This window comes from Haliotis rufescens, unplaced genomic scaffold (assembly GCF_023055435.1).
Source record: "Haliotis rufescens isolate VD_foot unplaced genomic scaffold, xgHalRufe1.0.p SCAF_5, whole genome shotgun sequence".
Taxonomy (NCBI): domain Eukaryota; kingdom Metazoa; phylum Mollusca; class Gastropoda; order Lepetellida; family Haliotidae; genus Haliotis; species Haliotis rufescens.
In genome coordinates, this window is record NW_025964223.1 from 29,482,537 (window position 1) to 29,554,625 (window position 72,089).

At 39.6% G+C, this 72,089-nt stretch overlaps 1 protein-coding gene across 7 annotated transcripts; it reads left to right on the forward strand.

Moving 5' to 3' along the window:
- The first annotated feature begins 21,706 nt into the window (after positions 1 to 21,706).
- Positions 21,707 to 58,672, forward strand: LOC124116882 (protein quaking-A-like). Of its 7 annotated transcripts, none has more exons than XM_046478470.2 (10): positions 21,707 to 21,953; positions 23,485 to 23,570; positions 34,300 to 34,430; positions 36,427 to 36,543; positions 42,900 to 43,043; positions 45,929 to 46,046; positions 47,247 to 47,315; positions 50,751 to 51,017; positions 52,503 to 52,589; positions 54,675 to 58,672. In XM_046478470.2, the coding sequence occupies exons 4-9, from the start codon at positions 36,463 to 36,465 to the stop codon at positions 52,577 to 52,579; spliced, it is 756 nt and encodes a 251-aa protein (XP_046334426.1). In that variant the 5' UTR covers positions 21,707 to 21,953; positions 23,485 to 23,570; positions 34,300 to 34,430; positions 36,427 to 36,462; the 3' UTR covers positions 52,580 to 52,589; positions 54,675 to 58,672. The 7 variants fall into 7 exon arrangements, with proteins under 7 accessions (XP_046334426.1, XP_046334427.1, XP_046334423.1 ...); XM_046478471.2 differs by having other exon boundaries at positions 23,485 to 23,563; XM_046478472.2 differs by having other exon boundaries at positions 21,739 to 21,757.
- Positions 58,673 to 72,089: the final 13,417 nt, after the last annotated feature.

Sequence of the window (72,089 nt, forward strand, 5' to 3'; positions counted from 1 at the left end):
AATCGATAGTATGTGTGGTAAGTCTTCCAGAAATCTACAGTGACAAGAATGAGAATTTGAAAGTATATTTGAACTAATTAATCACTGATTATTTCAATAATATGTCCAACTCTCCGTCTGGAAACTCCGCTGCATATCCGCGAAGGCGATCTCACCAGGTGTGGCGACCCTCTCTCCGTATACTACACAAATCTGCATTGTGTACTTGAAAAGCTTGAGAAACCTATACATGTTCAGAGAATAGACCGACCTGGGTGAACGCGATTTAGTGTGTGTTGAATATGATTGTATGGCGTGTGATTGTCCTCCAGGCACCCCGACCTGACCAACAACCACCCTGTATGTAGCCTTTTGGAAGGCCACATAAGCAAAGTTCAGCTGACGAGGCAAGCGGGACAATGCGTCTGTTTTGCCGCAACACTTGACTTGGTAAATACCCCGGGTTCTCTATAGCCTTTCAGTTTAGTCGGTGGATTAAGTCAGCCCTAAGAATTAATAACGATTTACCTCTATGCGTTTCAACAGTTGTCAGCAATGCACTCGCTGAATAACCCCCATAGATAGCCCTTAAGCCAAACGTCTTAGACCTTATACACAACAATACCTGACCAAATCTTTTGTTACTGATGTGGAATTCAGCTGATGATCTGCTGAACTGTAGACGTGCGTGTCTGGGACAGCAATCACGTACAAGCACGTGTATTTGTCTTTCTACATTTTTCCTGCTTCTTTCGCCCGAGCTAAAAAACGAGAACTTCTATAAATTTTTCATCACTACACAATTGGTTTGACTGGAGAAAGTATTTGATTGTGATTTACGCGAACGTTGACGCAAAGTGGGGGAGCGAAGCAGGGATACTGTTCAGACAAACAGTTAAGGTGGCTTCTTGGTAGCCAGTGAAGGCTTGTAGGTGGTCACCGTAGGCTTGTATGTGTTCAGTGCAGGCTTGAAGGTGGTCAGTGTATTCTGTCTTGTAGGTAGACAGTGTATCCTGCTGTCTTGAGGGTGATCGGTGTATCCTGTCTTGTAAATGATCGGTGTATCCTGTCTTGTAGATGGGCAGTGTGTCCTGTCTTGTAGGTGGTCAATGCAGGCTGTGTTTTATTGTAAGCTGTCAATGTACAGACTCCTAAACGGCACTTTCATCTGCACCACAGCAAACTTGGCCTTAGAAATTTATTTTTTTACAGTGGCCATGGAAACTGACATGAGACCGCCGTTCCAAAAGTCTGCACAGTGTTTCCATACTTTGTAGGAAATGTGTAAAATATACCACTTGATTCCACCCAACCCGTCGTGAGGCTGCTTGTATATAGTTGGCTTTTGCTGCAGTGGAACACGTGCATGCACACATTCTGCCAAATTATGTCCCCCTTATACGACAAACCCCATCAGTATCATATTATAGTTTGAATAGAGTAGCAAAATGGAAAGTTGACATTTGAGAATGCACTGATTTCTGCAGTTTTACACAAGGCGAGTACCATAACTGAGTGCATGTGTCCTTCGGCATGGTATATAGTTTCGTAATGAGACAAGGTCACAGATTTAGATCTTTCAAACGAATTCGAAACTATGCCATTCTCGACCACAGCAACAACAGAAACCATGCGCTCGCTCTTTTCTGTAGAAATGATTCTTATGAAAACAACACACTGAATTCACGTCTTAGATATTATTAGGTAGTTTTACCGCGAGTTGCATCATGGTGTCACTGCGACGTTATCGGAAACCATAATGTCTTCCATCAATATTTGAGTTTGCTTGGACATGCATTTTTGACGAAGGCATTTGTCGATTTCTCCATCTGATTTCTTGTTAAAACATTAAGTCTGTGATAGGACGTTGGTTTCTGTGGTGACGTCACTGGTGAGTCCGGCGATTCTCCTGGGTGGCATTGCCCTGCCCACGTTCAGACCTGGCTCTGCGTGGAGGGAGACAGGAGGAATCAATAGTCACAACTATTGGGCAAGTCAAATTTAACGCTCTATAGATTTTCTACAGTTATGATTAATTCACTCTTGGAATTGGCGGTGCACAGAAACAATATGCAGTCAAATCGTTATATAGACAAGGGCCTACTCGGTTGTATTATATAGACAAGGGCCTACTCGGTTGTACTATATAAACAAGGGCCCTACTGGTCGTACTATTTAGACAAGGGCCTACTCGGTTGTATTATATAGACAAGGGCCTACTCGGTTGTACTATATAAACAAGGGCCCTACTGGTCGTACTATTTAGACAAGGGCCTACTCGGTTGTATTATATAGACAATGGCCTACTCGGTTGTACTATATAAACAAGGGCCTACTCGGTTGTACTATATAGATAAGGGTCTACTCGCTTATACTATATAGACAAAGACCTACTCGGTTATACTATATAGACAAAGGCCACCTCGGTTATACTATATAGACAAAGGCCTACTCGGTTATCCTATAAAGACAAAGGCCTACTCGGCTTTCCTATACAGACAAGGGCCTACTCGGTTATACTATATAGAAAAGGGCCTACTCGGTTGTACTATATAGACAAGGGCCTACTCGGTTATTCTATACAGACAAGGGCTTACTCGGTTATACTGTATAGACAAGGACTTACTCGGTTGTACTATATAAACAAGAGTCAACTCGGTTGTACTATATAGAAAAGGGCCTACTCGGTTATACTATACAGACAAGGGCCTACACGGTTATACTATACGGACAAGGGCCTACTCGGTTATACTAAACAGACAAGGGCCTACTCGGTTGTACTATAAATAAACAAGGGTCAACTCGGTTGAACTATATAAACAAGGGCCTACTCGGTTGTACTATATAAACAAGGGCCTACTCGGTTATACTATATAGACAAAGGCCTACTCGGCTATCCTATACAGACAAGGGCCTACTCGGTTATACTATATAGAAAAGGGCCTACTCGGTTGTACTATATAGACAAGGGCCTACTCGGTTATTCTATACAGACAAGGGCCTACTCGGTTATACTATACAGACAAGGGCCTCCTCGGTTGTGCTATATAGACAAGGGCCTACTCGGTTATACTGTAAGACAAGGGCCGCCTCGGTTATACTATACAGACAAGGGCCTACTCGGTTATACTGTATAGACAAGGGCCTACTCGGTTATACTATATAGCCAAGGGCCTATTCGGTTGTGCTATATAGACAAGGGCCTACTCGGTTATACTGTAAGACAAGGGCCTATTCGGTTGTGCTATATAGACAAGGGCCTACTCGGTTGTACTATATGAACAAGGGCCTACTCGGTTATACTATACGGACAAGGGCCTACTCGGTTGTACTATATAGACAAGGGCCTACTCGGTTGTACTATATAAACAAGGGTCAACTCGGTTGCACCATATAGACAAGGGCCTACTCGGTTGTACTATATAAACGAGGGCCTACTCGGTTGTACTATATAGACAAGGGCCTATTCGGTTGTGCTATATAGACAAGGGCCTATTCGGTTGTACTATATAGACAAGGGTCAACTCGGTTGTACTATATAGACAAGGGCCTACTCGGTTGTACTATATAGACAAGGGCCTACTCGGTTTGTATATATAAACGAGGGCCTACTCGGTTGTACTATATAGACAAGGGTCAACTCGGTTGTACTATATAAACAAGGGCCTACTCGGTTGTACTATATAGACAAGGGCCTATTCGGTTGTGCTATATAGACAAGGACCTACTCGGTTGTACTATACGGACAAGGGCCTACTCGGTTATACTGTATAGACAAGGGCTTACTCGGTTATACTATACATACAAGGGCCTACTCAGTTGTACTATATAGACAAGGGCCTACTCGGTTATATTATATAAACAAGGGTCAACTCGGTTGTACTATATAGACAAGGGCCTACTCGGTTGTACTATATAGACAAGGGCCTACTCGGTTGTACTATATAGACAAGGGCCTACTCGGTTGTACTATATAGAAAAGGGCCTACTCGGTTGTACTATATCGACAAGGGCCCTTGGGGGTTGGTGGGGGACCGGTGCATGGATCAATCCTCATCAACATGCATGAGATTCCAGGCAAGAGTCGCAGTCGATCATTTGATTACGTAAGTCTGTAATCGCTTCATTCAAAGTCATGCATTCGTGAAATATCTTCATGTTGTAAATGATGTATGAGCGCCTCTATTGACGGCATCACTGTCGGTCGTACACTTGGGAGGACGACGGTTCAATCTCAACTGCCGTTTTAGATCCAACTTGTTGTCACCACAATGTACTAGATTCTCTATACTCTAAATCAGCGTGCTAATGTATATGTTTCTGTTATAACTTTCTCACTGGCCCTACGTTAAATCGTAGTAAATCCATGTCAATGTTGATATCCTAGGGGAATCAATTTTAACGCGGTTCTATATGCTCGTGTAACATGTTGTATATGCATGTTCAGGTTGTTACATATGCTGGTTAAAGTTGTTATCTATTCTGTTAAAAGTTGTCATCAATATTGGCTAAATTTGAAATATTACCTGTCTAAAGTTGTTATATATTCTGTGTAAAGTCGTTATACACGCTAGCTAAAGTTGGTATATGTGCTGGCTAAAGTTGGTAAAAATGCTGGCTAATGTTGGTATCTATACTGGCTGAAGCTGGTATATATGAAAGTGTGTTATCACGCGCACTTCAAGATAGATATACTCGACAATAAAGACATCTTTGGTCGACGGCGGATGCACTTGTGCTGGAGATACACAATTTTCTACGCACGTGGCTCTTATCTCCAGCAGCCACCTTCCCAGAGTAACCGATAAAAAGACTACTATACTGTCATGTTACTACCATGTTACTGCCACCTTAATGCTCCTATGCTGCCATGTTACTGCCACCTTAATGCTACTATACTGCTACTATGCTGCCATGTTACTGCCATGTTACTGCCACCTTAATGCTACTATACTGCTACTATGCTGCCATGTTACTGCCACCGTAATGCTACTATACTGCTACTATGCTGCCATGTTACTGCCACCTTAATGCTACTATACTGCTACTATGCTGCCATGTTACTTCCACCTTACTGCTACTATACTGCCATGTTAATGCGACTATACTGCCACCTTACTGCTACTATACTGCCATGTTACTGCGACTATACTGCCACCTTACTGCTACTATACTGCCATGTTAATGCGACTATACTGCCACCTTACTGCTACTATACTGCCATGTTACTGCGACTATACTGCCACCTTACTGCGACTATACTGCCATGTTACTGTCACCTTACTGCCACCTTACTGCGACTATACTGCCATGATACTGCCACCTTACTGCTACTATACTGCCACCTTACTGCCACATTAATGCTACTATACTGCCATGTTACTGCCACCTTACTGCGATTATACTGCCATGTTACTGCCACCTTAATGCTACTATAATGCCATGTTACTGCCACCTTACTGCGATTATACTGCCATGTTACTGCCACCTTACTGCTACGATACTGCGATGTTACTGCGACTATACTGCCACCTTACTGCGACTATACTGCCACCTTACTGCGGCTATACTGCCATGTTACTGCCACCTTACTGCCACCTTACTGCGGCTATACTGCCACCTTACTGCGGCTATACTGCCATGTTACTGCCACCTTACTGCGGCTATACTGCCATGTTACTGCCACCTTACTGCGACTATACTGCCACCTTACTGCGACTATACTGCCATGTTACTGTCACCTTACTGCCACCTTACTGCGACTATACTGCCATGATACTGCCACTTACTGCTACTATACTGCCACCTTACTGCCACCTTAATGCTACTATACTGCCATGTTACTGCCGCCGGGACCGTCTTCAGTGGGCAACACAGCACCAGCAGTGGATAAGAGTCCTCTTCTCAGACGAGAACCGTTACTTTATCTCAACAGCAGATGGTAGGGAGAGAGTCTGGCGACGCCAAGGGGAACGTTATTCAGATGCTTGTGTTGTTGAGAGAGACTCGTGAGGTGGTCCGAGCATCATGGTGTGGGCCGGAACTGGTCTTGCACAGAGGGTCGGCCCCGTGGTCTTCCAAAACATCGGTCCAGAGAGAGGCAATGGTGTCACAGCAGCTCGGTACATTGATCAAGTCTTGAGACCACACGCCATACCTCATTTGGCACGTCGCCGCAACCACACTGCAAGAGCAACAAGAGACTTCCTCCAGCAGAATAGCATCAGAACCATGCAGTGGCCTGCCCTCAGTCCCGATTTATATCCTATTGAGCACCTGTGGGACGAGATTCAAAGACGGCTGAATGACGTCCGACCAAGGCCGACAACTGCGGCTGAACTGAAGTGCCTATGGCCTTCATCAACCACCTCATCCATTCCATGTATCGACGTTCCACGGCAGTCATCAATGAACATGGCGGACACACGAGATACTGACTTGTGATGCCATTTTCTCAGTGACTAGTGTTGTGTTTCACTTAAAGAACATTTGAAACTTTAATTTAAACGTTGATGATCAGTTTTGCCAAGTTTCATCTTTTCAGTATGTCTCAAAGTAATGTTTACAGTGTTTGGACAAATAAGGTTTCTCATGTATCTATCTACGGTGACGTTTCTTTTGCAGTTCAGTATAGTAGCAGTAAGGTGGCAGTATACGAGCAGTAATGTGTCAATATAGTAGCAGTAAGGTGTCAGTATAGTAGCAGTAAGATTGCAGTAAGGTGTCAGTATAGTAGCTAGCAGGATAGTAACGGTAAGTTGTCAGTTAAGTAGCAGTAAGGTGTCTGTATTGTAGCAGTAAGGGGGCGAGATAGTAACGATAAGGTGGCAGTACAGTAGCAGTAAGGTGGCAGTACAGTAGCAGTAAGGTGGCAGTATAGTAGCAGTAAGGTGGCAGTATAGTAGCAGTAAGGTGGCAGTACAGTAGCAGTAAGGTGGCAGTACAGTAGCAGTAAGGTGGCAGTACAGTAGCAGTAAGGTGGCAGTATAGTAGCAGTAAGGTGGCAGTACAGTAGCAGTAAGGTGGCAGTACGGTAGCAGTAAGGTGGCAGTACAGTAGCAGTAAGGTGGCAGTACAGTAGCAGTAAGGTGGCAGTACGGTAGCAGTAAGGTGGCAGTACAGTAGCAGTAAGGTGGCAGTATAGTAGCAGTAAGGTGGCAGAATAGTAGCAGTAAGGTGGCAGTATAGTAGCAGTAAGGTGGCAGTACAGTAGCAGTAAGGTGGCAGTACAGTAGCAGTAAGGTGGCAGTATAGTAGCAGTAAGGTGGCAGTACAGTAGCAGTAAGGTGGCGAGATAGTAGTAGTAAGGTGGCAGTACGGTAGCAGTAAGGTGGTGAGATAGTAGTAGTAAGGTGGCAGTATAGTAGCAGTAAGGTGGCAGTATAGTAGCAGTAAGGTGGCGAGATAGTAGTAGTAAGGTGGCAGTATAGTAGTAGTAAGGTGGCAGTACAGTAGCAGTAAGGTGGCGAGATAGTAGCAGTAAGGTGGCAGAATAGTAGCAGTAAGGTGGCGAGATAGTAGTAGTAAGGTGGCAGTATAGTAGCAGTAAGGTGGCAGTACAGTAGCAGTAAGGTGGCGAGATAGTAGCAGTAAGGTGGCAGAATAGTAGCAGTAAGGTGGCAGTATAGTAGCAGTAAGGTGGCAGTACAGTAGCAGTAAGGTGGCAGTACAGTAGCAGTAAGGTGGCAGTATAGTAGCAGTAAGGTGGCAGTACAGTAGCAGTAAGGTGGCGAGATAGTAGTAGTAAGGTGGCAGTACGGTAGCAGTAAGGTGGCGAGATAGTAGTAGTAAGGTGGCAGTATAGTAGCAGTAAGGTGGCAGTATAGTAGCAGTAAGGTGGCAGTACAGTAGCAGTAAGGTGGCGAGATAGTAGTAGTAAGGTGGCAGTATAGTAGCAGTAAGGTGGCAGTATAGTAGCAGTAAGGTGGCGAGATAGTAGCAGTAAGGTGGCGAGATAGTAGCAGTAAGGTGGCAGAATAGTAGCAGTAAGGTGGCAGTATAGTAGCAGTAAGGTGGCAGTACAGTAGCAGTAAGGTGGCGAGATAGTAGTAGTAAGGTGGCAGTACGGTAGCAGTAAGGTGGCGAGATAGTAGTAGTAAGGTGGCAGTATAGTAGCAGTAAGGTGGCAGTATAGTAGCAGTAAGGTGGCAGTACAGTAGCAGTAAGGTGGCGAGATAGTAGTAGTAAGGTGGCAGTATAGTAGCAGTAAGGTGGCAGTATAGTAGCAGTAAGGTGGCAGTACAGTAGCAGTAAGGTGGCGAGATAGTAGTAGTAAGGTGGCGAGATAGTAGCAGTAAGGTGGCAGTATAGTAGCAGTAAGGTGGCAGTATAGTAGCAGTAAGGTGGCAGTATAGTAGCAGTAAGGTGGCAGTACAGTAGCAGTAAGGTGGCGAGATAGTAGTAGTAAGGTGTCTGTATTGTAGCAGTAAGGTGGCAGTTTAGTAGCAGTAAGGTGGCAGTTTAGTAGCAGTAAGGTGGCAGTATAGTAGCAGTAAGGTGGCAGTATAGTAGTAGTAAGGTGGCGAGATAGTAGTAGTAAGGTGGCGAGATAGTAAGGTGGCAGTATAAAAGCAGTAAGGTGGCAGTATAAAAGCAGTAAGGTGGCAGTTTAGTAGCAGTAAGGTGGCAGTTTAGTAGCAGTAAGGTGTCAGTATAGTAGCAGTAAGGTGTCAGTATTGCAGCAGTAAGGTGGCAGTATAGTAGCAGTAAGGTGGCAGTACAGTAGTAGTAAGGTGGCGAGATAGTAAGGTGGCAGTATAGTAGCAGAAAGGTGGCAGTTTAGTAGCAGTAAGGTGGCAGTATAGTAGCAGTAAGGTGTCAGTATTGCAGCAGTAAGGTGGCAGTATAGTAGCAGTAAGGTGGCAGTACAGTAGTAGTAAGGTGGCGAGATAGTAAGGTGGCAGTATAGTAGCAGTAAGGTGGCAGTATAGTAGCAGTAAGGTGGCAGTATAGTAGCAGTAAGGTGGCAGTATAGCAGTAGTAAGGTGGCGAGATAGTAAGGTGGCAGTATAAAAGCAGTAAGGTGGCAGTTTAGTAGCAGTAAGGTGGCAGTATAAAAGCAGTAAGGTGGCAGTATAGTAGCAGTAAGTAGCAGTTTAGTAGCAGTAAGGTGGCAGTATAGTAGCTAGCAGGATAGTAACGGTAAGGTGTCAGTTTAGTGGCAGTAAGGTGGCAGTTTAGTAGCAGTAAGGTGGAAGTATAGTGGGAGTAGGATTGCATTCAGGTAGCGGGATAGTAGCAGTAAGGTGGCAGTATAGTAGCAGTAAGGTGGCAGTTTAGTAGCAGTCATGTGGCAGTAACATGGCAGCATAGTAGCAGTATAGTAACTGTTAGGTGGCAATATAGTAGCAATAGGTTGTATCAGCAGTAAGTTGACAGTATTGGCACTGTAACGGGCACCTACGTGATAGACGTGTACTTGGAACATTTCTCAAAAAGGCAATTTAACTGTAATAAAAAGAGGAATGATGGCGTGTGTGTCATGGTGATACAGCACTTGTGATTGTCAGCGATTGTCAGTGATTGCCAGGAAAGGTATGTAATTGAGACGTTTTGAGCAAAACTAGTTGTACGGGTAGCTGGGGTAACCTGATATTGTCTACACGCTCAGCAGGGAGAATACCGCTTGGAAACGCTCTGATTGTCGCGTGCTACCAGACACATTGTACAATCTACTTTGTTTGCAGGGCTCCTCGCAGCTACATTCGTCACGCTCTGTAACTGCAGCAACCCAAAATAGTTATGGAAAAGAAACAATGTCGTTACACATATGTTTTAGAAACTAGACATCACTTCTTCATACGAGTATGGTGGTTACACTTGCGTCAAATTACATTTGTGTCAAAACACAAAAAACACTAGTTACACTTATGTCGAATCACATAAACACTAGTTACTCTTATGTCGAAACACATAAACACTACAATTGTGTTGAATCACATAAAAACTAGTTACACTTTAGTCGAAACACATAAACACTAGTTACACTTGAGTCGAAACACATAAACACTAGTTACACTTGAGTCGAAACACATAAACACTAGTTACACTTGAGTCGAAACACATAACCACTACACTTGTATCGAATCACATAGACACTAGTTACAATTGAGTCGAAACACATAAACACTAGTTACACTTCAGTCGAAACACATAAACACTAGTTACACTTCAGTCGAAACACATGAGCATTACACTTGTTTCAAAACACATAAAAACTAGTTACACTTGAGTATAAGCACATATACACTACATTTGTGTCGAAACACATAATCACTTGTTACGCTTGAGACGAAACACATAAACACTAGTTACACTTGAGTCGAAACACATAACCACTGCACTTGTATCGAATCACATAGACACTAGTTACAATTGAGTCGAAACACATAAACACTAGTTACACTTCAGTCGAAACACATAAACACTAGTTACACTTCAGTCGAAACACATGAGCACTACACTTGTTTCAAAACACATAAACACTAGTTACACTTGGGTATAAGTACATATACACTACACTTGTGTCGAAACACATAAACACTAGTTACACTTGACTCGAAACACATAAACACAAGTTACCCTTGTGTCAAAACACATAAAACTAGTTACATTTGAATCTAAACACATAAACACTAGTTACACTTGCGTCAAAACGCATGAACTCCAGTTATACTTGCGTTGACCAACAGGCTCCAGTTATACCTACGTTGGCCAACAAGCTCCAGTTATACCTACGTTGACCAACAAGCTTCAGTTATACCTATGTTGAGACCAACAAGCTCCAGTTAATCCTACGTTGAGACCAAGCTCAAGTTATACCTATGTTGAGACCAATAAGCTCCAGTTATACCTACGTTGAGACCAAGCTCCAGTTATACCTATGTTGAGACCAACAAGCTCCAGTTATACCTACGTTGAGACCAACAAGCTCCAGTTATACCTATGTTGAGACCAACAAGCTCCAGTTATACCTATGTTGAAACCAACAAGCTCCAGTTATACCTACGTTGAGACCAACAAGCTCCAGTTATACCTATGTTGAAACCAACAAGCTCCAGTTATACCTACGTTGGCCAATAACCTCCAGTTATACCTACGTTGACCAACAAGCTCCAGTTATACCTATGTTGAGACCATCAAGCTCCAGTTATATTTACGTTGACCAACAAGCTCCAGTTATACCTATGTTGAGACCAACAAGCTCCAGTTATACCTATGTTGACCAACGAGCTCCAGTTATACCTACGTTGGCCAACAAGCTCCAGTTAGTTATACCTACGTTGACCAACAAGCTCCAGTTATACCTACGTTGAGACCAACAAGCTAACGTGATAATTTATTCGCGACCATTACGTTATGGATACTTTGTATTATATTGTAGTTATTATCTGTTAAGCTCCATCTTGAACTATTGATGGTTTCTATAAGCTCCATATTGTACTGCTGTTGGTGTATATATACCTCCTTTTGTACTGTTGTTGGTGTTTATAAGCTCTATAGAATGTATATAACTCACTGTATCTGCGGGCGACAAAGATGGTTGCAGAATAGCACGTATATAACTCACTGTATCTGAGAGTGAAAACGATGTTTGCAGAATAGCACGTATATATAACCCACTGTATCTGAGAGTGAAAACGATGTTTGGAGAATAGCACGTACATAACTGACTGTATCTGAGGGTGAAAACGATGGTTGCAGAATAACACGTACATAACTCACTGTATCTGAGAGTGTAAACGATGTTTGCAGAATGGCACGTATATAACTCACTGTATCTGAGAGTGAAAACGATGTTTGCAGAATGACATGTATATAACTCACTGTATCTGAGAGTGAAAACGATTGTTGCAGAATAGCACGTATATAAGTCACTGTATCTGAGGGTGACAACTATGGTTGCAGAATAGCACGTATATATAACTCACTTTATCTGCGGGCGACGATGGTTGCAGCATACCACGTTTATAGCTCACTGTATCTGAGGGTGACAACGATGTTTGCAGAATGGCACGTATATAACTCACTGTATCTGAGGGTGACAACGATGTTTCCAGAATAGCACGTATATAACTCACTGTATCTGAGGGTGACAACGATGGTTGCAGCGTAGCACGTATATAAGTCACTGTATCTGAGGGAGACAACGATGTTTTCAGCATAGCACGTATATAAGTCACTGTATCTGAGAGTGAAAACGATGGTTGCAGATTAGCACGTATATACCTCACTGTATCTGAGAGTGAAAACGATGTTTGCAGAATGACATGTATATAACTCACTGTATCTGAGGGTGAAAACGATGTTTCCAGAATAGCACGTATATAACTCACTGTATCTGAGGGTCACAACGATGGTTGCAGCATAGCACGTATATAACTCACTGTATATGCGGGCGACAACAATATTTGCAGAATAGCACGTATATAACTCACTGTATCTGAGAGAGAAAACGATATTTGCAGAAAAGTACGTATCTAACTCACTGTATCTGAGAGTGAAAACGATGTTAGCAGAATAGCACGTACATAACTCACTGTATCTGAGGGTGACAACGATGGTTGCAGAATGGCACGTATATAACTCACTGTATCTGAGAGTGAAAACGATATTTGCAGAAAAGTACGTATATAACTCACTGTATCTGAGAGTGAAAACAATGTTTGCAGAATAGCACGTACATAACTCACTGTATCTGAGGGTCACAACGATGGTTGCAGCATAGTACGTATATAAGTCACTGTATCTGAGGGTGACAACGATGTTTGCAGCATAGCACGTATATAACTCACTGTATCTGAGGGTGAAAACGATGGTTGCAGAATAACACGTATATAACTCACTGTATCTGAGAGTGAAAACGATTGTTCAGAATAGCACGTATATAACTCACTGTATCTGAGAGTGAAAACGATGGTTGCAGAATAACACGTATATAACTCACTGTATCTGAGAGTGAAAACGATTGTTGCAGAATAGCACGTATATAACTCACTGTATCTGAGAGTGAAACCGATTATTGCAGAATAACACGTATATAACTCACTGTATCTGAGAGTGAAAACGATTGTTGCAGAATAGCACGTATGTAACTCACTGTATCTGAGAGTGAAAACGATGGTTGCAGAATAACACGTATATAACTCACTGTATCTGAGGGTGAAAACGATGGTTGCAGAATGGCACGTATATCACTGACTGTATCTGAGGGTGAAAACGATGGTTGCAGAATGGCACGTACATAACCCACTGTATCTGAGGGTGAAAACGATGGTTGCAGAATAGCACGTATATATAACTCACTGTATCTGCGGGCGACGATGGTTGCAGCATAGCACGTATATAACTCACTGTATCTGAGGGAGACAACGATGGTTGCAGCATAGCACGTCTATAAGTCACTGCATCTGAGAGTGAAAACGATGGTTGCAGATTAGCACGTATATATAGCTTACTGTATCTGAGAGTGAAAACGATGGTTGCAGATTAGCACGTATATAGCTCACTGTATCTGAGAGTGAAAACGATGGTTGCAGAATAGTACTTATGTAACTCACTGTATCTGAGAGTGAAAACGATTGTTGCAGAATAGCACGTATATAACTCACTGTATCTGCGGGCCACAACGATATTTGCAGAATGGCACGTATATAACTCACTGTATCTGAGAGTGAAACCGATTATTGCAGAATTGCACGTATATAACTCACTTTATCTGAGAGTGAAAACGATCTTTGCAGAATAGCACGTATATAACTCACTGTATCTGAGGGAGACAACGATGGTTGCAGCATAGCACATATATAAGTCACTGTATCTCATGCAGGGCGACAACAGCGGTTGCAATATAGCATGTATATTACTCACTGTATCTGCAGGCGACAACGATGTTTGGTGAATAGTAGTATTGTAGTACGTATATAACTCACTGTATGTGAGGGTGAAAACGACGTTTGCAGAATAGCACGTATATAACTCACTGTATCTGAGGGTCACAACGATGATTGCAGATTAGCACGTATATAACTCACTGTATGTGCGGGCCACAACGATATTTGCAGAATGGCACGTATATAACTCACTGTATCTGAGAGTGAAACCGATTATTGCAGAATAGCACGTATATAACTCACTTTATCTGAGGGTGAAAACGATGTTTGCAGAATAGCACGTATATAACTCACTGTATCTGAGGGTGACAACGATTTTGCAGAATGGCACGTATATAACTCACTGTATCTGAGGGTGAAAACGATTTTGCAGAATGGCACGTATATAACTCACTGTATCTGAGGGTGACAACGATGGTTGCAGAATAGCACGTATATAACTCACTGTATCTGAGGGTGAAAACGATTTTGCAGAATGGCACGTATATAACTCACTGTATCTGAGGGAGACAACGATGGTTGCAGCATAGCACATATATAAGTCACTGTATCTCATTCAGGGCGACAACGGCGGTTGCAGTATAGCATGTATATAACTCACTGTATCTGAGGGCGACAACGATGTTTGCTGAATAGTAGTATTATAGTAGGTATATAACTCACTGTATCTGAGGGAGACAACGATGGTTGCAGAATAGCACGTATATAACTCACTGTATCTAATAGTGAAAACGATTGTTGCAGAATAGCACGTATATAACTCACTGTATCTGCGGGCCACAACGATATTTGCAGAATGGCACGTACATAACTCACTGTATCTGAGGGTGACAACGATGGTTGCAGAATGGCACGTATATAACTCACTGTATCTGAGAGTTAAAACGATGGTTGCAGAATAGCACGTATATAAGTCACTGTATCTGAGGGTGAAAACGATGGTTGCAGAATAGCACGTATATATAACTCACTGTATCTGCGGGCGACGATGGTTGCAGCATAGCACGTATATAACTCACTGTATCTGAGGGTGACAACGATGGTTGCAGCATAGCACGTATATAAGTCACTGTATCTGAGGGAGACAACGATGTTTGCAGCATAGGACGTATATAACTCACTGTATCTGAGGGTGACAACGATGGTTGCAGAATGGCACGTATATAACTCACTGTATCTGAGAGTTAAAACGATGGTTGCAGAATAGCACGTATATAAGTCACTGTATCTGAGGGTGAAAACGATGGTTGCAGAATAGCACGTATATATAACTCACTGTATCTGAGGGCGACGATGGTTGCAGCATAGCACGTATATAACTCACTGTATCTGAGGGTGACAACGATGGTTGCAGCATAGCACGTATATAAGTCACTGTATCTGAGAGAGACAACGATGGTTGCAGCATAGCACGTATATAGCTCACTGTATCTGAGAGTGAAAACGATGGTTGCAGAATAGCACGTATATAACTCACTGTATCTGAGGGTGATAAAGTTGGTTGCAGATTAGCACGTATATAACTCACTGTATCTGATAGTGTAAACGATGGTTGCAGATTAGCACGTATATAACTCACTGTATCTGAGGATGACAACGATGGTTGCAGCATAGCACGTATATAAGTCACTGTATCTGAGGGAGACAACGATGGTTGCAGCATAGCACGTATATAAGTCACTGCATCTGAGAGTGAAAACGATGGTTGCAGATTAGCACGTATATAGCTCACTGTATCTGAGAGTGAAAACGATGGTTGCAGATTAGCACGTATATAACTCACTGTATCTGAGGGTGACAACGATGGTTGCAGATTAGCACGTATATAACTCATTGTATCTGAGAGTGAAAACGATGGTTGCAGAATGGCACGTACATAACTCACTGTATCTGAGGGTGACAACGATGGTTGCAGAATGGCACGTATATAACTCACTGTATCTGAGAGTTAAAACGATGGTTGCAGAATAGCACGTATATAAGTCACTGTATCTGAGGGTGAAAACGATGGTTGCACAATAGCACGTATATAACTCACTGTATCTGAGAGTGAAAACGATGGTTGCAGAATAACATGTATATAACTCACTGTATCTGAGGATGAAAACGATGGTTGCAGAATGGCACGTATATAACTCACTGTATCTGAGGGTGACAACGATGGTTGCAGAATGGCACGTATATAACTCACAGTATCTGAGAGTTAAAACGATGGTTGCAGAATAGCACGTATATATAACTCACTGTATCTGAGGGTGAAAACGATGGTTGCAGAATAGCACGTATATATAACTCACTGTATCTGCGGGCGACGATGGTTGCAGCATAGCACGTATATAACTCACTGTATCTGAGGGTGACAACGATGGTTGCAGCATAGCACGTATATAAGTCACTGTATCTGAGAGAGACAACGATGGTTGCAGCATAGCACGTATATAGCTCACTGTATCTGAGAGTGAAAACGATGGTTGCAGAATAGCACGTATATAACTCACTGTATCTGAGGGTGACAAAGATGGTTGCAGCATGGCACGTATATAACTCACTGTATCTGAGGGTGACAACGATGGTTGCAGCATAGCACGTATATAACTCACTGTATCTGAGGGTGACAACGATGGTTGCAGAATGGCACGTATATAACTCACTGTATCTGAGGGTGACAACGATGGTTGCAGATTAGCACGTATATAACTCACTGTATCTGAGGGTGACAACGATGGTTGCAGAATGGCACGTATATAACTCACTGTATCTGAGGGTGACAACGATGGTTGCAGAATGGCACGTATATAACTCACTGTATCTGAGGGTGACAACGATGGTTGCAGATTAGCACGTATATAAGTCACTGTATCTGAGGGAGACAACGATGGTTGCAGCATAGCACGTCTATAAGTCACTGCATCTGAGAGTGAAAACGATGGTTGCAGGTTAGCACGTATATAGCTCACTGTATCTGAGAGTGAAAACGATGGTTGCAGATTAGCACGTATATAACTCACTGTATCTGAGGGTGACAAAGATGGTTGCAGATTAGCACGTATATAGCTCACTGTATCTGAGAGTGCAAACGATGGTTGCAGAATAGTACTTATGTAACTCACTGTATCTGAGAGTGAAAACGATTGTTGCAGAATAGCACGTATATAACTCACTGTATCTGCGGGCCACAACGATATTTGCAGAATGGCACGTATATAACTCACTGTATCTGAGAGTGAAACCGATTATTGCAGAATTGCACGTATATAACTCACTTTATCTGAGAGTGAAAACGATCTTTGCAGAATAGCACGTATATAACTCACTGTATCTGAGGGAGACAACGATGGTTGCAGCATAGCACATATATAAGTCACTGTATCTCATGCAGGGCGACAACAGCGGTTGCAATATAGCATGTATATTACTCACTGTATCTGCGGGCGACAACGATGTTTGGTGAATAGTAGTATTGTAGTACGTATATAACTCACTGTATGTGAGGGTGAAAACGACGTTTGCAGAATAGCACGTATATAACTCACTGTATCTGAGGGTCACAACGATGGTTGCAGATTAGCACGTATATAACTCACTGTATGTGCGGGCCACAACGATATTTGCAGAATGGCACGTATATAACTCACTGTATCTGAGAGTGAAACCGATTATTGCAGAATAGCACGTATATAACTCACTTCATCTGAGGGTGAAAACGATGTTTGCAGAATAGCACGTATATAACTCACTGTATCTGAGGGTGACAACGATGGTTGCAGAATAGCACGTATATAAGTCACTGTATCTGAGGGTGAAAACGATTTTGCAGAATGGCACGTATATAACTCACTGTATCTGAGGGAGACAACGATGGTTGCAGAATAGCACATATATAAGTCACTGTATCTCATTCAGGGCGACAACGGCGGTTGCAGTATAGCATGTATATAACTCACTGTATCTGCGGGCGACAACGATGTTTGCTGAATAGTAGTATTATAGTAGGTATATAACTCACTGTATCTGAGGGAGACAACGATGGTTGCAGAATAGCACGTTTATAACTCACTGTATCTGAGGGATAAAACGATGGTTGCAGAATAGCACGTATATAAGTCACTGTATCTGATGGAGACAACGATGGTTGCAGAATGGCACGTATATAACTCACTTTATCTGAGGGTGAAAACGATGTTTGCAGAATAGCACGTATATAACTCACTGTATCTGAGGGTGACAACGATTTTGCAGAATGGCACGTATATAACTCACTGTATCTGAGGGTGAAAACGATTTTGCAGAATGGCACGTATATAACTCACTGTATCTGAGGGTGAAAACGATGGTTGCACAATAGCACGTATATAACTCACTGTATCTGAGGGAGACAACGATGGTTGCAGAATAGCACGTATATAACTCACTGTATCTGAGGGTGAAAACGATGGTTGCAGAATAGCACGTATATAAGTCACTGTATCTGAGGGAGACAACGATGGTTGCAGAATGGCACGTATATAACTCACTGTATCTGAGGGAGACAACGATGGTTGCAGCATGGCACGTATATAACTCAAGCATCTCACAAAATCCTTGTGCCACGAGGGTTCACAACTAACTTCGTAGAACGTTCAAAACAAATCAGTTCGTTACATGCTAAATTCATTATTTGATTTTTTTTATACTATTTGAACTTGGTAAAGAAATATCTGGGCTTCACCTTTTGTTTGGACAAGCGCTATAATTCCATACCATGGGGGGCGGGAGTATTACTCGTGTTTTTTTTCATTTAAGCACTGAGGATCAGTTATGTATATATGAGAGAAGAATATCTGTTATCCTTTATTGGGGTTTTATTTATTAATGATAAAAAGAAGATGAATGGTTGGAGTTCTTTTAGTTCTTTGAGGTAGTTATTTTTCCAAATTTGTCATTATATGCGCCGTACATACTAGTATTCATAAACTTTCTCTCCATAAATAATGTTGTGACAACACTGAGATACTGTTAAAAACGGCGTCAAACCCAACTCACTCACTTTATCCATCAACGACAGTATCGTGCAGTAACAGAAGAACGGGAATCTTCTTTCCCGTTAGCACAGTCCGGAAGTTGGGGCTAAACGGCCATGCACTCACTCACTGAGAAAAAGAATACAAATGCATGTGCGGAATGTGACGATTAGTATGTGTATTACATTTGATATTGGGCGAACTAATCCGTCTGATTTTTAAATACAAGTGTAGATTCCGCTCTCTATGTTTTCTTCCTAAATCGACAATGTTGACCCCTTTACCCTGCATCGTCAAGCCGGTTTCTTAGCAACGGGCTTAGAGGTCTTCACGCCTCATAAAGTGTGTGTACTGTGAGGGCTGGTAACACGGGTAGGGCGAAATCCAAGTTCACCGGGCTGTGACGTGGGCCTACACCAGTTCCCACTCCGCAAGCACAACACACGCAAACCCTTAACCAAATGCAGGTATCCGTCATGCACGGTTTGATTTGTACACAATGCCAAATATATCTACATCAAAATGATTGTAAACCATCTCATACCGTACACTTTATCTTTTTTTATTTATTATTATATTTATTTGTGTTAAAGTAGGTTTGCTATGAATTCGTATGATATGTATAAATGTGTAAATCTAAAAGCTCTCCTTCAACATGCATGGAATGAGATCACAATGAGGTCGGTGATGCTCACACACACACACACACACACACACACACACACACACACACACACACACATATATATCATGCTTCCGGTGTTCCTGTATCGTCATCCTTGGTATGTTTCTTTGAAACATAAAATAATTTGGATGAAACATTCACAAAGAGTTCGGAGGAATATATCATTAAATAGCAGATGCTATCCGAGAGTGCACTGTAAGAGAATTTCGTATGAACAAGGTATACTTTGAATATACTGGTATGTAGAACATTTCGGATATCTCAATTTTAAAGAAAACCGAGTTTGCTCGCCTCTTGACGTCAGACTGGACATGTATATAGATATATATTGTTTGATATTGGATGTCATGCAATTTATATATATAGAGGTCGAATTTGCACAAAAGAAAACATATTTGTTCCCAACCTGATCAACTGATGTAAATTAAATCATTCACGCACGGTGCATGCAGATGTACATATTTAACTATTCAAAATATACATGCAATTATGTATACATTTGCACAGATGACAAGGGTGCAAGCATACATATCGGGTATCACACACACGCACACTTTGTGAAAAGTCACGTTAATAAGTGTTATTTCTTTATTAAACGGGTTCCTTCATTGTTTAACTATTTTATCCGCTCAAATATTCATCTTGATATTATTTATCTTAAAAAAATATTTTATATATGTTCTGTGTAGGTAAACGAAAAAACTTGTACATCCTTCAAAGGGTTAAATTCCACCTTATGGAGAAAAGTATATTTATTGTGAGCTTATTTATGATGTACTATATATTATTTATGATATATACTAATATACATAATTAAATACATGTATGAGAGAGAGAGACAGAGAGAGAGAGAGAGAGAGTCCAAAGTTGAGCTGTATAAAGATGAGCATACATATATATATATGTGTGTGTGTGTGTGTGTGTGTGTGTGTATATATATATATATATATATATATTTAATACATGTATGCATGCATAAATGCATGTTGAGCTGTTTCATACATCATGTCATATAGTGGGTGACTTCATTATATAGCACGGGTAATGCATAGAATCAGTTTTAGCGATGGAAACTACATCTGCCATCAGTAGTTCTAATTCATAAGCTGGCAAATTACTTTTTTATTGTGATATCTCTGCTTCAGGTTCGGTTGTCTTCTACAGTGTCGTGGATCTGGTATATTCACAGGCCCAGCAACCTAGTAGCCACTCTTATTTTCGTATGTCTCCGAAAGAATTTCTTGACTTTACTTCCAACATGGCCCGGGGCTGCCTAAAGGGAAAGTGATATTTAATTGAGTTTATGCAGCCAACTAATCCTACATTTAATCAAGTGAACGCACATTCCTCATTCCTTTTTGACAAATAGGTCACTCAAAAAAGCTATGAAAGTAAGCTGTCTGAAATTGATCATAGAACGAAAATGAAAATCCAGGAATCCATACGGCGTCGAAGGGTACTACTCACTTCAGTAGTAGAATTGATTTTCCCGTCTGCCGCGGATTGTCCGTACACTTGTTCTGAACAGGGTTAACATAGAACCTGCCACTTCTGACATTTTCTGAATTAGAAATTTCTCCACCAAAATGTTCTTGGGATTGGTGATAGACTGCTTAACACTGTTAAGAAAATGTTTTAACAAAATCGATATTTTGCGTGTATTTTTAGACAGACAGAAGAAATAAACCCTTAACGTTCTTCTCACTTGAAAGATACTGTTGCAGTTTTCACCTCCTGTGCTGTACATAACTGAACATAGCTCCTCCAATCAGAGCGAAAAACGTCGACCTCGACTGAAACATGATGCTTCTATGTCTTGTGCGTCCATTAAGAGCGCATCTCTTACCCATTTGTCAAACTTGTTGAGCACTGTCATCGAGACTTACCTCTCGCAATGAATTAGGTCGATGCATAGGGGTACAGCCTTCTTTTGACAGTTGGAATGTGTAGTTGCAATGTATGGTGTGACCACTAATAACAAAACAAGTACATTTAATACATATGTTCACGTGTGTTAGTGACCTGTATTGTGATATGAACCTGTATTTAAAAACATGTGAAATTCATTGTGGATGTCAAGACTAACCTAACACCCCTTCTCTGTGGAGGAATGTACAAGCCTTGACTGACGCATGCGCAGTACACCCCACGTGTTCATAAACAAATTTTGATGGAAAGAGGAATCGCTAATACGAGTCGTGGTTTGTAGTTTGGAATCTAACACTTCTTAACTCAGGTAGATGCTACAGAGCTCAAAAGCTTGTTATAACATGGGGACTGAAACTAACAAAGATGAGCGTAACACGCCAGAGTATTTAGCACAGTTACTAAAAGATAAGAAACAAATACAAGCTCTTCCGAACGTTTTCGTACATGCGGAAAAGCTATTAGATGAAGGTAAGTTGTTTATCGTTTGTATTGATTTGTTAGATTACGATTACTAGGGAAAGTTTTTGTTTTGATGATCCAATTTAATTGTCATTTTGTACCGACTTTCACTTTTGTTCGCCCGGTGTTGCCGGAACGGAAAGTTATGATAAGCAAAACAAAGAAACGGGGCCAGTCGGCCCGTAACAAACTTTCTGTAAAACTTATCATAGGGTTAGGCCTACACTGCTATAGATATTCCAGACTGTTTTTTTTATACAAACATCGTTTTGATTTTCATATGATTATCAGATGCGTGTATAACTGCTATCTGAAGCACAAATCTAGAATTTATTCAAGTGCACAAAACTTTGTGCATTCCGTTACGCCTGTAGTCTATAAGCTGGGAGAGCTGACTGAGCGGCCATATTGAAAGCCTACACCCTCTGTCGGTGAAGGCTCCTGGTCTAAGACACGTAATTTGGTTATTCAAAACATTTTGGGCTGCTTTTGACTCTTCCAGGCTTCTGAGCTTGTCTGCAGACGTGTGTCAGTGAAAGATGCTGATTGCTTGTGGCTCAGTTGGGTCGTTACTGAGTGCTTATCTTCAAACCTAGATAAGAACTTGGGTAAGACACCGCTGGAAAGATTCAGCGCTGGCTGTCAAAATTATATTTTTAGAGCATTTCTTCCCCGCGGACATAGCTGACAATAATGTACTCATTTAATATACATTTTAACTTAGATGATGAGACAATGGTTATCATAGGTACCGCTACATGTTATTCAAAGTTATGTTTTGTCTGTTGTTTCAATAGGCTGTGTTCAAAACAACACGGATTACTGTAGTTTGCTCTGGCAATGGTTACACATCAAACATCCAAATAATTTTGTACTCCTTGCTTATTATAATAGTTTGCATGTGACATTGAAACTACTATTTCCCCTATGTCATGTGTATGCCGTATAGAAAATAAATTGCTAACACATCTGCAAATATTGATCCCTTTCATGTCTGTGGTCACTTAGAACTTAATAAAATTGTTACTCCGGGAATGGGCATGGATTTTCATTATACTTTCAAAGGCTTTGCTAATATGTGATCGTGGGTGTAACACTTTTCACCTTAGATTCTGCATTTGACTTGCATGTTTATTATTCTTGAGTTTTGTTTACCCAATTTTGACTTATCTCCAGGTTAGCTTAAGGTTTCCAGTCTCATAGGAGATGCCTAATTTAGTATTATTGATAACCTCAGCTTCCTTTTAATCCATTCAAAACTACCTGGTATGGTTTTGACATTTAACCACGTTGAATTTTTAATATGTTTCTAATTTGCTGAAATGTCGCAACAGCCGATACTTTTGTATATTGATCTATACATAACAGTAACACAACATTACCAAGACTAATCATGTCCATCAAAGCAAAATCTTGCTTTCCCCATGTACCAGTTTAGTTGTCACGTAACTTAGTTTTTGGGGATATTTTTAAACTGACCCTTTCTTTATTGCAAGCTTAATCATTGTTAATCATACTGGAGAAATTTCTCTTTCCAAAGTGGTAATGGTGGTCCTTATTCCACTGACATTCTGGACAAGTCAACCTTTTATGATTGCTTTTCTGATGTATCCGAAAAGGTAGAAGGTATGCTTTTTTCCTTATTTCTATTATTAGATTTTATGTTGAAAACATTACTATTTTTGTTTGTTTATTTAGTGATTGCTTCTTGACTTGTTTGTTGTTTTATCTTATCCTTTTTAGGCATTTACTTCTGAACTATACTTTTCAATGGATAAATGAATGATGTTTTTGTGTGTGTGTGTGCATGATCAGTGGTGATTATGTTAGGAAGCAAATTGGTGGTTATAAACACTCGCTGAACATGCTGAAGATATTGAAAAGAATTTACGGATTATCCAAGCCAAAAAAGTTATGGTACATCATCGTTGTAGTCACTTCTCTCTCAAAGCATAAATGAATTCTATTCATAAATTTCTGGGAAACAAGGCATTAACATGATTTTCACTAAATCATTACCTCAGTTTCTCTCAGATTAATAATCATGATAATGTGGATGATTGTTTTAGAATTATTGATCAGTTGATGTCTGAACTGGAGTGTGGAATGTGAGAATATATTGAGAAGTATTTGGTGGGTTTATTGCATGACATGTCCTGTTTTCCATCCTGTTCCTAAAGTGCAGGGCAGTATCCCACCTGACAGTAGTACATCCTACTGCCAGATGGCTAAGTATATGTGTCACTTTGTATCCACGGAGAAGTAACATTTTGAATAGTTCCGTGGAAGCAAATAAAATTATATGTGTATTAATACTAGTTATTCAGGTGTTCATCTCAGCATTCTCACACAGTGTTTTCAAAATGACTATGACATGATCATTAACATGAAGGAATCATGTCATTCATACTTTAAATGTTTATGTTGGCAAGTGATTTGTAATGAGAATAGAATTTCAAACCTTGATTTCTCAAAGATGATCACTTAACACAGATGCCGGATCCAAAATGAGTGTCCAGTACACAAATGTAGAAAATGGACGCAGATAAATGTATGTTGTATTCCTAGGAATTCACACTAATGATTACTGTACCCAATTCTCGACAAGAATTGTGAAGGTTCTGTACTTGAAGTAATTGTCAAAATTTACTAACCTATACTTCATGTAAGGACCCTTGAAATTAATATAAGAGTCCCCTGAATCCCTATTTTTGTGGGTCAAGATAAAACAATGATAGATGGAAATAATATTATTCATTAGAAGCTGCACAAGTAACCAAGACTCAGGATCAGTAGATTTTGACTGTTTTCTTTGCCTGATTCAGGTAAACATTAGTTTAATCATACATCCTTGAGGTCTTCTATGGTATTTAAATCTGGGGACACCCTAAATCTGTAACTAAGTAGCATTTGGGTTACCATGGTTTCAAGGACCCCTTGACTTTCAGGCTTACCTTCAATATGCTTAAATGCCAAACACTGATAGAAGTATGCATGGCAAATGTCATCCTTTGATCATATTGATCATGTGAATTTCTTTTCTTTCGGGTATATTATTTAAAATGATTTATGTACCTAAGTGTTTACACAATATCTATATTCTTGTTCTATGTCATTATTCATGTTATTAGCATGTTTTGTGAAAAGGAAAATAATTTGTTTGTGGAACAATATCATGATTTTTAGATGTTACAACTCATTATGCATGTTATTCAAGGCAACAACAAGTAGTGAATTTCTCATTTATATCCTTATTGAGTTCATTGGAGTTGTTGCCTCAATCGTATACATGTATAACATATATATATATCTATATATATATCTCTATATATATATATATATATATATAGATAGATAGATAGATAGATAGATATATATAAACACTATTGTTTTGTTTGATTGCTGATATGGACAAATTTCCGCGATTCTCAGTCACTTGTCAATTCCTGTGAGAGCAGCTAATGTTGATTCATTGACAGTATGTTGATAAATAAAGCTCAGCGTTTGCATATCTGCTTATATCCTGAGTAATAGTAGAATTATATGTTCTGTCTACTGTAATATTTTAGTTGCCGACTCCATGTATATGGACTCGCTTACAGGTAAATCCACCATATTTCCCAAGGGACTGTTGAATTTTTGCCCGTTTTTCTAAAATGTCTTCATCAACTTCACAGACATCTTGACAGGTAGCAGACGAGGTAAACACGTCCAGGGTTATTGCCATTGCATTACAATCGGATATGCTCGGTTAATTTCACTAAATTGCATTTAATACGTGTTAAGTTTCAAGATACAATCACATCATTGTATTCACATTTGTATTGTGGTCAGGAAATTCCCAGCAGGATATATGAAATTTGTACCTTATCCACCAGTGTGTTACATGGGAAACAATTGCCCATGCTGTAACCAATCAGAAACAAGTATGTAAATGCAATGTAAGATAAGTTTTTTATGTTCACTATTCAAGATAGATTTTCAAGACTGATTTCTCTCCCTATTGACATATTGTCAACGTAGCACTAATCAATCATTATTAGTCGAAAGACCGACTCCAGCAACATTCTGTTCTGTGTGTTATTGTTTTTTTATTGTTTGTTGTTTAACGCCGCACTCGGCAATATTCCAGCTATATGATGGCGGTCTCTAAATAATCGAGTCTGGACCAGACAATCCGGTGGTTGACATCATAAGCTCACCTAATATTGTCCACACAATGACATGAAAACATACTGAAAATTATGCGTGGAGTCATGTTCAGATCAGTAGACTGAAGTGTTTTGGCACAAGGTGGTGTACTTCTCTTGACTTGACTTACTGGTCTCATAAATTGAAGTAAGCATGCATTCTGTGAAAACACTTGTTTCAATCAGGTGGGTGGCCTCTCCTTTAGGAACACAACTTCTCATTGATGCAATGCAGTGCAAGACACAATAGCACGTTTGATGGATTAAACTAAGCCTTTTGCAAGTTTTAGCTCACCAGGACCAAACTTGCGCGTGAACTTGTGGTATGGAGCATTTTCTGTAAATTTTGGGCTTCTTTTCCAAGTCAGCTGGAGGGGTGAGCCTGAAACAGGACATCCAACAGCCTCATGTGACTCTGTTCAGGGCGTTAAGATTATCTTTTTGAGCGTGAAAAAGAAATGTGAAGAAATTGGTCATGCCATAAACTTCATGAAAATATGTAGGTAATGCCTATTCATTGGTTAAAAGTACCCAATAAACTAGACACAAGGGAGTAAAATTCATTACGGGGGGGAGGGGGGGACTGTAGTGCCAAATGTGAACGTTAACACGTGAGTAAAAACTCAATGGCTTAAAAACAAGATAAGGGTCGTCCTTCACTTTTTTTTAGTAGTATATTTTCCATGAAAAAAAGTGCAAGGTATGATTTGTTTAAAGTTGAGTTTCTAATATTGTGTTTATTAGTGTTTTTAGTCTTCATTTTTCTTTTCAGAAGTGACAAAACCTGTTATGGGATAGTTGGTGATCAAACAAATATATTAGACCCTTATGTTGATTTTTAAATTTTCTATATAGGTTGAGTAGGATGTGAAAAAATACTATTTTTCATTTGGAATGTTTGTGAAATGTGTGTGGGTAGAAAATGTAAAGAAGCAGTGTGTGGAGGCCACTGACATGTATCACGTATCAGCAGGATAATCAAAATAATCTATACAAAAAGTTAAACTGAAATATTTTAAGTAATCATGGTAATAGAAAATAAAACATCTACAAAGATGTGGACATGGCATCTCTTGGTAAACTCAATCAGTAGGTATGAAGTTGAGTCTGTTCTTTAACATGTAATGGTTCCGTTTTAGGTGCCTCATTTGCCAAATTTTCTTTGATGCTGATATATCTTTCTAATTTACTACAAACATCCATATATATATGTGTGTTTTAAACATAAGTATACCTGCTAAATTGCTTGTATTTAGCATACAACTTTCTTCAGCAACAATTACTTCAGACTTGCATACAAATGACTTTCATGATTCATGCAGCCACAACAGTCATTGATTTCTTTAACTAATCATGCTAATGGTGCACAGGACTTTGTAGTTTTATAACTTCAAGTAGCAACAGAATCCTTAAAATGGTCACTTTGTACAGGTTAATAAACAGGAAAAATCTATCATTGTCTTACCTTTATGATATGAATGCACAAGCACTTGGCAATTGACATACATATGCTGGTACACTGTATTACACCACACTGTGCAATATGCTAGCCATGTCATGGCAGATGGTAAATAATAGAGTCCGGGCCAGACAAACCTGTGCAGTAAATGTTGCATTTCTTTTAACCGTTGGTTGTCCTGTGGAAGCCAAATGTTAAATCTGACTTGCAGCCAAACTGCACATTACCTAACCTTGAACTTTCAGTTTCAATTCTTAGATATGGCTTCGTATAACTTTAAGAAGTTCAGGGATTTATCAAGGATTTATCAAGGATTCCAAATTAAGTGTTCTTGGCAGGCAAATTGTGGAAAAGAATTATTTTGTTCAAAATTGAGATATTTTTTGTTCATACTTTCCTAGATTTGGTTGTATTTTAACATTATTATTTACCATTTGATTCACTGCAATAATGTGAAATATTCATTAAAGCCTCTTATTTGTCTTATTCCTGTTATCAGTGAAATACAAGTCACCTGACAAAGCCATAGCCACCATAACATTGATTATAAATTGAGATGGGTATTGGAGTTTGAAGTGTATCACAATATTTTACGATGCACAAGGCCATATTGCGATACATATCACAATACGATGTATACTTATAAATTTTACATTCAGAAGCAATTTGAAACTCCATTGTATGAATTGAAGTTCTCAAATGGACAAAACAAGATGCTGGAACAACATAATGTTAACTATTTCAATAAATACTCACAAATGCATGCTCTGGGTAATTGGCAAGTTCTTAACGTTAAACACATGATTAAAAATGGTATTTGAAATAACCTGATATACAGAGCATTAAAAATGATATTGTGATACACATGGTGGAAAGAGTGAACCTCAATATACCGATATACCAATACCTCACACCCTAAGTTATAACAGCATATATTGGGAAATGTTTCATCCCTTTTTGGAAATTTTTACTGATACTTGTTGCAGACATGCGGCCCAATATCAGTCCCTAAGCAGATCTAGATAGATCTCAGCAGTTGGAATCTGATAATAACCCTATTGTTGATTAAGAGACTGACTTTTTTAACCTCTAATAATATAATAAATATAGTCGTGTTTATCATGTGCATTCTTGCGAAAAAGAATTTTGTGGGACTTCTTGCACTGCTCTTTTGTCTGAAGCCAAAGCATTTGTGAATGTAGCATTTTGTTATGGTGGTCAGTTGGACTGCAGATGCTGATTGTGACATGGTGCTGCGGCATGACATAACAAGTTACTCAATATCAGAAGAATGTGAGTTTGTAATGAGTCCAACACAAAATTAAGGGATTTTCTGAGTGATGCTACTGCCACTGCTGTAATGAACTTCTACCTCCTGCCATCTGGTCTTGATTAGAAAAGTTAACAAGTAGATAGGCTGCAGACTGGAGATAATGGTGAGAGAGGAAGTAGACCAACATGCATCTTTGTGTGGAAGCCACCTATTTGGTTGGTTTTGCCTAGCTACAGCAACACACTCCACATGTTTGGTCATGACTAGCAGCTAGCAATTGGAAAAAGCTCGAATATTTTTTGGAAAATATGAACTGAAAGATATGTTGTTTTCTTTGTTATAAGAATCTTGTCTTCTTCATTGGTTATATACCCTCAGATAATGCAAAAGTAGAATATCCACAAGTGATGCATGTACAAGCAGTTAATGTTCCAACTTGTCACAGGCCATTAGAAATGTGAATGTGCAGCACTGACAATCAGTGACATGGAGATACACATTGACATTAATATTCACTATTTTTGGTAAGAAATGTTAGCATAGTTTATCAATGCATTAAATTTGTTTTTTTGTGTTAATACCCCATTGAAGTTTCAGTTGATCATGAATGACTTCATTTCAAATGGCTGAAGCCTTTGAAAAGCTTTACACAAAGCCATAGCAACCATATTGAAAAACATATTTACGGTCATTACTCGGCCATTGTTATCTCACATGACTGAAAAACAAGTTATGTTGTCTGTTCGGCTGTCCGTCCGTCATTAACATTTACATTTTTAACAGAAATTTAGAAACTACAGGCCTATGACACTGAAACTTTGTAGTTTGTATGAATGATCTAAAAAGAGCACACATGAATTATTCCAATCTGACTTATAACATGACCAGCTTTAATTCTTCATAATTTGGTTTAGCTATGGGGGCTTGTTTTTGTTAAAAATGAAATGAAAGTTTAGACATTTGTAGTTAGTGGTTAAATAGTAGGGCCTAAGATATAAGTTCTGTTTGCTATGTTTTCAATTAGCCCTTAGGTGTCAAAAAATGTGGAAACAGGTAAACATGGTTAAGTGAGTTTCTGTTCTTGGTGTGTGAGAAATACTCAATACAATGTGGTGTCAATCACTAATATTTGCATTCAATAACTAAGATATTCGTCCATAAAATCAAGTTTCATTTCCACCTCGTTCTAAGAACTACCAGTGGCCTGTAGACAAGGCAGAGCTGATGGGCTTGTCTCTGTGCCCTTTGTATACTTGCCACAGGTTAGTAATAGTATTAGTCTTGTCATAATAACTATAGATCACTTGATAATTCAAGATAATGGGATCAGTATTGGTGCTAGGGTTAAATAAGGATGTACGTCAGGGTACTCTTGCACAAAGCAGGCATAGTGTATCATAAATCAAGAGTTTTCATCATTGTTGATTGTGGTCTGGCTGTGAATCTTAAGTCATTTTGTGCAGGTGGTCCCTGGAATGAACCCTGTTACTAATCAGGTTTAACTGCAATGTCCTCTTTATCTCCCCCATCTTGGAAGATTTACCAATTAAGGCCCCAAATGGCCACTGACTTCGTTTAAACATCAAGAACAATGGTCGGTGTCGCAATGATTTTGTGCACTGATATGCCAAGTATGAGTAAGGATCACTGAACTTGTCATTGACAACAGTGATGGGAAAGAAGTAGGGTCCAAGGGGAGCAGTAAGAGAAGGTCTCCTTGTTTGTTGTGGAGTGAGGAGGATAGATTGTGGTGATCATTGAAAGATAAAATTTCCAAGTAGAGAATGAAGGCGATACTGGTATTTGTATGTGATAACGGAGAGAAGGCGTGAACAAGATTGTAGAGAGCACTTATACCATATGTTGACACAGGCCATAGGATCAAGTACAGCCATCTTTAGCAGCGATTTCTTGATTACCTATAAAGGGGTATAGAATACATCTTCTTTCAAGTTTTTGAAAGGACCGACACCGTCTCGCTCCTGATTGACTATACACTTATTTATGTTTAATACTTATTGTATTGGGTAAGGATGTCGCAATACAGCTGTCACAGGATAAAATGCATATTGTATACGATACCCATATCAATACTGCATATACAACATTTTGTGAGGAAAACCCAGTTATTAGACTGAGAATAGTCCATAAAATAACTCATAAAGGTAAAGGACAACTGACTTATACCCATCAACACAACAACTATTTTGTAAGAGAAAATAATAAACAAACAAGTTTACGTATTGTATTATGAGAGGGAGCAAGGAAAAGCTGGTGTGTGTGAACTGATCGGCACTTCACACCAAATCAGTTATTTACAGCAAACACAATCATCAGATTAATGCTTATCAAACCTTAGTTGTTAGAGGGAATGCGTTGTAGTATAAGGGGAGGTAACTTGTGTTACTATACATGTATGGGCAGTGTAAGGAGGATAACTCTAAAAGAATGGAGCATGAATATGGCAGACGAAGGATAAGTGTTGCTAGGTAAGTGGATGCATGAAGGATAGAATGAAGGAGAGATCAGTTAGACTGTTCCATGTGTAAAATCAAGGTTAGAAACTTACAGTTTTTGTCCACTAGTCCTTATAATGATAACATATAGCAAAACCCTGAAAATGGGCTAATTCTACTAGTCCTTAGGATACCTTTACTATTGGGCAGTTTGGTAAGGACTACAGGACTAGTGCCAATTTCTAACACTGAAAATATATCTGTTAATAGCAATTAGCTTTGATTAACGTCAATGTCAGCATTGTTCCAGCTATATGATGGTGGTCTGTAAATGAGTCTGGACCAGACAATCCAGAGATTGACATCACGAGCATCGATCTACGCCATTACGATGCCATGTATCAACCAAGTCACCAATTCTTTAAGTTGCCTCTTACGACAAGTATGGGTTGCTGAAGATCTTCATGGGTCAGTAATCAACTGAAGGTTATTATTATTTTAAATGTATGTATAGTGAAAGGCTACTTAAAAGCGGCAACTAAAATAACACAATATTGGAATAAGTTTTTCCTGTGATATTGCTGGAATAATGTTTAATAGCAGCGTAAAACCATACTCACTCACTCAATCTCTGATACCTATGTAAAGGCCTTGCCTGTTTCTGATGTAGTGGTGTCTTAACAATCTGGTACTTGGCCCCATGGATACCGGCAATCCAATCCTCATGTCCAGAACCAAATGGCACGCTGCTTGTGTCCGCATATGTATTGCAGATACTCCATTGTCCTGTAAGGCAGCAGTTGTTACCTGACAACTTAACTGTTGAGTTATAATATCATGTTGAGCAGCAGTTGTTGCCTTGCACATTACTTGGGAAGTTGAATTATTGAAAAATGCAGTATATAAACTGAAGCATATTATCGGGAATTTATAAAACAATAAATGGCCAAAAATAACTTGATTATGAACACTGTTCAATCATTAATTATAAGCATTATACTCTTATGTGACTAAATTGGAAAGTACATTTGGACAAGGTCTGAGTATTGACAGTTTTGGTTTGAGAAGAAAAGCACCACAAATATGCACATACTGACCATCATGCCAGAAATTGAATCCAACACAGAAATTAATCAAGTAGTAACCATGATAACTATTACATTATTCCTTTCAATTAATGCTGATGAATTATAAAAACACAGTAAATCTAAATCCAGTTTGTGGTATTTACTGTCAGTATCTGGCATAGCTGGAGAACTTGAAATGTTGAGGGAAGATTTTTTGACCAGGCAGTTGATGGCCAAGCCACTGAAATTATTAAATGATCAGGCTTATGTACTGGTGCTCCAGTTTTTATTGTAAATGCCATTTAAGATTACCTGCATTAGTTTTTGTTGAAGATTTGTCAGTTTAATGTTGTTATGTGTGTCCTACATGTGTATGTTGGTGCTTTCATCGCCCGACGGTTTGCTTTCAATGTTGGAGCACATAGCCCATTGTGATCACCTTAGCTGTCTCACGTCTTTGTTTCTTGCACTTCCATGCAGTCTTTCACAACTACTGATCATGTTGTTGGAAAGGTTATCTTGAATTAACAATGTTTAAAAGTCAATTAATTTTAACTCAACTGAACTGAAAGTTCATCTGTCCTGCCATAGAAAATGTTTACATCTCTGACATCTGAAGCAAGGATTTTGTTCATCCTTCAATGGTAGCCATCTTGTTATGTTTCAATTTTTGTTTATTAATCGTCTGTTGCTGAATGTATGTTGTGCGTAATTTGTCCTGTCCCAACGATGTTTGACACTTCAGAGAACACTTCATTGTCGTGTGTAGAGCAGTACTCTTTTGGACATGTTGGAATCAGTGTAAAAGTCTGCACTCATGCTTTTTTTGGTTATTGACTTTGTTGAGCAGTAATATCTGATTACAATCTGTTCAGATTCACTTCTTGTTGATCAGATTCTCAAATTGTATTTTATCCTACATCACTGGGCTACTTTGAAACGAATGCGAACAACACTATCTAAAATAAGCTTTGATTGCCTACTCCAAGGAAAAGTGTAGAATAATTGCCCAAACCAGGGGCAACACTTGTTGCGTAATGACCGGGCTTGGACAGGGCGTTGTCCATTCTCTTGTTTGCGGAATCCGTGGATGAGGCAGTTACTGGGGTACTTAAATTATGTAGACATCTATGTAACATCTGTTGATATGCAGTTGTAAGTACAAACAAAAGTCAAAGGACCCCTGTCCTGTTGATTAATAAAAAGTAGGTACTGTAAATTCCAATATTATAGCAGCAGACTCTCAGGACCCCTTTCGTTTCAAATGTTGTGGAAGTATGTGGCATGTTGTCTCACTAAGTGGAATAACTGGCCCAAACGAGTGTATCATTCCATAACATTGTTGATTTATTATATATGGACCACTGCCAAGGTAACCTTATTGAACCACAATTTTTCCCAGGTCCTTGATTATCCAGTGTATCATATCTCCATTCTGTTATTATTATGCTGTGCCTAAGCGAATAGGTTAAAATTTGCTTTTTTTGTGATGTTGAGAACACCCTCAGCCTTGATCTTCATGTATGTTATGGCTGCCCATGTTCCCGTGGCTGTAATGATGAACATGTCACTTTGCCTTTTACTTTGCCAATTAACACATGTATAAATGTGTAATGTAATAAATATGCTGTGTTATTTCTTTTTGCTATGTCTTCTTTACCTTGTTTGACCTATCTAATCTAATATGGTATTTCATGACAGCTAAGTGAGCTACAGAACCTTGTGACTCTATTTTCCATCATGCCACAAATCTGGATGAGCAGGTGTGGAGAGGACTTAACATCTGGTCCTTTGCCTCAAACCAGTTTGCCTTTTGGTAATTTTGTTACAGTTGTACTTGGGGAAGTTGGGGGAGTGCTGATTTGTGGACTATGGGAGGTGTTTGCAAGAGGTAGATTTGATTGTTACAGAAATCAACAGAGTTAGAGTAGCCCTCTTCCATCATAAAGGAAACCGGGATCCCTTGGATCTCCCAGAACCACTTGGTCCTGTGGTCACGCTCACAGAAAAACTATTTGTACCAGCAAAGGATCATCCAGATGTGAGTATCTCTTCTCTCTTCTTTCTTCCTCTTTAGTATGTATCATACATTGACAATCCATAAGCCAAATGGCAAAATTGATAGACCCGATGGAGCACTTATATAGATAATATATTAAATCTATAGTTGAACTTTGTTGGTTTCGTCTTTCCAAAGTGACTTCAGATCACTATCAAAGTGGCTTGATAACGGTGTTAGAACCTACACCGAAACGTCGCTCTTAATTATCCCCCGCCCAACTTTGTTGGCGGGGGATATAGAAACGGGTTCCGTCCGTCCATTCATCCGTCACGTTTCGTTTCCAGAGCATAACTCAGAAACCGTTCAATATTTTTTCAACAAACTTTGCAGGTCTGTCAAGTACATACTGAACTGGTGCCTTTTGCTATTTAGAAATTTTTATTTTTTACGTTTCAATGGCAACAAGATGGACTTAGGTTCTGTGAGGGTAGGGTTCGTTTGCGGAGCATAACTCATAAACCGTTCAATTTTCATGAAACCTTTTAAGTCTGTCAAGTACATGCTGAACTGGTGCCTTTTGCCATTTGGAATTGTTTTAGAAATTTTAATTTTTTACGTTTCCATGGCAACAAGATGGACTTAGGTTCTGTGAGGGTAGGGTTCGTTTCCGGAGCATAACTCATAAACCGTTCAATATGTTTTCATGAAACTTTGCAGGTTTGTCAGGTACATGCTGAACTGGTGCCTTTTGCTCTTTGGAAATTTTAGAAATTTTTATTTTTTACGTTTCCATGGCAACAAGATGGACTTAGGTTCCAAACTCTCTTTTTTTCCACCTCGGTTAAAAAAGGTTAGGGTTTGTTTAGATTTAATTATGTCATAAATTCTGCAACAGGGGCGGGGGATATAGCCACGTTAGTGGCAAACTCTTGTTGTAATAAAGAAGTTGTTCATCCATAAATTCTTATCTTTACTTAGTGACTTCAGATGTATAACATTGTCATACTTTCCTACCCTTTAAGCACATCGTAATATGGTCGAAATGAGTGGTGTGAGGTTTTGTCCTGTGTATATCACTACCTTTCATCATTAAGTTTTAGCTCTAATTTTCACTACCACATGCTAATAGTGGCAGATGTTAAAAACTTCATACCTGATGTATCTGCTATATATGGGCCATTATCAAAATTGGTCCTGTTTTTCATGACGTCATTTGACCAAAATAAATAGCAAAATTTAAAAGTTAACCAACCTCAGACATGACTTAAAAGCCTTGTGAATCCAGTGCACAGATTAATCAAACATGACATCAATGAGAAATTTGAAAAATCTACGTTTTTAATGTTTAAATTACCAAAAGCTGTCAGTGATGTAACAATTTTGACTGTTATTGAATAATATTCCACAATGAAACTGTTCTTTCTATCTTTCTATGTTGACTGATACTGTAAGTTGAAGCTGTTATGCATAGGCGAGCAGTTTTTGGTTGTCTTGTCTACAGAAATTGTTGTCCGTATGGTGTGGAGACTACATACTTAAAATTAGTCAATTAAATGTTATTGTCACCAAATAATTTATTTCATACCCTAACATGATGAGTTTAGTTTATAAAGGGAGCAGGTGGTGTGGTGAGAACTGCATATTGGTTCCCTGAAAAAAAATCTTTCAGAAAAAAATTGTGGTCTGCACCATGTACTGCTTAAAATTTGAAATGTTATGTCTGAGGGAAAGGTGGAGATTGGGCTGCTTTCGTTTTTATGTGGAATGAAAACCTTTCTAGTTAGGACTGCGTGCGTGCGTGCGTGCGTGCGTGCGTGCGTGGTTCTGGCCCAGGTCTACACCAGATGCCTGTTATTAGTCCCAATTTGTCCCCACTGTTGGTTATTATTCATTATTCATATTTTAGTTACCGGTATGTGACTTTCTCTGATAGCAAGTGCATTAAAATTGCATGAAATGCCATGCTACTTAACATGTTAAGAGTCCTGAATTTTTGAAAGGAGAACTTTTCAAATATGCAATATTTGTATTTCAGTTCAATTTTGTTGGTCGTATATTGGGTCCACGTGGAATGACTGCCAAAGAGTTGGAACAGTACACCGGCTGTAAGATTATGGTGCGAGGCAAGGGATCAATGAGAGACAAGAAAAAGGTAATGAATTTGATATAGACAACTTCATTGTTCCCAGTCCTTGTATTACAAACAGATTTGTTAAGATGTGTTAAAACGGATCCTTTTTTATTCAGATTTCAGAATATTTTTCGTGAATGGTCCTTTCCTCACAATTGCGGAACTTTTATCCCCTGTTAACACGGAGGTCTCATTGATCAAAATAACATCCTATGCACATCAGTTTATTTTAGGCATCATGGAAGATGGAGGCAATAATCAATGGAAGATTGCATGAATTCAGCATCATTTTTTATTTAGAACTACCTTTTTATCTGTTAGAAGTGGATGATTGCATCTGTGAATACCCGTATATCGCTGTGTATAAGGCGACCCCACGTATAAGACGACCCCCCTGTACACGCCTTAAAAATCAACCCAAAATCCTATACTCCGTGTATAAGGCGACCGGGAATGAAACACATCACAAGTCTGACTGATATAGAAGATTTAACATGCGCTTTCCGACTGTAGCGTGTTTCGCACACGGACATCACAAGTTAGTTAGTTAGTTAGTTAGTTAGTTAGTTAGTTACTTTGGAGATTTAACGTGCGCTTTCCGACTGATGCGTATTTCGCACACATCACAAGTGCGCACACAAACCTTATATATGCAATAAAAATATGTTTATCTTGCGTTGTTTTTTTTCTACAATGATAGGTCGCGTGTGTAACTCCAGCACACGTCGCCATTTTGTGTTTACACGGTACGACACCAAATTGGTGCCCGTAAAATAAAATTCATTTATGAAGTAATAACATATAAGAGACAATGGTGAGTAATTTAATCGCCAATTAACTATGTTGTAACTAACTAGGCTTATGTTTGCTTCACATTCAGCGTGTATATTCCACAATCACTTGTACACACCGTCTCCAACACTTGTTAATACAACTGTAAAAACAGCGGGAATTGATTTCAGTTTCACCGGTTATCACATGTTAGGTCACATGTGCAATATGCAAATGCTTACCGGTACTTCCGGCTCTCTGCTCACGGATGTTGATTGTTTTACCGTGTCAGGTGGTTTGACAATCTGCATCGAGGCGAGGGTCATTTCAACTTTATTTGCAGAAATTATTAAACTTTATTCAAGGAAAAGAGATACAAATCATGTTTATGTATGGAAATAGTTATTGGAACAGTTATTTAGGACGAAATGCGAAGTTTTATTGTCAAATGCTGGGCTGGCTATCGGACGCCGGTTGACATCGCCAGTGGAAAAAAATGTGAGATCTTTGACTCCGTGTATAAGACGACCCCCCTTCTTAGCCCCCTCATTTTAGGTACGAAAAACTCGCCTTATACACAGCGATATACGGTAGTGTTCCACATTACCTGTATCTTAGTTAAGAGTGAACGATTGGGTCTCTGAATCTCTGAATAGAGTTCCACATTACCAGTGTCTTTGTTATTAGTGAACGATTGGGTCTCTGAATCTCTGAATCTCTGAACAGTGTTCCACATTTCCTGTGTCTTAGTTATTAGTGAACGATTGGGTCTCTGAATGTGATTGATAGGCATTTCATAGAAGTTGATGGATGACAAATAACTTGTCTACTTTGTCTCTTAATGGTGTTCACCAGTCAGTGAATGGTGTTCCACATAACCTGTATCTTAGTTATTAGTAGAAAGATTGAGTCTATGATTTGTGTCTAAGGAGAGCAATAAGGTGCTGGAAACCTATGAGTTTATAAGTTATGACTAAGAGAAGAAAACATTTACTAAGGCCTTCAAAGAAAAACGATTGATACATGCCAAGTTGTGGATGTAGTAGAAAATCTCATGTTTTATTAGATATAAGGAAGAGAGTCAGGGACCAGGCTTATCATTTCACAAACATTTACCTTGAATAGTAGTCACAATCCATTTGTTATCCCCCGCCGCGGGAAAGCGCGAAGCGGGGGATATGGTATTCACGACCGTCCGTCCGTACGTCCCACCTGTTTGTTGCCACGATATCTCAAGAACTAAACACTGGATTGTCTTCATATTTGGAACTATGGTGTATATACAGACTCCGCAGACACCAGTCGGTTTTGGTGACCTTGATCCCATTTTCAAGGTCACAGCAGACAAATCTGCTTTTAGAGTTGGAAAACGGTGTTGCCGCGATATCTCAAGAACTAAACACTGGATTGTCTTCATATTTGGAACTATGGTGTATATACAGACACCGCAGACACCAGTCGGTTTTGGTGACCTTGACCCCATTTTCAAGGTCACAGCAGGCAAATCTGCTTTTGGAGTTGGAAAACGGTGTTGCCGCGATATCTCAAGAACTAAACACTGGATTGTCTTCATATTTGGAACTATAGTGTATATACAGACTCCGCAGACACCAGTCGGTTTTGGTGACCTTGATCCCATTTTCAAGGTCACAGCAGGCAAATCTGCTTTTAGAGTTGGAAAACGGTGTTGCCGCGATATCTCAAGAACTAAACCTCTCGATTGTCTTCATATTTGGAACTATGGTGTATATACAGACACCGCAGACACCAGTCGGTTTTGGTGACCTTGACCCCATTTTCAAGGTCACAGCAGGCAAATCTGCTTTTAGAGTTAGAAAACGGTGTTGCCGCGATATCTCAAGAACTAATCGCTGGATTGTCTTCATATTTGGAACTATAGTGTATATACAGACACTGCATACACCTGTCAGATTTGGTGACCTTGACCCCATTTTCAAGGTCACAGCAGGCAAATCTGTTTTTGGAGTTGGAAAACGGTGTTGCCACAATATCTCAAGAACTAATCGCTGGATTGTCTTCATATTTGGTACTATGGTGTATATGGCGGGGGATATTTCGTCACTCTGTGACAAATACTTGTTTTAAATTGTCTTATGTGGAAAGTATACATTAAAAGTCATTAGATATTAGTCCCTAGGTGCCCAACTTCTTGTTACCATGTGCATCCAGGGAACATCCATTTTCACTGTCCCTTGGGATCAACAAATTTTCTTGTTCAAATAGCCTCTAATGGGTCTCAAGATATTCATTGAGCATCTCTAATTAGCTATGCTGGCTGTGACCAGTTTTCATCAAACACCTCATTGTAGCATGCACGCAGTCAAGACTCGTTGAGCCTTTGCTAGTTTTCATTAGAAAGGAAGAACATGAACAAAATTGACTCTTGTAAGGATATTAAGAACTCCAGAAAGACCTGGACTGTTGAACACTACCATGCACAAAACAATCTTAGCTACAATTAGTGTAAATCCTTCAGATCATAAGCATAGACTTCGGATGCAGTTGGCATCCACTTGCATAAAGCAATTGTAGCCTAAGATCACTGTAGGCTACAGTTGAAACTTACAATTGATCCAGACTAATCTTAAATAGCTAAGATCGTAGTAGTGAATGAATCAAATTGACAAGTTGGCGTGCAGAACAGGGGCTGTTTCATATAACAAATCTGCTTTACAAAATAACCAAAATTGCCTTTTCATTTTGTGAAAGTGTTTGATTTCTTTCGACTCTTCAACAACATGAAGAAAGCATCACAGATTTCTCATCAGAAATATTGTTTATTGTAATAGTAAACCACACAACTATCAAGTCAATAGGTAAAAGTACCATTCCCGCCCGACTGGAATGCTGAAAGAAGTGTGAAACAACATACCTTTTCACTACTAACTGTCCCTAAGCTAGTTTGTTGGTTTGTTTGTTTGATGTTTAACGCCGCACTCAGCAATATTCCAGCTATATGACGACAGTCTGTAAATAATCGAGTCTGGACCAGACATCATGAGCATCAATCCACGCAATTGGGATACGATGACATGCATCAACCAAGTCAGCAAGTCTGACCCCCCGACCCCATTAGTCACCTCTGACGACAAGCATTGTCGCCCCCCCAAGCTAGTAGTAATGGTAGCCGTGATATTGCTGGAATATTGCTAGAAGCGACATAAAACCAAACTCACTCTCTAGTAGTAATGGTAGTTAGTATTAACTTTTGGGTAACTCAAGGGCCGCTTATCTGAGTTCATTCTCTAGATGGGAAAGGGGTTTCCCTTTGCATGTATACTGTCCCCTGTGGAATACCTTGAAATATATTTTGTCAAAACATGTTTTTTGTTTTTATGTCAGCAATGGTGCTGGTCATGACAGGTCACGACAGGTCACCAGTTCAACAATTGATATATCCAGCTTGTGAATGAAAATATCAAAATACCTACCTGAGATTAATTTATAAATATTTTTTGAAGAAAATGTATGCAAATATCCTAAAAATTACCTCTAGCGATTAATCATCATTTTTCAAAGATACATGACTTCCCTTAACACCACTTGCCACAGGCTAATTTGCATATTACGTGACCAGACTTTTCTCTTGTTTTAAACAAACGCTGAAATTAGAACAGACTGAAGCTTTGCATCTTGTTTTGCATAATTATATAAATATGCTACTAAAACAGCAACTGTGGGGTGCACGACAATATGTATTTATTCATCAAAGTGATTGTATTGCTACTTCACCGTATTGCTTCGATGACAGCACGTGATATAAACAAATGAAAACTATGCAAATGGAAATAGTGTTTCATGATTTTCTCATTGAAAGTTAACCATGACCGTCTCTCGTGCGTGTAACGACTTTGCAATGCCGTGAACGCAATCCTGGTCATGGCAATCATGTCGCTTGCTATCTGGCTGTTAACAAATTTGATATTCACCATCTTTTGTTCAAGAAAATATTAATAGACGAAAAACTTGATGCTTCATAAATACCCCAATTACAAGAAGATAATGTGCCGTTGAATACATGGCCAGAGTAATAATATTTCAGTACAAACTAAATTAAATCTGAGGCGCGTCGTTTGGAAATCAGCAGAAATCTTTGCCGTGTTTTCCAACAATTTTACATCCACCTAATAATATATTAATTACCCACTGCAAAATTGTTTTCCTAATACGTGATCAAAATACATTTCCTCCTTGTTCTAACCACGAAACTACGCGCTAAATAGATATCGTGCATATTATACGCACCATTCTGATTCAGACACATTTAGTGTAACAAGACGGATGTTCCGATTGAACATTTTAGTCAGGCATTAGTTAACTCCCTTTATCGGCTTGTCGACGAGTCACTTGTGCGCGAGACGGTTCGCGCAGTTTCGAAGACACTAAACATGTCTCAACGCGATGGTGTGTGTGAAATAATTCATATATTTTGTAACTCTGCGATGAATAAGCTTTTAGAAAATACTACATGTTAGTTTCTGAAAAATATGTACATAGGAGAAAATCAAACAGAACATTGTGCTTGATTTTTCCTCATTTTTCTCCCAATTTGACCGTTTATTATTTTTTTTATGACATTTGTTTCATGTCATTCAATAACTAGTATAATGATGAATAACTGTACTTAATTTTGTTTTATTATTTTCACAAATAACACTTGTAGAGACGTTTTTGTGCAACATGCAGAAATCCACGTTATAGTGACAGGCCATCACGCATACAAGTGACCCTTCTCAGGTGGTCACTTGTACGCGAGAGCCATCTAGCGTACACATTACGTCCTCTACTGATGACATGTTTATCTTGATGTTGATGTGAAGACTCACCAAAACGGAAACAGAAGAAAATAAGATGATCTTTGTTTTGATTGCTGTCGCGGTATGTGGTAAAGCGGGGTCTGTTTAGCGGGATAAATGGAAGTTGTAGGTATCGGGGGGGCACACAATTATTGTATTATTGAAAGAAAATTTAAATAAAACTAATAAAATAGATTACAAACATAAGCCCAGATATACAATGAACACTTAAACAGCAGTAAAAACTAACATTTTTAGTCCACTAGTCCTTATAATGATAAGATATAGCGAAACCCTTAAAAAGGGCAAATTTCTACTAGTCCTTATGATACTTTAACTATAGGGCAGTTTGGCAAGGACTATAGGACGAGTGCCAATTTCTACCGCTTTTAAATAGTGGAACAAGGGTTCACTTTCACAATTCAATACAGATTTGTTGACATTCTATATCTGATGACAGATCATGACAATCATTTATACCATGTATACTGACAGCCTTAAGATACTGAAGAAAAGTCTGCGTATTATACATGAGATATATATATTTTTCAGAATTTAATTGTCCATAATTAAGGGTGCATATAAAGCATGAATGTGTATTATACATGAATAAGTAAGTTTTGCCTACATTGATCAATCGGAAGGGATGCTTATTTGGAATGTTTGCTTGCCAATATATTTGCAAATATAGCTGTGGGCACTTATTAGAGTGGGTTGCTTATTACATAGAATACGGTATTTATGATTATAAAATCTGCTGTAAGTTCCAATAAGTCTGTTTTTTTGTAGGAGGAAGCCAACCGTGGGAAGGCCAACTGGGAACACTTGAATGAAGAATTACATGTGCTCATCACAGTAGAAGACACAAGGAAGAGGGCAGAGATCAAGATGCAAAAGGCAGTTGATGAGGTTAAGAAATTGCTGGTGCCTGCAGTAAGTCGCCTTAATTTGAATCATGAATTGACAGAAAAGATCATTTTAACTAAAAGCTAATCATGTTAATAGTAATATCTACAACGAAGAAAATGATTGTAGTAATGCATTTTTAATTTTTACATTGTACTGCATTGAAGAGACTCTGTTTTAGAATATTTCTTGAAAAGTCTTGAACTTCTATATGAATAGCTTAGAAAGTTGAAATGACTTATGTCCCAGTAAAATTTTAAGCGTAAGCATTTCAGTACATATAATATTTAGTTGACATGAAGCAGTTTTGGTTCCGAATTAATTTTATAGGTGCTAGCCATATTATATACTTACAATAATAATCATAACACAAGTCTTCTCGCAATGCTACCAGTACCATGATTAACTTAATACAAACTCTGTAATGTTAGTGGAGAGATGCAGCATCGCTTGAGCTTACTAGAATTAAGGAATCACTGATAATCACAGCTATATAAGCTATGTACCTTGCTGTACATGATCAAACATGATTATTTCTTTTCCTAATCAGGCAGTTGCTTGAATTGGAAGCATGTTATTGCTAATTGAAACAGCTGATTGACTTATACATCTTTCTCCCAAATTCCAATGTATTGTGACAGGAAATTACTGTGTTGCCAACATTTGAGAAAGGCAAATGATCACAGCACTTGCGACAATTTTAGCATGTATGGGATAAATGGCAGAAGTTGCATGTTAAGTTTTTGCAATAGGTAGGGTTTTATTCATTTTGTACCATTCAGATTTTTTGTTGAGTCAGGTTGGTTGAAGATCCCCTATTCTGACATCCTGGCTTCATATTGAATCAGTAACATAGAACAGAAACAGAATCACAAGTGATTCTTCTGCATAATGATGTAGACTTTCCAGTGTATCTGGGTGCAGTTAGTGGGTAAAGGCTTAAACCAATGAAGCTAATTGAATAACAGGCCTTGTAAACCGGACGTCCAATGCTGACCGGAGGCACAAACCAGTCATTTTAATTACCCTTTCATAGCTGTTTTGCTCTGCCCTGGGCATATTGTCAGCTGACCAGCTAAGTTGGTTAGCTGGACGACGACTGACACTGTGCATTTCTTCAATTGCCGTACCTTGACTGCAGCTAACTGAATCAGTATTCCCAATATGATGTGTAAATTTTGAGATGTGGTTGACCAGTGTGTAGGAGGGTTGAAATATTGACCAGTTTGTTTGAATGGAGCAGACTACAGCCATAGTTCACTTACTGGTGTCAAGAAGCTGGGATGTTGCCTGGAAGTGGAGGAGTCCCATTACAATCGGAATAAATTATTTTATCCTATCTGCATGCTCAAAATCGACCAATTTTCAAAAGTTAAATGTGGTCCATTCCAAACTAGAAATTTTTTTAATGGTCATCTTTTATTGTTAGAATGTTGGAACAATATGTTTACCTTGATGACAGATGCTGTTTCATTGTCACTGACAAGGTGTAAGTGGTATCCCTGCTAGGTGAGAGCAAGTTTTATCAACACCATGCTATTTAGGGGCCTGTACCAGCATGGTAAGGGTCTGAATTGCATGTATAACAGGTTGCTCTTTATTATCATGGTGCATAGACGGTAGCTGAAGTTAGCAATTTCAGAACCCTTTTTAGTTTATACTTTGTTATCACAATTTGCATGTTTCATGATGTGGTGGTAGTTTGCCTTGGCAGCGGTTAGTGTTTGTATGTAAAGTTATAAACATAAATTATGAATTTTGTGGAAGAAATGCAAGAACCTTGGTAAGAAGCAAAGGCCTGAAATGGAAGCAGTCATTATATTCATTGTACATTCACATATGGAAAAGTAATCTTTGTTATACCTGTTCGTTCACCTTAATTCGCTGAAGGGATACGATGTGTTTTTTTAAAGCATATAACCCTCAATAAACCTATTTTTTCGCTATGAATCATACACAACTACTATTCTTATCTTGTTTTAAACTCTGAAACGTGCAGTTTAGATCGTGTTTGGTAGGCAGAGCATGTATACTGTTTTGTTGGTCATCTAACCCCTACGACTCCACCTCAGTTAAACCGCTCATCATCTTTCAGGTTCATAAATTTTTTGGACCCCAAAGATAGCGGTGTAGTGAGGGATCACTGTATTTGCCATATTGTCCAAATGTTCATAGATGGCACAGTATTATGTGTCTCTGATATAGTTCAGTGTATCCAAGTTACCAAGAAGACTCATTTACACATACAACTTGTTTTACACGCATTAATGATGTAAGTGACTCATAAGTGACAGATTGTTGGCAGTATCATTCATTTCTATGAATTGATAGTTAAAACATCTGCAAATGCCTAATCGCAAGCCAGTGATCAATATTAAGTGTATCAGCTGTGAAGTTTTAAGTCATGTCACTATCTAGTCAAATTGTTCACTGATGTAGCATTTCAGTTTGGTTCTTTTTCGAGGACATTGATTGACTTATTGTTGTCCAAAATGTTCTAAAACTATTTTAAGTATTTAGGAACGATGAAGAAGAATGTCCTATCAAAATTGATAAAATCATGAAAGTGTCCTGACATGCCTAATGGTAGTTGTCTGTAGCAGACTTACTGTTACTTTTAACTCAAAGATGACCTTTCCCAGGATACCAGTTGACTGGAAGCTGTAAGACAGTTATGCAATGTGTCTAATCCTTTGTGTTAGAGGAGTGCAGAGAGTAACTTGTGTGTCTCTTTCAGCCGGAGGGGGAGGATGAACTCAAGAAGAAACAGTTGATGGAGCTGGCCATCTTAAATGGAACATACAGAGACTCCACTAAGGCAATCATACAACAAATGCACACTGCTCGTAAGTTATTGAAAGATTTGCTTTATTTAACATGCTTGTGCTGACGTTTTTGCCATTTGTTTGCAGCCTGATGGAGAGGATGACTTGAAGAAGCGTCAGTTGATGGAGTTGGCCATCATAAATGGCACTTATCGTGACACTACAAAGCCGCCCACCACGGCCGCTCCTCCACCTACTTCCAGTCGTAAGTGCCACTGCTGACCACCTAGCCATTGCTGGGATCACTGCAGTCGTCTTGTGTGTGTGGTGCAGATATGCTTTTCTGTCCAAGCTAGTTTGGTTCTTTTAGACTCCAGGCATGTCTTGATTTGGACCTATTTCATTTAGAATTTTCAGTGTTATTTTCCAGCTGCTTTAGTTGATGAATTTGCTGATTGTTGGTTGCAGTTTCCTCTTGGTTTTCTTGCTTCCACTGGACTGGTGATGCACAGTTACTTTGCAGCATGGTAGCCAGCTTTGTGCATGTTCTTCACCTTGTTGCTGAAGTCCGGTTTGAGATACGACCACATAGCAAGCAGATAATGCCACACAGTAGCTTTTCCAAACACCTTCACCATGTTTAACCCTTTTGGACAATCATGCTGTGCAGCTTGTTCAGTATTTTAGAAATATGCATTTGTTTTCTTTTGAATATATATTTAGTTTTGTATCATAACAGCTCTTAATCATGTGCTGAACTTAAAATGTAGCCAGTGTACTGAAGAAAAATAAGTTTTGTTGCCATCATTGAATGTTTAGTTAAAAAAGCAGGTATACAAAAGTAGTCCTGATAAGATTATGAAATGCCCCAAATGTGAACCTTTCTGGTTTAGACAATGCACTGTTGTGGCATGGCAGAGTGGTGTTGGATGTGGTGATGGATTTGTATAGGCTACTGTGCTGCCTCTTCTCCCTAGATACACACACTTGTACATTCACCAGGTTGTGCTTCACATACTGTTCAACCTATATATTTTCTGCCTCTAAATCTCTCTGCCTTTTTCTTTTTCAGATATTATGTCATGTTTAGTTGGTTTGGCAATTATTTTATTTGCATGGTCCTTTCATTTGAAAATAAAATGCATGCTGATGCAGAGGTTCTTCCTGTTTTTCCAGCCATGTTCATGTTTATGTTCATCTAAGAGTCTGACCATAATTGTTCCTTATTCAGTATTGACATAAACATTGCTCAGATAAGTTTACATCAACATGTTCAGTGTGTTGTATGTAGGATTGAAGCAGGATATGCATGTATTTAGTAATCTACAAGTAGAACAGGAGTGAATTGTTAATGTTGCAGTTTGGACAGCAGTGAGTATCCTCAAGAAAGTTGTTACTTATATCCCACACGCTGCAAACATAGCCTGGCACCTTTGTCCCTGCTAACTTTCTCATATACTTTAAGATTTCAGTGTGGCAAATCCCTGGCGGGGACAAGATTTGAATCTCACAAGAAGCACAGCAGGACATTCAGGCAAGAGAGTTAACTACCTCCCTATGTACTATGCAGCAGCAATAAGACCACTCACTAACTGTGGACCCACCCCTCTTACACAGCCACAGTTTTCTCACATGACCACACCCACATCACAAAAACCTGGTGGGCACCGGTGCCCTGACACTTGTTTTGCATTCTTACATACATGGCTCTGGTTGTTTCAGTGTAATGTGATATTTTAACCAAGTTACTTGGACAGGAGTAGTACTTTTCCTGGAATGAACTCTCTTCCATCCATTTTTGACTTTTATACATTGTCTCCTCTCAACTTCAAGGCCTATGTAGCAGATATTTATTAATGATCCCAGCTAGGTCTAAAATGTTCTCACAGAATTCTGAACCAATTCTATACATGAATGCTAAAAGTGTCATGTTTTCCTATTGCTCAATCAATATTGAATATTTATGCAGAAATTATGTGGTATATATATATATAACGTAGGATACATTTTTTGGCATTTTAAATATATCCTAATGTATATTGACCCTATTTATCTTATTTAAGGGAATTTCAACATCTTCTCTGAAGCCTCCTGGGTTAGGAAGCAGATTTCTTTTTTATGGTCCAAGCATAAATTTTTATTCATTTTATGAAAATGACAGTTGCATGTCATATGACAAATGTTATACTTACTACTTATTTCATTATAATGGTTCCGGGGTAGAATAGGTCTTCAGCAACCCATGCTTGCCGTAAAAGGTGACTATGCTTGTCGTAAAAGGCGACTAACGGGATCGGGTGGTCAGGATCGCTGACTTGGTTGATGCATGTCATCGATTCCAATTACGTGGATCGATGCTCATGATATTAATCACTGGATTGTCTGGTCCAGACTCGATTATTTACAGACCGCCGTCATATAGCTGGAATATTGCTGAGTGCGGCGTTAAACAACAAACCAAACAAAACATTATAATGGTGTTATCCATTTTGTTGTGTATTGTCACATTTGTCAAATCTTGGATGTCATTGGCCCTATGTCCAGCAGTTATTCATAGTGATGTGAATGAATGGACATTTTTTATTGATATATCGTTGCCAAAGTATAATGATATATTGATTAATAATGCAATTTTGAAATGTACATCTACAGTATGCAAATTCAATTGCATGTTTCACAATTTCACAATATCCGGGTTAGAATGGGTCTCTAGCAACCCATGCTTGAAAGAGGCAATTAACAGGATCGAGTCGTCAGGTTCGCTGACTTGGTTGATGCATGTCATCGTATCCCAATTGCGAGAATTGATGCTCATGATGTCAATCACTGGATTGTCTGGTCCAGACTCAATTATTTACAGACAGCTGGAAAGTGGAATATTGCTGAGTGTGGCGCTAAACACCTGACAGACAAACAAACAAACTAACACCAATTGTTTATTTCAATTGTCAAGGTTTGTGTCCAAGTGCCCTGCATGACAGTCATGTTAGAAACTATTTTAACTGAATTATCTCATCACTTATTAACCAACTAATATTTTGAAAACTACTATAAAAGTAAGAAATGTTATATATATTAGAAAATAGATTTATGATTTCACGGAAGGAAACTTAGAATGATGTTGGTCGTAACTCAAGGAAATTAGCTTTTCTAACTGGATCAGCCCTTTTCATAAGTTTAATACATTTCTGTAGCCCTGGTTTACAATAATTAATTTGGTATCGATACAGCATCGCGGTTAAAATTGGCAAATACATTTGAGGGTATATACACTTCATGGCATATTCGGGGTGGTCGGGTAGCCTAGTGGTTAAAGCGTTCGCTCGTCACGCTGAAGACCTGGGTTTGATTCCCGACATGGGTTCAATGTGTGAAGCCCATTTCTGGGTCCCCTGCCGTGATATTGCTGGAATATTGCTAAAAGCTGTGTAAAACCATACTCACTCACTCACTCACTCACTCACTCACGGCATATTCCGTTCTGATCGAATGTTGCAGGAAGGTTCAGGTGAGCTACTCAGCCTTCTGTCTCTTTTTGTGCATGTATGATAATACATCGGTTGTATGTGCAGATACATAGCTGGATGTGCTTCCATATTTTCATCCATTCTGAACTGTACATTTTTCTCTAAGACAAGGTGATACAAAGCTTTTATCCCAGCAAGGATGCCATTTATGCAACTAATGGAAGTTAATTTTGCTCTTTACTGTATCATTTTTGAATGTTTTGATGTGTGCTTTGGTATATCTGAATGCATGTAAATGTCAGTCTGTGTCGGTCCCCACCATGAAACAGGCAGGGGGATTTAGGATCCATCCAATCAAACACTTTTTGTATTAAGGATCTGCTAAACTGATTTTTCCCTAATAATAATAATAAAACATAATAATTGTATTGAGTGCACTTTTCTAAACAATTACAGCTGTGTACAGCTGTGTACAGCTGCATAATGGACAAAAACAATGAGTTTCAATTGTTTTTAGTTTCTCTTTTATTTTATTTTTGTCAAACACAACGGTGTGACAGTGATCACATAGTGCAGGAAATATATATGAAATATCATACAGCACCATACTAAAGTATCCAATTTAGTACTGTTACTACACTATCTGGATATAAAAAGTGCTCATTGTATATCTGGACCTTGTTTGTTATCTATTATATACATTTTATATTTATGAGAAATAATTTGAAAAAGTGGTTACTGAACAGACAGATCATGCCTTTTATGTTACAAGTCTACCTGAAATATCACTTATCACGGGACAGGCAGCTATTTATGGGCTAAAACTTCAGTTGCAATTGAAGCCATTACATGCTATTCCAAATCACAGGTGTCTTGATTAGCAAGGCCTCCTTCATGCACTTGGCTCAAGAAACTCGGGGACAGAGAGGCTGAGGCACATGAACTGCTGATGTGTGTTCATGTTAGGTTTTGCACTATTTTTCAAGTCAATTTAGTTTTAAAATGACTTCATTGTGTCTGCAAGTGTTCCTGGCTTTGCCAAATAGACTGGAATGTGATTAGGTTAAAATTTGGTAATATCTATGACAGCTTTTGTCAGACACACTTAAAAGGACAAGTGTTCAGAAAATACCCTCAATTTCTATTCATTGCTGCAACTTAAACAATTAGCCCCAAACCTATTGCTCTTGACTTGATATGAAATGTATCAATAATTAGGACCTGCAGAGCTATTGGCCTACGTTTTACTGTTTTTGGAAGAGATGATGTTTATCACCGAAAGGTAAAATAAAGATTATATGATGGCTACCATTTTGTAATAGGGACACTGCTGTATCAGTTTTGTCAGTTGACACTTGTAGGAGTATTTAGAATAGTTGGTTACGAAGTTAGTCTTTTCTCGGGGTTCGTTGTGGTAGTTTTCATACACACCATGATTGAATATTCATGAATAAAATGTCATGTTACAAGTGAATAACAGAAACTGCTTGTTCTTTTGACAGAATCACCACGGCTCATTGCTCCTGGGGCTCTTCAGATGCAACATTTGAGAGCACAGACACCTACTGGAGCTCCCATCATTCTGCACCAACGTATGCCTACTGTGGCCACCAGCACTGCTGGCTTGCTGAATGGAGCCCCACCTCCCCTGGTCTCGCCAACAGAAAGTGGATTTGTTTACAACCCATATGAATATCCATATGCTGCGTTCTCTCCAGCAACTATCTTGGAGTACCCAACTGGCCTGGATCAGAATGCTGCCCTTGCTGGTATGTTCGTGCGGTAGATAGGCCACCATCTCTTCTGGCCTCATGCAGTTTCTCTCCCAACATGTCTGACGTAGTCATGCACACACTGGTGCTCTTCAACTCGCCAGCAAAAATTCACTTTGTCTTAATCCATGTTTACATTCCAAACAAGATCAAGTTGGAAGCATTGGTCACTAAAGAACATCTTTGAGTATTGAGTTTTAGGAGCATTCAGTTTTGTATGTGGAAACATTTGGACATGCTGATTGTAACAGGCTACCTTGATCAACTTGCAAATGGAAGCCACACACCATTATATACATATTTATAAAAACATATGTCCCTCTATATTTTTATTTAGCTTTAAAAGTATTTGGTATTATGTTAAACCCCTCATCTCCAACATTCCTAGTGCTTGTATTATGACTTACTTATACAGTGCTTTTTACTTTTCTACCTGTCTTTTGTCTACCTGTTGATCATTCATAGCAGTGCATTTTCTCTTTAGAAGGCATTCCTCCAACTTTCCATGGCCTCCTTATTATGAGCTTATACCACAGCTTGTTTATTATCGCACTGAGTAGCCCCAAATTGCTTGCTTTCTCCTCAAAGGCTTCATAATTTTTTTATTTATTTATTTTCGTCACAGGTAAATCTAAACCAGCATTCTAGGAAGATCAAAGTAAAGTTATGTAACAGTAAATTTATAAATAACCTCTGCTAACCCACTAGAATCCTCTGCTACCAGTTTGAATTGAAGGCGAGATAGTTTTCTATAATATATCAAGTACTTTTGTGTAGTAGACTGCGGTGGTGGTTGTGACTACCAAGTTTGTCTTACACCGTAATTGTACATCACCTGTAATAATGTTTCTGTGTGATTTAATTTCCTACATCCAGCATAATGTTTAGAGTTGATTCTAATTTTTATGCTTGCTTATTTTTTCAGTCCCAGACAAATCTCCTGGTATACTAATTGATGCCTTGTAGGCAATATTAACACTCCATATCTAGCCTTGCAGCACTATTGAAGGCATCAAGTTAATGTAGGGTGACTTTTGACTTAACACATTAACCAAGTTAATGTTAACACTTCTAACTAAAGTTATTTTTGTAAGAATGACTGTAAACATTCTGAAGGCTGTGATCAGAAATACTATATTTACATAAGTCTGAAACGACTTTAAATTATTCCCCTCTTGGGGAATTTGACCTTGACTTTTGTTTTTTCGATTAAGCAAGGTCAGATGGACCATAGGGTAATTTGACCTTTGACCAAAGATAGGTTAAAGGTCATTGGACCAGGAGATATGTCACATATGATGTTCTTGGTGTCTCTGCAGAGAGTGGACAAAACTGACTAAACTACCAATATATGTTTGCTATGATGCCATGACCCTCAGTAAGTTATCAATCACCCTTCTTCCCTGTCCGATCAAGTCAGTTTTGTCCATGAACTGTCCTGCTGACTCGTAAGCCTCAGCATTTTGCTGTCGATCATTATAGGTGCTGTGCCCAAAATGAGGAGAACTTTAGCAGGAGTGCGAGATCACCCTTACACAAGGGTGACAACACTTCCATGATGAGTGGAAGGTTAGTTCTATATATTTAAGCACAAGAGATCCATCATTCGTATCATCCTCTATCTTTTGAGTAGTATGATTTATGCATTTGTGTGTTGGATATGATTCAAGAATCAAGTATGAAAAGAACCAGGCACACATACACACACATTTCTCTTTACACTAAGTAGTAACTTGAAATTGCAAATGTTGTCCATGTATTTCTGTTTTTGTCTTGGAACCATATCGAAAGATGGTTGTAAGTTGTTTGATAGCCTGGAATTTACTGACATGCCAGCGTCACATTGAGGAAACAGCATGGCAAGGGTTATTCAAGGTTTCCTTTTTGTACATACCAGTTTTAAATACAGAGAACAAAATTTCATTAACCCATAGGTGAAGTAACGCAGCTGAGATTGCTAGCTGGTAGTGTGTATGTGTGACTACAGTGTTTGATGCAGGCCATCGCAGGTCATCCGTTGAAATCCAGGCAGCTCTATTGCTGCCATGTGTTCATACCTACTTATATGTTTATGACATGATTCTGGCAGAGGTGCTTTTACATGACAAAAATCAAAACTACAAAGTATTGCCATGGAAATGTTTTTGTTGCCTATATATAAGCAAATTATTTGTTTTGTTGTTGGGTGTAGAAGGTTAATAAAACATCTACTAGCCTTTGTTGTCCCTCCCCATTCTATTAGGGATGTTGAGTGTTCGAAATGATGGATCTCTTAAATCCACATGGGTTTTTGGAAGCATTTTATATTTTATGTCAATTTTATTTCCTTTTACTGTTTTTGTATGCAAAGTATTTATATTTTCTTTTTACATATCTTGTTATGCTTATGTTGATGTATATTATTGAATATGTATATGTGATAGGCACAGACGGCATGCCTCTGCTATCTAGTGTATAGAGATGTGAGGAAGTACTGCCCCTTGTGGTGGTAAGGGGAAGTGCTGGGTGGGCTCATACCTACATAATCTTGTTCCATGTCCACAGTAGACAATAGCATATCATCTTGGAATGGGTAGGGGGCAGTTTTATGTTTATTCATAATCAGAAACCAATATTTTACATTGTTGATGTTAAATTTTTATTTTAAGGCATTAGTCTTGACTGAAGCCAAATGGTTTCAATAAACTGCAGATGTTATAGTAGTGTAGTTACATTTTGTTGTTTATGAACTGTTTTCATACTATAAGCGATTGACAAATCAAAGCTCGGAATGAATGAACGTGTTTCATTAAGTTTTTTTAAATGCCGGTCTTGTTTTTGATGGAAAGCAAGTGTTGACATTGATTTCTATTATCACCTGCTTCTTTCATAAACATCCAGACCATGTGCAATCATTGTTGTCAACATTTTAGGAATAAAGTATTCGTTGTCTTCACGTAATGTGTGTGTCTTAGTTCTGTAGAGTTGTATGATTACCATACTGAGTTTGTAGCTGAGTATGCACCAGTAGGAATAGAGAGGGGTGGGGGAGGGAAAGGGAAGCACTGGCAGACTCACGGGTACAGTAGTGGTGCAGGTTACACACCTGTAGCAAACCCCAACAAGTGGGCTTTCATGCCAACTCTTCATTTCATTTCTGGTATAAGGCATTAAGTTAAGTTCCATTCACCTGAGGCGCATGTCTGCCGCAGCATGTCTGACAAGTATTGCTGGTTCTGTACACTATACAATACTTAGTAACGTCTGTAATAAGTCGCCATAATACACTTTATCTACTTCATTTATGCATTTATTAACCCTTAATGTGCGAATAACCAATAGTTACTACTTACATATGAGCAGAAATGCTCACTGGTTTGAATGGGTGTAATTTGGACATTTATCAATCACATTAACAGAATTGTTCAGCTCTAAAAATATAGCATTCTTTCTTCAAGAAGAATCTTACCACTTTGTACTGTGCACCCACTTTAGATTGAATGTTTATAATGGATTACAATAATCTGCACTAACTGTTTGCTGTATCTGGACAATTCGCTGCATTAAGGGCCCTAAACTGTAATATAATTATTAATTCACCAGAGAATGCTCATGTCGTAGCAAGTACAAACCAAACTAACTCTTTTCTTTTTATTTTTTCACTTCTAACCTCAGCTGGCAACTAACCCTTGAACGTGGCCACAAACGTCCGATCCCTGTGCCTTTAAAGAAGGGTTAGTCGACTGTCATCATCCGCCCCCTGCCTGCCCGCCCACTAGTTCGCTCACAGCCCGGGGTGTTTGCCATGCATCACTTCATCACCCTGATTATCAGTATTGACGAAGCCGGGGCAGATTGCTGCTGCCTGACACTTAACTCTTACAAGAAAGGTCTTCATAACTTATATACCTACTCATGGTGGATGATACTCAAAATGTGGACCATTGCTAACAGGTCCCAGATGTGCAGGGACTCTTCAATCCTACAGCTAAGTGCCATCCTACTGAGCCATCTGCAATGACTAACCTGCGGATTGCTACTAATTTGTGATGGGTCAACACAGCTAGCATCACCTCACCTGGCTGTAGAATTGGATTAGATTCCAGTGGACAATTGGATTGACGGACAGGCTCTTCATACTACATTAGTCAAATGTTTGTGTCCACTGGGCCTGGGTTTAACTGTTAATTGTTATAACTGTTGTACATAAACTTTAACCTACTGATTAGCTGACTCTGGTCGGCAGTACTGTGGAGGTAAGAGTGTGGAAAAAGATACCTGTCCAGGCAACATTGCCATGTTGTAGCAGTAGCACCTTTAAGTCACCTGCGTCTTCCACTTTCTCCAGTATTGGTGTATAATGTCTTCCCTGCAAAACTTCCCACCTACAAGATACATAATATACTCAGCCTAGCTCCCTCCTACTCGTCAGGAGAACATGGCACATGTCTACTCACCAGTAGACTGACATGGCAGTAAAATGGCTTCTCTCCCAGTATTAACTGCTACAGCATGACAGTTGCATCAAACGGCTATTTTGCAATTTCACAGTGCACCATTGGCTCTGATCCATCGGAGACCGAGTCCTGCTTCCACACTTTTTCCTTAATAGTAGAATGAATTTGTTTTTTTTATCTACTTATGTTACTTAATACTGAGTTGACTCTGTGCTGATCACTTTAACCAGGCTGAACTTGATATTAGTTGGCTTATCTCATATTTAATATTGTTGACCTCATATCAATGCTTCTTTGACAAGGGGCATGCTCTATTTGTGGATGTCTGCTGGTCTGTACTAAGAGTAGTGTTTTAGCAGAATGTCAGATGTTTAATCAGTAGCAATATATAGGGAATTCACACGTTTGGCACAAAATAATGAGTCTGTAATTAACAATATTTTGACTTCTGAAAGTGCTGCATTTTGGTTTATTCCAAAACTGATGTCCATATTCCATCGAAATACCATAGAGACATGACACCATGCTCAGATGCTACACTGTTATGATATACTTCAGAATGTTGTGATACAACTCACAATTACTTCAACCATAGTAAACACTTCGCTGTTTGTCTATGACAGAAGTGAGCTTTGTACTTCAGTTAATACTTTCACTGTTTATTTATTTCATAAGTCATTCAATAACCACTATGTAAAGTTCAATTTGAGCACTGAACTCTGCATGTAACCAGCTGACATCCGCAGAGGAGTTTGTGCGTAAACCTTTGAAATATGAATACTCCCACCGATCTCGCTGCCAGATGGAGATAAACTACATTACTTGTGCCTCAGACAGTCTTAAGCATATCATGTTCATGCACCTTTGCATATCATTCGCTCATATACTTGCTCTTGCATTTTTCTACAGATATTAGCAATATTTCCTTCAATCAAAATGTCCAAACATATCATCCGCCATTATACACTTAAACCAGATGCAAAGTAATCAGAAAGACTAATGACACATATCTATGCAAGATTTGTATATTTCATTTGCCTTATGAATCAAAGTGCTTTCTGATTGTTCAAATGGAAACAATCTACTTATCAAGGCCAACATTGATTGCTGCCAAAATATCATACTTCATCACCATTAATTATATGCAAAGAAATCGTGTTATATTTTGTAGCTTTTACTTAGCTATGCATGTACCATTGAAATGTTCTTGCTAAAGACGATTGTCTGCAGATGAGATTATCTTTTAGAGATATTTTGGTTTAATACGAATTATATTGTCTTCCATGAAATCTTTATGAATGTATGAAGCATATTAGAGAAGGTACAAACCTGTACATACTCAGTGTATATGTGTGGTGACTGCCCAGACTGGAGAACCGTTTCTGCTGAGTGGAGTGTTGGATGGGTGATGTTGCAGGACATGCTGCTGCCGCGGCCACTACTAACTGCCCCTGCACCACATACTGACTACGTACAGTATTACATGGCAACCGTGCAGCAGTCAACTCTACTGCACAGCCAGTATGTGGTGATAATTTTCCGTACCCCTTCAGGGAAGTTCTGATAATGTGTGTTCTTTTGTCCTGTCTCTGCCTGGGCAACAGTAGTGGCTGCAAATGGTAGCAGTCCCTTCACTTCTTCCATCTGATGCTCCTGGCTTGGCCAAGCTCAACCGTCCTTTGCTCATGACTTCTCCTTTTTATGTATAAATCAAAAGTGTCTTGGCAGTCACCAGCTGTTTTTGTTTTTTTCATCTAGAAATATTTTGTGCTTCTTCCCGCATGTTATCAGTGCAGGGAGGGGAGAAAGGTTGGACAAGTTTTTGTGTTTGATGCTCTAACTGACACGTACTTAACCTGAGATGTGTGTGGTCATTGGTTGTGCTGGCTGCAGACTGTGTGTCCACCCATGTCACCGGTGAACATCTGCCACAATACTAAAACAAGTGCCTTAACTGCATGTCATTCTCAGTCCACTCACAGGTCACAAGTCATGTTTGTATGTTGTCTATTTTTGTTACTCACAGGAACAATTTCTAGTTAACCTGCATTACATATCACCTATTTTCTTAATAACCTACTCATAAACAGAGTCGTTGAGCAAGTGCAAATTGTAAGCAGCATAATAATAATAATAATAATAATCTGAACTAACATTTGTTTGTAGCCCCAGCACGTTGTGTTGGTGTTGACGGGAATCTCACAATCACTACTACTATGTTACTGCTACTCTGTTGTATACTAATAACCTCGGGGAATACTCGCCCATTTGTTGTTGATGATGAAGACAATAGCATTAAGTTTTCAGTACTGGTTTTGCATCATCATTAACCAATTGGTTGCTACAGCTTTTCATAACCATATGGCTGTATTTTGTACCTATTCATACCTTTTAATGCAATAAAGTATATTTGTAGCCATGGAAATATTCCCTTTCTTTCTGTTCTGACTAACACTGCTCACACACTGTCTTGATACTCCCCCCATGTTGCCTGCACACTCACTCTCTCAACCAATAGCCTCACAAATAGGCTTGTACTTTTTGCTTAGACATCAGTCAAAACCTTAAAGCCGCATTCAGAGCATGGTGTGAGAGAGTCTGTGTCTAGTCACAGAGTGAATTGTATGTCTGGCCTTGCTTTTCTTGTGCTTGATAGAACGTAGCCCATATTAGACACTTAAGTTGATTGCCATGTTATGCTTTATTGTTGCTCAAATACTCACAAGGTAAGAATTATAACCTTTTGATTTATCTTTGAAAAACTTGTCCAAACTTTGTCATATGTTGCCACATTTGGACAATTCTTGCCACTTTTTGTTACATTATTTTTTTCTTCTAAAATTTTGAAAGTTGCTCAATTGCTCAAGTGTATATGAGATGGTGTTGTTGGTTGATCGTCAGTCTTCCTGGGATATAATGTTGTAGCACCTGACGACAAGGGACAGTTATTTATTCCCACATATTTATCCATGACAAAATGTTCTTTTTTTAAAATTGTAGGTGCTTACCTCGCTAATAATACTGATCTATGTGTTTACAGTATTTAGCAGATGTGAACGTCATGCTATCATACTTTGTTTTGACAGTGTAGCATGGTGATCCATCAACATACTTACAGTTGAGGTAACATGTAGTCATAATAGGGCTGGAGCCCACAGAGAATCTTTCTCTAACCTCTTTTAATAACTGCCTAGAATAAAATATATTCTACACATCTTTTCTATCTGCCTTTTACAATGGAAAAAGATTTTTGAGAGTCTGAGGGGATGAAAGTCTTTGTAACAGGTAATAGTGGTGGTACATGCACCAGTGTTTTTCAACTTCTTGGAGTAGAGAACTAGACTCGACACAATTTATGGTGATAATTTTACTACAGAGTGAATCTCTAAAACATTAGTCGGTAATTTACTGTAATATTTGGTATATGCCCGACAGAAAAAAGTGACATTATGGCATGGGTCTTAGAAATTGAGTGTGTAAATTAGTTGAGTTATCAATTGTACACATGCCACATGTTCAGCGTACTTGAAAGAGGCCCTGTATATAATGTGTTTAGGTGATCTTCCTCGCTTATTTGGCCGACTTGGTTGGTCAAGGTCAAGCACCATACTGGCAGCTTATGACCCCAAATCTCAAGATGCCAAAATAGGCATCCAGACATCTTAGACAATATCTTTAGTTGACTTTTGCCACAAAGCAATTATCCAAAATGAGCATGGAAAAGAAGAGCTGTTTTAAAGGCTTCTGTTAAAAAATAGCACTTGTTTGTTTTCCTACTCCCATGAAAAATACTTCTCAAATCTAAGATCTGAAAACCTCTCCTTAGTGGTGATGAGATTACACAGATGCATCGGTGGATCGCAATTTTTTACTTCTCAATCCAAGTATTGTTCAGTCACACACTGAGTAAAAAGTATTGATTCTTACCTTAAATGTTTTCTTTAATAAGTGTTACACCAAACACTAATTGTTAGTGAAAATGAGTAGTGAAAACGTAAATATTTTCATCCATTGCACCATACCTGACACTGCCAACTGTTAATCATTACTGACAGTTGGTGTATGGTCCCAGCCCTAGTCTTTTGGTCTAGTCAGGTGTCATTTTATGTTTCTGAAGCTTTTTTTAACAGTATTTTGATATGGCAGGATGGAAGTATATTCAAAACTTTCTATTTTGCTCCAAATGGTGTTGATGAGCTTTATCATCCTTTAAAGTGGAATCTGCAAGTACAGAAACCAGCATAGAGAGATGTTGGTAGAATGAGAATGGGGTGTAGGAGGTGGAGTGCAGATAAAATTGGTCTGTGTGGGAAGACTACCGGTAAAATAGAAATGGGTCTGGGGATTCAGGTAAAATGGGAACTGGTATGGAGATGGAGATGGAGATGCAGGTAAAGGGGGATTGGAAGAGGGAGGAAGATTGGAAATAGGCGCCGGTGAAGTAGGTAAAATGGGAACACAGAGGGATGGGGAGTTGCACCTAAAATGGGTACCAACTAAAAACCAAGATACATCCAGGCAAACATGGCAATTTGTCCAATGAACATAACATAATTCCCTCAAATGTCATACCTCTATAATACCATTACCACAATAGCCCTTTTTGGCCATCATCAAAAAAATTTCAATTTTAACAGAAGCTCTCTTCAATGTCAACTGACCATAAAAAGTTGTGCAGACAATAGTATTCTGCTGCCCGATGCTTCTGCGCATGCGCAAGGTGGGAAAACTCACTTCTTTCCCGTGTGTGCTTGAGTTTAATATGAGTTTTTGTCTGGCACATTTTCTGGGCAGTGGGGTAGCCTAGTGGTTAAAGTGTTGCCTCTTCATGCTGAAAACCTGGTTTTGATTGCCACATGGGTACAATGTGTGAAGCCCATTTTCCAGTGTTCACCTCTCTGATATTGCTGGAATATTGCTAAAAGCAGCATAAAACCATATTCGTTCATGCATAGTTTGTCACGCTAGTTGATCTGTATCTTCACTTTGTTACTAGATACCTAGTATCTTATTTTCAGCTGTTATTCTGGGTTTGGTCACATGGGCAGTTACTGTCAACAACTTGGGAAGAATGGTGTCTACTCTGTTGTTACCTTCATCCTGCAAGGTCACTGGAGGTACTCACCATGCCTTCTGGATTCAGTTGATGTTAGATGCTCTCAGTGCGCCTCCCTCTTCCTGTGGATTTGTTTGCCAAGCTGACTGATGCCTGGAAGAGGGCTAAATAGAAGCAAGCAGCAAAGAAATCCAATGAGGTAGTTTCATCTGTATATACAGCTTCTGCAGAGACATACACCCAGGCCTAAGATGAAGTCTGTCTGCACCACCTGGGACTTGAAGTAGCCAGTCTGAATATACCCTACGATCTCTCTCATTGCATTTGCGTAGCTGGAGCATGGCAGCCTTTATTTGAGAAATGAAGTGGTGGCTATCAAGCAGCAACAGCTTGAATTGTCCTGGAAGTACCTCCCAGCCAAGAGGCCAGAGGGGACAGATGGATTTAGGGTCTCTACAAAGATCACAGGAAGAGCTCATACCCATGGATGCCGTAGTTGAGAGACCGCTGTTTGTGGGTCACCATGAGGATTGACATCAATGATACAGCGGTTCTGCTTGGTAGCTTCACGAGACTGCTAGCTGAAGGTCCACATAAAGATTTGGACATCACTGATTTAGGCTCTGACGCCTGACCAGCACCGTCTCCAAGCATACTATTCTGTGGCCAAGTTGAGCGAAGCCAGTGGTGAATCAAGCCAATGATAATTTGTGTTAATTGCCTAATGCAGATGCACGACCAATTGCGTGCATTGAAGATTACTGCAAGTTGCTGAGATCACCCAGCACCATGATGTCTTTGCCTATGGCTAGAATGAAAGGACTTGAAACCGTCAATAGCCACAATATGGAGATTGGTGCGTACACGAGTCTTGTTGAGGTTTGTGTTCTTCAGTTTCTTAACAGGAATGGTGGGGTAGGTAGTACAGTGGTTAAAGGTGTTTGCTCGTCACGCCGAAGATGTGAGTTCAATTCCGTACATGGGTACAATGTGTGAAACCCATTCCTGGTGTACACAGAATATTGCTTGAACATTGCTAAAAGCAGTGTTAAACCATACTCATTCAGTTCAATAACTAGTCGAAGTCTACTAAGGATCACAACTTTACAGGTTATACATCAAATTGTGTGCATCAGTTGAATTTGCCAAAGACAATATTGCGTGAAGACATGAACAAAAGTTTGTTGTCATGTGACACAATGCCAACAAAAATGTGACCAATAATAAGTCGGATCACCTGTCAAATTGAGAGTATCTGATGAAAACTATTCATTGTCCCAAACTCAGTTATGCGTATGTGATCCACATGATGCGTCAAGTCTGTCCCTGTGATCTCGTACTCCAAATAAGTGTCCGGATCGTTGCCAAGAGAAGATTTTCAATCTTGCTCCTTGTCTATGCCATAATGCCATCTGTGAAGTCTGAGACGTATCTCTATTCAGCAAAAAGAACTGGAGCCCAGTCCTGATCTGTCCAATTGATGTGATCTTCAGCCCAAGCCAAACGTGATTGCCTGTAATGTCTGGTCGCAGGGATGTGAATGCATGCCCTCCTTGACCAGCCTTACAGAGACAATTATGCACGGAGTAGAAACATTAATGCCACTGGCGTTGTGGCTGTCACGAAGTGAAGACGTCTTGTACTGTCAGGGGAAAAGTCTTCCCACTGTGTGATGTAATGCTGTGGAAAACCTGTATGTTGCTTGGTTGCTGATCCAAACGTGTAGTATCGATTCCATGCCCTATTACCGCCTCCGTGGTCTAGTGGTAGAGCATTCGCCCTGAGAGTGGAAAACAGGGGTTCGATCCCCGTCCGCGTCATACCAAAAGACGCAAAAAGATGGTACTTGTTGTTACCCTGTCTGGAGCTCGGCATTGAGCTGCAAGAACAAGGACTGTACGGCTTGAGTCAGTATACTGTGTCCGATTTGGATATTCATGTTAAATTGCGGTATGGTATCTCAGTGGACTAGCTCTATAAATCAGCATCAGTCCGGGCTAGTACAAGCACACACGTGTATGCACGTCGCTATATAAGTGCAATAATCTTGGACACGACGTTAAACCCAATTTCACTTCACCTTCATGACCTTTTGATTACATTTTGGCTGACACCAATGACATTTGCAACGTGACATTGTGTTGACAGTTTCAAGCATGCCAATGCATCTGCCTAATTCATCGGTTGTCAAACTACGTCTTTGACGCTGAGGGGGCATAACGTGCATAACGTGCATTCAGTTGTTGCAATCCTCAGTAGCAAATGTTGTGCTCTATAATAATAATGTGCAAAGATTCTGTCACGATACATCCAAAGACAGATTTTCAAGCATGCCCTGCACATCGTGTCAATGATGCCTTTGTCCATTCATCATGGGGTTACCCAGTCATTGTGTACCCAGACGTTTCAATCCTGATTTGTTGGATGATTTCTTATATCATTAAAACTTGATCCTCAGTAAACTGTGTAGTACATGGTAGACTGTCGTCCGCTTGTCGGAGCAAATACAGCAATGACTGCACATAGTATTCTGAAGACATCCATTTCAGAGTTGCATCAAAAGACCTTGATTAAGAATTCTTTTAATACAGGCTGGTTTGAAGCAGTTCAATATGTCTTGTGCACCAGTATTAATTTCCACTTTGTTCTTAGTCTTTCTAGAAAGAATTCAGAGTAATTGTCATAATTCAATTTCTTGAACATATTTTGCAGAAGATCGCAAGTAAGTTCGTGAAATATGGATGATGCTTAAACATTTCCAGGTATAAGGATGATTTCCTATCAGCAACTCAGCTCATCTGTCACATCAGGTGTTCCTGATTCATCCTACGAAGTCCGAGAGTCTAGCCAGCACAGCATAAAGTGTATATCGGCACAATATTCTAGCTGCACAAGGGAATCATGTCCTCCAGAGGATCGAAGCGTCCACCTGAAGAGCGGAAGGTTAGATCCCCGGCCATGTCCTACCAAAAGACGTTTAAAGATGGTTCTTGTTAAGGGGATAACACAAGGAGTGGTCTGCTCGGAGTCGGTATTACATCTGAGTGGGGTATTCACGTTAAATTGCTGTATGGTATCTCAGTGGGCTAGCACTATAAATCAGCATGGGTCCGGACTAGTACATGCACCTGTGCATGAACGTCGCTATATAAGTGCATCAATCTTCAACACGACATTGAACCCCATTTCCTCTTTCCTCCAAACGGTGAATCTCTAAAGACCATGCGCATGATCACGGAAGAGATCATCCTAACAAGTCACTTTGTTGGTTGATCTCATGTTTGGGGCACTTGACGTCCCTGCAGGATCTAACATACGGGGTTACGTCCTCTCCAATTTTGTATGAACTCTGTGAGATCACCAAACTTTGACGTCCTGGATCAGTTTCTGCCAAGCCTGATGAAGGATCTGAATTTGAGGAATTGTCAATAGCCACACCATGACATGCCAAACATCACCTGTTTACAGACGCTGCAAGCTCAGATTGGGGAGCACACATGGTTTGACAGTTCAGGGGAAGTCGCAATCTCACGAGAAAGATCTGAGGTCAATCTACCACACTCTCGAGACATGGAAGCATCCTTGATCCTATCTGCCATCCTGGTGGCTACAAACACTACTGTGGTAGCATATATCCAGAGACAAGGGGGAACACCTTCAGTGAGTTTGATTAGTGACATGACACTTTTATTTACCTTGGCAGACTTGATCAGCTGCAGAAACACTCGGGACTGCCTCGGTGGTCTAGTGGTAGTGCTTCTGCCCGGAGAGCACATTTCTCCTCAACTTATATTCCTTGGAAATGTAACATATAGCCAGATTCAACATATTTCCTGAGTAAAGGGATTGTGACGACAGAGTGGCCTTTCCACCCAGAGCTCTCAGCTGTGCATATTTGCTTCTTTCCTCAAACTCAGTGTACGTCCGTCGAGTTCCAGATCCACAGGCCCTGCAAGTGGACACATTGATGGACTGGAAGCTAATCTTTGTTTAAGGTTTCCCTCCATGGTCTCTCCGAGGCAGTCACGAGGAAGTTGGGGGGCATGTGGCCAATCAGGCCATGGTTTCCCATGGAAGGACCACTCAAACTACAGCAGTGTCGTGATCTACGTGAAACCAGATCAGAAAGTTTGTATGACAGCCTCTTCAGTCTTCATCTTCATTCTTGGAAACTCACGTGTAATATGCACTCATCAGAACAGGAACTGACGCCAGTCATTTGACGTCATTTGAGTTAGGAGTGACTTCATATGAACCGGAGGTGGGATCGGGATGCAAATATAACACAAGTTCAATGGATGTTAATCATGTAGTTGCTTATGTTACTGACATCTGGATTAGTCTTTTTAGGTGATTCAGTTACGATGTTTACCTGATCTTGATCCATTATCTTGGATAAAGTTAGATCCCCACGAACAAATGTCTGATTAGGATTACTAGATGTCAGAACCCTCCAATCCCTCACGTGTATTCTGGCAATGAGGTAGTATAATCGCAGGAATTACCAACCAATAGTTACCATTAATTCTATCCTTTAAAACTATCTACATCTAGGTTGGTGTTTGGTTTGAAAGAAGTGATGTTTCCCGCCTTGTTTGTGCATGTTCAGGAGCATTGGAGCGCAGAATAGATTGTCTGCACAACTTGTTAAAGATAATTGACAGTGAAGAGGACCTCCGTTGAAAGTCTAAAGATTCTTGTACTTGTAATTATCATTTAACAGTGATAACTATTATTTGATATTTTAACGCACATTTCAACATTTTAATAATTTTGACGTGTCCTCGTTCAACAATTGTAGTTGACATGAACTGCTTTTGAATTTTCTGCACTTCGTTAAGTAAACAAGTTTTCGCTAAATTATGGAGCATCTCTAAATAACATGTTTACCTTGAAGAAATAGACCTCAAACAGCAACGGCTCGTTAGTTTCTCACCGAGAAGTGTTATTAATAGGCGTATTGTTTTATGAATCTGTCCGTTCGTGTGTAGTTACTTATAGTTAAAACGTGAAATAACTAGTTTTCAAATTATACAAAGTCTCATTGGGAACAAAAGTCCCTTGTCATGTACCACACAATGTCAACAAACATGTGACCAATAATCAGTGAGATCACCCGTCAAAATGACCTGAAACATAAAAAATCACGAAAACAAATTCATTGTCCAAACAAATGAAACTCAGTACCGCGTATGGAAGATTGTTCCACTCTTCAGAAAGATCATAGCCGATTTCCTTTTATAGCTGCCGGAAGTACAGGGCATCCCGAGAGGGCGATCTGCAGATCGTTCCACATGTGTTCGATAGGGTTGAAGTCTGGTGACCGGGCTGGCCACTCCATGCTAACAATTGCCTCCTTCTTCAATCACCCTGGAACGATGACTGATGAAGTTCGGCCCGATTGCACCTGCGTACTGTCTCGCGTACACGTCCTGAATGTCATCCCTTTAGCGCACACGTCATTGTGCCCTGCTGTAGGACATGCACAAAATCTTCATATCTACCTTGTCTAGGGAGATTATTCTATCAATTCCAATACATGATATCTCCCAATTCACAAATGGCCGACAACAGTCCGGCCCAGAATTGGTGTGTCTGAAAGCAGCAATCTATTTGTTTACTGTTTCTAGGGTTCAAATGTTTTCACCCACAACTAAAAATGTCGACCAATCAGAAAACCGCTTTCCGACACAGCAGTGCTGTACCGAGTGTCGGGCCTTGTTTGGAGATATGATAGGATAGTATATAATGACTCTCGTGATATTAATTGATCTAGACACGAGGGCCTGTAATGTCAGGTGAGTGGGATACGAATTCATTCTCTCCGTGACCAGAGACCAGACTCCTGGAGACGATTACGCACTGAGTAGAAACGTTAATGACGCTGGCGTTCCGCAGATCATTTTTGGGTCTTGCAATCAGGAGAAACCCGTCTTCCCACGGTGTGATGCAACGCTCTTGAAAATCTGCGTGTCGCTGGGTAGCTGATCCAAACGTGTGGCATCGATTCCATGCCCAATTGATTACATTTTGGCTGACACCAACGACATTTGCTACGTGACGTTATGCTGACCCAGTTTCAAGCATGCCAATGCACCTGCCTAATTCTTTGACGCTGACAGGTACACGTGCATTCGGTTGTTGCATTCCTCAGTAGCAAATGTTGTGCTGTCTGATAATGATGTGCAAATGATTCTGTCACGATACAGCCAAACACGGGTGACCGCCTCCGTGGTCTAGTGGTAGAGCGTCTGCCCGGATAGCGGAAGGTCGGGGTCCGATCCCCGGCCGCGTCATACCTAACGACGCTAAAAGGTGGTACTTGTTGTTACCCTGATGGCGCTCTGCATTGAGGGGCAAAAACAAGGACTGGTCGCATCGGAGTCGGTATACGTTTCTGAGCTAGGTATTCACGTGCAGAGTATATAAACTGAGGAGCAAAAGAAACTATACCTCTCAATTGATTTTATTATATGTTTAAATTTCAATTAAATTAGCGATATTTTAACGATAAATTTGCGATATTATATCCAAAGAATGAACTGTACTGGCGCTTAGTCAGCAGTCAAAGGATACTTGTACATGGTTATATTTATTTGAATATAATTGAATTATTTTTTTTTCGCACTGGATGGATATCTCCCGACATCTCGTCTTTGGAAGTCAATACAGTTGCCTTTTTAAGCACAAATTTACAAACATGGTATGGGTCATGTAGTTGCAAATACATTTCTTACCCAAGTCTTCATTGAAAGGGGGGAAAGGATATTGTCATGACTCGCGTAGCCATGAGTGAAAATATCTCTTACGATAAAGGAAATTTGAGGGGAGGTCACTCTTGTATGACAATAGTTCCGTCAAAGTGTAATGTTCACTGCAATGACAATATCACTTTTCTCAACTTCGGAAAACTCAGTCTTCCACACTTATGAACATAATAAATTTGTGCATCCTTCACTATTAATGTACAGTTATTCAATTATATGTGACGTAATACATAAACTATACTTTTAAATTAATTTACATTTCTCTTCAGACACAAAGCAAGAACTTTGATTTTTGAGTGTTTTGAAGGATGATAATTCAAATAATTTCGGACCAGAAGGATGTTTATGGTAATGTTGTGGAATGAATGTATTTCTATTTTGCTTATAATAAGAACAGACTAGTATAAAATGGTACTCGTCCTCAACTAATTCATCACAATGGTGTACACAGTGTACCAGCAACTGGTCAACATAAGCTTTTGTAATTTTCAAAGAGTGCGAAACTCGGCTAAAACTGATCAAATATTTATCTAAAACACATGATGTGATACACATCGCTAGCGCTAAAAAGACTTGCATGAATCATAATGTGACAGGAAATCTGAACTAGTAATTTCTTAAAACCATTTGTGTATCTCTATCTACACGTCTCTGTTTAACCGTAGTTCTGAGGGCGGTGGGGTAGCCTAGTGGTTTAAGCTTTCGCTTGTCACGCCGAAGACCCGGGTTCTATTGCCCACATGGGTACAGTGTGTGAAGCCCATTTCTGGTGTCCTCCGCCGTGATACTGCTGGAATATTTCTAAGAGCGGCGTAACACCATACTCACTCACTCACTCACTCACTCACCCTACGTGTTTCCACAATCCTGTGCAATCCAGACGTACGCAAAAGCTGCTTGAAATAATAACATCCTGACATGTGAAACCAAATTTATAACCTCAATCGCAGCATGTGATTCTAACATTTTATAACAGGCGTGGGAGTAACGCCCCGGATTCATACGAATCAGTCTACACCAATATTTTAAAGATGAACTTTGTACTTTTTCTGTAAAGGAGAAAATTGGGCACCAAACTTGACACACTTATACAGTAAACCATTCCGAACATTTCTGGATATGGATCCACCTCAGCAGCGCCCCCTGGTGGTAGAAAATCCAAGTTGGCCGCCAGCATGCCTGAAATCTCAATCTGTACTTAATATAATAGTTATCTGGTCAGTTTCTACAAATATCCCAGTAATGCATTCAAAATGAATTGCAGCAATGCTGTATATTATTCAAATATAGTTTGCAGCGCCACTTGGTGGTAGAAAATCCAAGGTGGCCGCTGAAATCTCTGATGGTATCAATCCATACTCAATATATCATAGTTATCTGGTCAATTTATACAAATTATCATTGTAATTTACTAGGAATTAATCACAACAATCCTGTATAATTAAACTTTCCTTGTGTTCATTGAAATTCCTGATAAGCTGAATTGGTCACGCGTTATTGCATTCATTAACATTAAGCCACGCCCAGCGAAGCGGACTACTTTTATTACAATGGAATGTCGGGGAATCCTAATATTACATGTGAGGAAATTCCCTTTATGCTCACGAGTATCGCCATGCACTGGACATTTAGGGAAATTCATGCATAGTCCTTGTCCATACAACCCTTTGAGACGGAAGGCCGAGAAGGAATGAAACGGCTAACGTGCAGGTTCGCTCGCCTTTTTTTGTCCCGCTCGCCTCGGTTCCACAACTTTCATGTCTTCGGTTTTCAGTTCTAACTAGCATTTTTCCAACTGGGTCTTCCCGTTCTCAGGGAACTAATGTTCGAATCTGGCGGTAACTGACTATGTCATTTGAAACGGCCGCCTTCTCCCGGACATATACTGAACAACAAAAGTTCCTGTGACATTAAATAAGATTTAATGCAAAGTTATGTTTTTTACCAAAACTGAAACAATTTCGGTTTGCAATAGATAAAAGACTCCTGTAAGTGTTCAAATGGTTTAATTTGCCATACTGACTTCAGAAAATTCGTGATTTCATAAAAAAAAACATGACCATGCAAAAATGTCAATTTACAAATCAATGGCGTGTGTGTCCACCTCTGGTTGCGATGCAACCAACAAATCGTCTCATGGAATGGACCAGGCGTCGCACAAAGACCTGTGGAGATATCTGTCCATATCTGCTGGAGCATGTTTCGAAGTTCCCCCGAGTGTCTGTGGAACACGTGGTTGACGTCGAAGGCGCCGATCCATCTCATCGATTGGTGAGAGATCAGGGGGGCGAGCCCGCCAAGGGATGACATTCACGTTGTTTTGTTGAAGGGAATCCTGAACAAGTCGAGCAATATTATGCCGGGCGTTGTCATGTTTAAAGGTAATGCCCGGGCCATGACGACGCAAAAGCAGTAGAACAACAGGGCCGACGATCTCGTCGCGGTAGCGCTGTCCACTGAGGTTTCCATTTACCAGTATCAAACGGGTCCTCTGTCTTGCTGTAATCCCACCCCATACCATAACGCTGCCGCCCCGAACTGATCTTCTTCCATGACTCATTGATTGACGTAGCGTTCACCTCGACGTCGGTACACTCGAATCCGTCCATCGCTGTGGCTGAGGTGAAAACGAGACTCGTCAGTGAATAAAACTTGTCCTCACTGCATGGCCGTCCAGCGTAGACGCTGTCTGCAACCACTGTAGACGTGCTTGACGGTGGTTTCCTGTCAAAATGGGATGTCTGGCGGGTCTTCTGGCGACAATCCCTGCACATCTGAGGCGACGACGTACGGTTTGTGAAGATATTCGTCGAAGGCCAGGGATGCATTCTTGCAGTCACTGTTGCTGGCTAGAATCGATTTCGTAGGTGTGTTGTTCAAATCCAGTTGTCTTGTCGATTATTGGTTACGCGCGGCCTGTCACTCCGAGGATGGTCTCTGACTGCATTCGTCTGTTGCCAACGTTGCCATAAACACCAAATGGTGTTTCTGTGGACCTTAAATTGTCTTGCAACATCAAATTGACTCGATCCTGCTTCAAGCATACCAGTGGCTCTCAGAGGCTCATTTTCGGACAGGCGTGGCAATTCATAATGTTGAATAATTTCGTAATATTTTTGTTTTTCTGAGTGGTTCTTGTCAGCACGATGCCAAACAATGCATATGGAATCCCGTTAACGCACATGTTTTTATACCCATTCTTGGGTAGTGAAATGCATGGGGCTTGCAGCAAAGTCAACTTTTACATGAAATGCATGCTTTTCTGTAGCAGTTGCGTTTTTGTGACTTGATTCCATACATGTACTATAATATTGAAAACCAACATTACTTGTTTGAAAAATACACTAAAGTATTGGTGTCAGGAACTTTTGTTGTTGAGTATATTTGTTCCGACTCGTCACAGTCCGACTGTTGCAGTTCTTCTCGCCTCTTGCCTTGATTGACAGGCCCTATGAACTTTGTTGTAATCCTCCTCTAAGCGGATTCATACAGTGTGCACATCGGCTTTTCCATTCATGCCTCAATGAAGCGAAAAAAATACATAGTCAATCCTTAAATGTAATCAATATTTAGTATGCAGCACCCCCTAATTGTGTTGAAAGTCTAAGATGGCCGCCAACATGGTTGAAATCTCTAATGACATCAATCTATACTCATTATATCATATTTATCTGATCAATTCATACAACTTATCACAGTAATGTTTTCAGGATCTATTGCAAGTATGCTGTATATAATTCTAATCTGGTGGTGACGAAAATTCAAAAAGGCCTCGAAAATGTCTTAATTTTCAGAAATTGTCCAGCATTCTACAGCAGATATTGATATTATTTGATATATGATGAACAAAACATATTTTTAAATGGTGAAATGGTAGATGGTTTAACGTCGGGTCCGAGATTATTGCACTTATATTGCGACGTGCATGCACGTGTGTGCGTGTGGCTGCTTGTACTAGTCCGGACTGATGGCGATTTATAGCTACCCATTGAGATACCATGCCGCAGTATACCGACTCCGAGCCGACCAGTCCTTGTTTTAGCCCCTAAATGCAGAGCGCAAGACAGGGTAACAACAAGCACCATCTATTAACGTCTTATGGTATTACGCGGCCGGGGATCGAACCCAGACCTTCCGCTCTCCGGGCGGAAGCTCGACCACTAGACCACGGAGCCGGTCCAATTTTAGGTGACATTGTATCAATTTATATGTATTGTGTATGATCTCTTTATATTATTTTATAAATGGTTTACAAAGAAATATTCTACCTAGTTTAAAAAAATGTTGTGTTTTAGAGAAAATTTTAATGAAGGCATCTTTTCCTGAACAAATTGCAAGTGAACAGTATATGTTATATAAGATCACCCCATAATCATCTGAGAATGGATTCATATCTTAAAAACAGGAATGTATGTGTAAGTAATATTGACATTATTGCCATGAACATATGATATATCAACTTACTTCATACTTAAGTATGACCAGGGATATCAGTTCAATGCATGTGTTTACGGTTCCATAATTCATATACAAGGAACACTTTCCTTCAAATTAACACATAGCAGTGCATTTAAGACACTCTTTTTGTGCCTGACCAAGTCTTGTCCATTTGGGTATCCATGTATTTACTACATGTCGTCTCCCAAACGCATGTCTGGGTTGCCTCTATGGAATGAATGTTTCCAATTGTCTGATATCTTCATGAAATGAGATTTTGCCTTGCTTCATTGACCTTACAAATTAAACAGTTCTGTCATAGATGAGAACGACAAACCGTTCAAGAAGCTGCGTTGTGTTGTCAGAGATATCT

Coding starts and splice junctions, on each gene's coding strand:
- LOC124116882 (XM_046478467.2), top strand. CDS start 21,797: ATGCTACAGAGCTCAAAAGCTTGTTATAACATGGGGACTGAAACTAAC. Junction 36,544..42,899: donor CAATGAGAGACAAGAAAAAG/GTAATGAATTTG, acceptor GTTTTTTTGTAG/GAGGAAGCCAACCGTGGGAA. Junction 51,018..52,502: donor TCAGAATGCTGCCCTTGCTG/GTATGTTCGTGC, acceptor CGATCATTATAG/GTGCTGTGCCCAAAATGAGG.